At 54.0% G+C, this 70783-nt stretch overlaps 1 protein-coding gene across 1 annotated transcript; it reads right to left on the bottom strand.

Annotated features, from left to right (window-relative positions):
- Positions 1–19425: 19425 nt before the first annotated feature.
- TMEM121 (transmembrane protein 121) lies at positions 19426–21400 on the bottom strand. The gene has a single exon (XM_005528644.2). The coding sequence runs from the start codon at positions 21311–21313 to the stop codon at positions 20375–20377; it is 939 nt and encodes a 312-aa protein (XP_005528701.1). The 5' UTR covers positions 21314–21400; the 3' UTR covers positions 19426–20374.
- Between the last annotated feature and the right edge of the window lie 49383 nt (positions 21401–70783).

Raw genomic sequence — 70783 nt, forward strand, 5'->3', positions numbered from 1 at the left:
AAACCCCTCTGCTCAGCCAGATCTGGTGATGGGCAGGGGGAGAAGAGCCGTGCCTGCAGTGTCCAAGGCCAGGCTGGATGGAGCTCTGAGCAACCTGACCTAGTGGAAAGTGTCCCTGCCCACGGCAGGAGGGTTGGAACAAGGTGATCTTTAAGGTCCCTTCCAACCCAAACCATTCCGTGAGTTTTGCAGAGGCAGCAGGAATTTGTTCCCAGCCCTGGAGGTGCTGGCAGAGAAAAAACCCAACGCAACCATAAACATTTCAAGGTGATATTCGCTGTTTGCACTCTCTGCAGTCTTGTTCCTGTTCCCAGTGGTCAGGGACTGTTATTCCCTTGCCAGAGTGCCAAGAGAGAGGGGATGAACGTGCCCCACGTGGGAAACACAGCTTGTAGGAAAGGACCTGCATGGGCACCTTCTTGCCAGCGTATCAAATGTGCTGGCTGAAACAGCAGCTCATGCTAATACCGATCCAACAGGAAAAATCAATGCTGGAATTCAGTTCAGGGGAGAGGGATTTCGTGGCTGCCTCATGCGAGCACAAACCCACATTATGTCATCAGCAGTGCAGTAAATCAGCATTTCTGAGACCAGCTGCCCAATTACTGAGGCAGCTCGATGATGGGAACTGTAAATTGGATGTATGCAAATACATAATATGAAACTGTAAACACCTCCCAGAATTACTGAGGCATCTCTGGACTGAGTTGCTGCTCTGGGCAGGTAACCAGGAGTGCAGGCTCCCAGGGTATGGAACAGAAAAGGTGTCTGAATGCTTTTGGTGCCCACCGCCACCCTGTGAGACCAGCTCAGGGACCTGAAAGCCCCCCATGATCTGCAAAGCCCCACGGCTGTGGCTGGAGGGAGCGCCGAGCACCTGATTCATTTTGGGCTGTCTCCCAAAATGCGCCGCCTCCAAGAGAGGAGAGATTCAGGTCAGATGTTAGGAAGGAATTCTTCCCTGTGGAGGTGGTGAGGCCCTGGCACAGGTTGCTCAGGGAAGGCTGCCCCATCCCTGGAAGTGTCCAAGGCCAGGTTGGACCCTGGGGCTTGGAGCCACCTGGGAAAGTGGAAGTCGTCCCTGCCATGGCAGGGGAGTTTGAACTGGGTGATTTTTAAGTTCCCTCCCAACCCAAGCCTTTCCATGATTCTATGCACTGCTTTACGTCTCCTTCAGGGTCCCTTGGTGCTGTGGAGCTCTGGGTTTCCACAAAGAAAGGAGCCAGGAGCTCTGAGACTTGGCCACTCCACGCCATCGCCTTTGCTCTCTGGCCGGGTGCTGAGCGAGGAAGGCTTTGGAAGGAGCCTTCCAGCTGCTCTCCCTGTGTGCTGCCCAGCCCAAGGTGGGCACAGGGTGGCCTGGCTCAGAGCTCGGGCCCTGCCAGAGGGACCCTGCCCTGCGCCTGGCACGGCACACGCTGCACCTCAGAGCGCCTCGCTGCTTATCCCAGCCCCCAGAGTCCCTCCAGAGGGATGTACCCCTGCTTCCCAGGCACGGCACACGGCAGAGATCTCCTGCCAGAGCCAAGAGGGGCTTAAAAATAACCCTGCATCCATGGGCCTGAGGCTGGGAACTGCTCCCAGGCAGAGCTCGGCCCCAGAAAGGGACAGGGTGTGTGCCAGAGGACAGGCCAGCCTTTGGAAGGGTTACCTGGATCTGGGCTCTGGGTCAGGATTTCGTCCCAGGAGGCTGGCAGGTGTGTCCTGCCACGGGCTGTGGGTGCCTGCCCAGCCCTTGGAGCGGTCAGTGCTGGCCCAGCTCCCTGGGTGCCACGGGCACACAGAGCCAGCACCAGTGTCAAGGACAGGACACTGCTGCTGCTGCTGCTCCCCAGCCTGCCTCCTCTAATTGCTGTTTGTTTTAATTGTGACTGTCCAAATCTATTGTAATTGCCAGCCAGCCAAGGTCAGCACGCCACAGTGGGTTCCCAGCACGAGCTGCTGTGCCTGGGGGAATGGGATCCCTGGGAGCTGCCAGGGACGTGGGGATGCTGCAGGACGAGGCAATGGACTCCTGTGCCAGGAAAGGGCCACTGTTAGCACTTCCGCCCCATCGCTGGAAATTTAAATATTTTATTATGCATTTATTATAATTAATCTCAGGCCAGTCAAGTGTGTAATGAGTTGTATCAGCACAGGCATAAGGAAAGGCAGTTCTGGCCTGTCCCCTGCTGCTCACCTACCCCGTGTGTCTTCTTCAGGTGAAGGAAATGCCCCTGGCAGGGGCACCTTGCTGGGTGTGAGCTCTCAGAGCACAGGGCCACTCTCAGGCTCGGGCTAGCCCAGGGATGTACAGAAACTTCTGGCAGCCCCCAGGGCGTGGGGTGGGTGGGAGAAGGCAGAGCCAGCAGCTTTGGGCACCAGCAGCCCTCCAGGTGGGAGTCAGAGCTACAGGAGCCAGCAGGACACACGAGGGCCTGGCTGCAGGGCTGGGCTTCGCTGCGTGGCCATCGCTTCACACATCCCTGCACCGCTCCAGGTGCTCTCCAGAGCCATCCAGAACTTCTGCTTCTCCTCTTTCCTTGGGGCAGGACAACAGCCTTGCAAGTGGGGGTGGTCCCTCAGGATAGGCTGCTCCAGGGCACGGCTCCTGCAGCTCCCTGCTTCTGTCCCTCTGCTGCCACATCTCTCCATCACTTCATGCAGCAGCAAAGCTGGAAGCACTGCCTGGGAAATCTTGGTGTGCAGGGACGGGGTGACGCTCCCCACAACACCACACCGCCTCCCAGACTTGGAGCATCCCCAAAAATTCTGGTTTGGGGGCTGTCCTGATGTCTTGGTTGGCCTACAGGCTTGGATTATTTTAATCCAGGCTTGATAATGCAGTTAATTCCAATTGCTCATTCATGATGTCTGCCTTCTGAACCGTAAGTGCTTTAATATTTCATTTTATGTCGCTTTCAGGGTTACATAGTTTATTCCACAAACAAGAGGTTGGGACAGTCATTAGCGTGTGAAACCAGAAACGCATGCATCAGTAACTATGGCAACCCAGAGAGAACACCAGCTTCTCGTAAAATCAAGAATTAAGCTTACATGAAAATGCTGAAGTAGGAGAGATCCTATCTGCCAAGGGCTTAGCATACATTTAGAAAAGAAAAGAAAGGTCTGAAACACTCAGGTGAACCGAGCTCACCCCCAGCCAAGAGCAGCGGCATTCCTGCAACCTGGCAGTGCCGGTGCATCCCTGCAAAAGGACACAGCTGGAAAACAAATCCATGGAGCTGCTGAGTCCACCAGCCTCAGCCAGGGCTCCCTGCAGCTGGTGGGGCTTGCCTTTCCCAGGAGCAGGCTGATGCTGAGGTGTGGCTCACAGAGCAGCGGAGCTCCAAGCAGAGGGCATCTGCTGGGGGTGCTCGGAGCAGCATCCATAATTAATGCCATAAAAACAACACTTCCAGTCTGGGCCCTCTCCTGATGCTCAGTGCCAGACGCCAGAGCAGCTGCTTCCCACACACCTTGTAGATCCAGCAGCTTGCTGCACTCTGTGAAGGCATCACAGAGCTCCCCCTAAATAATTCAGGCCATCCTTTTGATAGCTTCAGCATGTAAGGGCTTTTCCTTGCCACGATGAAGAAAGTCTTTGCCTTGTTCTCCTGAAGGCTTGTTGCCTGCCCAGAATTTCCCTTCCCTGTCACACGCTGGGAGCACATAAACAAGCTGCCAGCTCTGGGGGGAAGCTGTGAGGTGCCATCCTCCCTGTCTGTCAGGGCTGGAGGGGTGGCACCTGTGACAGTTGCCATCAATCAGGGGCCAAGTCCGGGTGCTGCTCCGTGGATGGCATCTGCAGAGATTTTAATACCAAACAAGGTGCTATAAATACCTCCCCAGCCTGGCAAAAGGCAGGAATTAGAGGAAAATGAAGTATTTTGGAAGAGGCTGCTTTTTCAGTGCCTGATTTAATGATGCTCACACCGCTACCTGTGATTATGTTTGCCCTATTCCCAGTTGCTTTTCCAGCCTAATCAGCCTCGAAGCGTTCAAATGGAAATCTTTCCTGCTGCTTTCCGCTTCACACTGATTTGGAAGCAGAAGAGGAAGGAAAAAGCTGCTGGCTGGTGGGGGCCTTGGGGAAATCAGGGCTGGTGCTGGTGGTGGGAGCTGAGCAGTGGAGGATGCAGGAGCAGCAGGCAGGAGGAGCAGCCTGCCCACAGCAGGACCCCTTCCCTGCCCAGCCTCGCCCTGGGCCATCAGGATGCTGCATGTTCTGGTGCCAGCATGCTGTATGAACGCCTGCTAATTCCTTACAAATACACCAGTTTTCCCCCCAAGGTGTGTTTGCAGGTGTAGGCCCGTGGACACACGGTGGACACCCAGAAAGAAGTCACAGGGCTTAGCAAAATGCCCTTGCACTCCAAGAGATCAAGCATTTACAAAGAACCTGTGTGTTTCAGCTGAAAAAAATGTCAGGAAATGTTTTGGTGCTGAAAAGAGTGGATTCCTTTGAACCCTGGAGATACAGACATTCCTTGTGCTCATCAGGAAGGTGGTACCATGTGTGTGGGGGGAGATTTGCAAAGGCACTTTGCATGAGCTTGAAACCCTGACCCAAATCCAAATTAAATATTTTTCCAGCAAAAGAGGTTTATTTTTTGATGAGTTTTTATCCTTACTGAGAGCACCTTGTCCTCTGCAAATTATCTGCAGACTGGAAGTCTGTGCAATTATTATACAGATAATAAAAGGAGCTTTTCCATATGGCAGGAAGACTCTGTCCTTATTTTCTGCTCTTAAACAGACGTGATGCATTTCCTTTCCACCAACTTGAGCATAAGCTGATATTTTTGAGCACTGACAAATAAAAAGGGTCATAAATGCTGAAAAGGCAAAGCAGCTGGGTTCTTCTGCAATAATTTTGTAGATGCCATCATCTTTTTCACCCCTTTTGATGAGGGTGAAGGCTCCTTGGGGCAGGTCGGCTCAAGAGCATCTTGACTTCTGGCTTGGATGCTTTTGGTCTCACACCTGAGTGGGATTTTTGGAGGAATTGCATGGCCAAGGGTGATCGGTCTCAGAAGCAGCCCATAAACGTGAGCAAACTCTGAGCAGGCACAGCCCGCAGCCAGGGTGGCAGGAGGAGGAACAGCAGCACGAGCACCCAAAGGAAGCTAAGCTGCCTGTCAGGAGCAGTGCCCAAGGGAAAACACCTCCTGATGTGGCTGGTGACAACCTCTGCTGCCTGTGCTCTGGGGGCTGTAGGGATCACCCCAGCCCTGGCAGGAGCAGCTCCCCCAAGGCACGGCTGCAGGAGGCAGGAGCACCCCAGCTGCCCAGAGCTCTCCAGGGAAGCTCAGGCACCTCAGGTTTTTATGGGATTAACTCCCCCCCGTGTCCTTGGCCCTGGGCAGCATCTCCTGCTCTCCTGCTTTGCGGGCTCTGCTGGCAGCAGATGATGCCTGGCTCAGCGCACGCCTCGGGCAGTGCACGGGCAGGAGGAAGGGATAAAAAATAGATTCTCTTTGGCCCCGTGCCCAGCGGCCTTTGGAGGCTCCTTTCTCCCCCACTGTTGTCTCCTTTGGTGCTGCTGCTTTGATTGGCACTTGAGAGGCTGTACCGGAGCCCTCCAGGCCAAGGGGAAGAGCAGTGCCCTGCAGCAGGGCCTGAGCTGCACTGCTGCTGTCCTGCAGCATCTGCTGCCTGAGCAATGCATGCTGCAGGCAGCAGCTCCGGGGGGAAGCAAATGTGCAGCTTTGCAGGGCAGCTCCCAGCCCTGCCTGCTTATTATTTCAATAAACCCATTCCTGCTCACTCTGAGTCACCTCAGTGAGAAAATAATGCAACAGGAGACTGCTGTCTGAGGGGTGCCACAGAATTACCACCTCTGGGTGAGGGTTTTCCATCCCCAGGTGCTTTGATATCCCTCTGTGAGCCAATTTTCAGACTATAAACTGCACACGTGCACAGCTTGCGTATTCATCAGGCTGGTGGGTGATACCATGACAGGTGCCTGTGTGTAATGCCAACACATTCCCTTTTATCCATCAGCCTTGTAACTGGGTGGAAAAAACACGTGGGGTTTGACAGGATTCATTTTGTGTTTAAGCGTACGGACTGGAATTCATTTTCCACTAAAGCACACGGAGCACTGGCCAGGCTGCTCTCACCTGCTTTTCCAGCTGCTCTGCCCCTTGCTGCTGTCCATCCTCCATGGCTACTTGCTCCTTGCCAGCCTGTCATCCCCAGCTCCCAGGGACGTGGCTGTGAAAGCCGATTTTCCAGAGAAATGATCTGATTCTTCAGGCCTGTCAGGTGGAGAGGCTGTCGCACAGCCGCTCTGCGTGACGGCAGCAGAAGGCACCTTTATCCCAGACGTCTTCCCTCATCATCCCCAGCTAGGGAAAATAATTGGAAAAGTGACTGACACCTCTGGAAAGAAAACCCATTTGGAGATAATTTGGGTATTGCTTCGTGAGTTTGCTTCATTTTCCTGCGTCCTGGTGGCGTGTGTTAACGCGGGGTAAGAGTCTGCTTTGAGCAGTTCATCAGCTGCAGTTACTGACTGTGCTCCTCGTGTCAGTGCTCGACAGGGCAGAGACCAGCCAGAGCTGCAAAACCCCACCTGTGGCCTCTGCCCCACCGGCAGAGCTGCCAGCAGGCTCCAGGGAAAGCAGCTGGTAGGGACAGAGCTGGGATAATTGACAGCCTTTGTTCCCTGCTATGGGCCAGAGCTCGGCGTGTCCCCTGAAGTGTCAGGATGGAGCCAGCAGCGGGTTTGGGGAACGCAGCCCCCGCTGCCTGCAGCCTGTCCGAGGCGTGCCCGACAGCCAGGGCAGCAGCTGGGCACTGCCAGCTTTCCTGGGAGGCAGCTCCAGCGGCTCTGCTGCCCGGCAGGAGCGTGGCAGGACCGCGCTGGAGGCCAAGGAAGGCAGCGCTGCACAGGGAATAAACAGCTGCGCTCAGGAGTCCAGTGCTGGCCTCAAATGGGACACAAAGGTGGCCCTGGGTCTGGAGGAGAGATCCCCCAGGGATGGGCTGCAGCGCTGAGCCAAGAAGAATTTCAATGCAACATCCAAGTTCTGAGCTCAGGGTGAGAAGCACTGGCGCAGGCAAGCGGGGAAGGGTCCTGTGGCAATGTCCCTGTGCCAGGGGCTGTGCAGCTCTGCTGGAGCTGCTCCCCAGCTCCTCACTGGGGGACAAGCCAGAGGCTGCCCAGTAGCATCTTTGTGACAGCAAAAGGCTCGTTTGGACCTGAATCTCAGGCAGTGCAAAGTCTGCAGGAATAAGATTTGGCACGTAGAAAATTGCATTTTGTGTGAGCACTGGGGGCTGGCAGCTTGGCTTTTGAGGAGCAGATCCCGCATCCATCAGGGGGATGCTGGTGCTCACAGGGAGAGGTGAGAGCCTGCAGGGAGCACAGCTGATGTGCTGTGAGCACAGCTCGGCACTCTCACAGTGCTGGAGGCTGCCTGAGGAATAAAGAGCTTCGGAGTTTGTGATGCCCCCGGTCTTACAAACACCCCCAGGCTCCAGATCCTGCTGCCCCTCCTTCCCCTTGCCAGGAAGGTGTGAAAAACGAGGTTTATATTTGTTTTAGATAAAATTTTAAAAGTTGAATAGAAAGACAATTAGGAGACAGAAATAAAGCAAAGTGAACAAGTACAGCCAGGTATTTGAATATATAAATATAATTAATATAATAATATATAATATATACTATATTAACATAATATAATATATATAATATAATATAATATAATATAATATGATATAACATAACATAACATAACATAATATAATATAATATAATATAATATAATATAATATAATATAATATAATATAATATAATATAATATGACATAATATAATATCATATAATATAATATAACATAACATAACATAACATAACATAATATAATATAATATAATATAATATAATATAATATAATATAATATAATATAATATAATATAATATAATATAATATGCCTCAGCATTCAGCCAAGAGCACACCTTTCCAACAAAGGATTGTCCCTTAAAAACATAAATCTATTACATATTCATAAATGCTTATGTGTTATTCAAACATTCTTCTTAGGTTTTAATTTAAGTTTCTTTGTTTAGCTTTAACTCCCCCCTCACCAGCAGATTTAAGGCTCTGTTGGGTCTCACACTCCCTGATAGCAGAGGTTCAATAAATTCTTCCTTTGGAGCTGCAATCACTGCTGTCTTCATCTGGATAAAATAATCTAAGAATGCAGGGTGGGTTTCTGACTCTTTTCAGTCTCTGGGTTATATGAACAAGAGCAAAAATCACCATCCAGGCTGCTCCAGCAGCTGAGAACTGCCTCAAAAATGCAGCCCACAGGTGGAAAACAGCACCCAGTCAGCCCTTACTTCTTTGTGCACACGACTTCTCCTTTTCCTCTCCTCATACGGGGGCATTCTAGGGAATTCTGACTTTATGGCTGCAAGAGAAAAAGCAGCATTTTGTTTCCACAAGAAGTGGTGGTTTGCCAGGAAGCCATATCTCTGCGAGGCATCCGTGCCCTCTGCAATGCCTGCAGCAGAACATTTGAACTGGAGTGCTGAGCCAGCCCCGTGCCACCCTCGCTCCCCTCCGCCTGCCTGCTTGCAGCGAGGAGGAAGAGGAGGAGGATTTGGGCTGCATTCCGTGGTTTTGCTGCCTGCTTTTGCCTGACTTTGCAGAAACACCAGGCCCTGAAAAGCCCAGGAGACAGAGGAGCGTGATTAAGGAAGAGAGGAGCTCCAGATGACGCCGGCTCTGGAGAGCGGTGCCTCCCCTCGCTGTCGGTGCTCTCTTGCTGCATCTGCCTCTTGCTGGGGGTGTGAGTCGCATTGCTTCTGGTGATGGATGAAATTAGCTCCAGTGTGGAGGGGAAATAAGAAGCCATTCACAGACAAGACATCTGCACAGGCACGGAGCTCGGGGCAAGGATCCTCTGCCCGTTCCTGCTCTTGCGCTTTTCGCAAGCGGCTCCCTTTTAATTAGATGGGATGCAGTTCTAAGTCAACTATAAATGATATTATCAAACTAATAGAGTGTGATCATATCTTGGCTTTTATTGGTCTGGGAGCTGCTGCTGGCTGCCATGGGAACAGTGTTTTTCACCAAGCTCCTCAGCTCTGGCCTGTAGGCATCGAAAGGAGGTCAGGGGAGAGGTGATGAACCTCCTTGGCTTTGCAGAGAACAGAGGAGGGGTTCCCTCAGACACCCATCCTTGGGGATGTTTCATCCCCTCTTTCTGGGTCGAGGCTGCTCCTCAGCACTGGTCTCCATCTCCTGCTGCTCTCCACTCCTGTGTCCTGCTGCTCATCACCGCCCTCAGTGCACCCAGCCTGGGCAAACCAGGAGTGGCAGGGAAGGGAAGCAGAACGGAGAAGGGAGGGCACTGACAGCCTGCGATGGAGCAGCATCTGCCCGTGCTGGGCTGTCCTCAGGACCAAACCCACAGCAGCTCCTCCTGCTGCCCCTGGGCAGGTGAAAAACAGAGGCTTCCCAAAAGTTCTGGAGGGCAGTGAGAGCAGCAGCACAGGGGAGGCTTTTCCTGGGTCTGGCAGCTGCCACACTCCTGAAATGCCAGCTGGGGAGCGAGGGGGCTGCAGCTGCCCCCACACCCACCCTGCAGAGAGGGAGCAGCCAGGATGCTCTGGCCAAGGCACTCCCCTGGGAAGGGAGAAGAGACAGGAGAGAAAGACATGGCTTGGTCCTGGCTCCTCAGCCCAGCCTTGCTCCTGCTGCCCCCTGAGCTGAGGCTCAGTCTGCAGCCTCAGCCTCGCCTGCTGAGCTTCCCTCCCCTTCTTCCAGCGTTTGGGATCCTCCAAAGGAAGCCTGGGCAGGAGGGGTTTGTTCCAGCAGGCTGCTTCCCTGCTCCTCAGTGTCCCTCTGCAAAGCCGAGGCCGTGCTCTGTGAACAGAGGCAGCGTGAAGTCCCAGGGCCCAGCCCAGATCTCAAACCACCCCCTGCTGCATCGATTTCTTTGCATGGGACTAATTTTTTTAATCAGAGTGATGTAGAACACGATCAGAAGCAATTAAAGGCTGGCAGGCTAATTAGTGTCAATCAGCATGGTTTATGGGTATTGGCCTTGTCAATCAAACTTGATGTTGTATGTTAGTGAGATTGCTTTTGGATCTCGGAGCTAGTGCTTCACAGAGAGCTTTTCTTTCTCCAGATGCTTATTAAAATAGTACAAGTCCTTCAGAAACCAGTTAAAGGACATATTTAATAGTCCTTTTGGCACTGACAATTACAGGTAGTTCCTTTGCTAAATCCTACTTGGGGCTACAGCAGATTAAATGCCAAGCTTGTTCCCGTGCTCCTGAAAACTGTGCTGGGTTCATCCCACCCCTCCTGGGGCTGCTGTGCTCCTGGGCACGGGTTTGCAAAAGCTGGGGCTGAAGGAGATGGGCATGGCAAGCTGCTCAGGCCAGGAGAGGAGGGATTAAAGGGTCACTATGGCAAGGCTTAGGCAGGAGAAGGGCAGGATTTCTTCCAGGGACGGACTGGAAATGTGATAAGGGCCACTGTTCAGTGGGATTTCAGGAAAAAAGAAGCAGCAGAAACCTGTCGTAAGCTTGATCCTGACAGAAGCAAATCCCCAGGGTATGTCCTTTGGGAAGGCTGGGTTTGGAAGCAAGGAGCCCTGCTGCAGCCAGGCATTCCCAGCACTGCTGTCCCCACAAGGCTCCCGATTTTCGCTGACTGTGGGCACTGGCAGCATTTCCAGGACCTCACGTGAACCCAGGGAGGAAGAGCAGAGCCAGCCCTCAAAGCACATCCCTCCTCCTGCAAGTCCACGTGCCCTGAGCCTGGTGCTGCCCTTGTCAGTGCAGAAGAATCGAGGAGGGAGTGTTAGGATGGCACAGCCATGAGAACACGCTGCCTTTTAAACCCTGAGCCCCACAGCACTCCTGCTCTTTGCACTGAATAGGACAGATGTCATTTTCTACTTGCAAGAAAAATAAAGGAAGAAAAATAAAGCAGAGCCCCTGGGAGGAGCCTGACAGAGGAGTGAGGTACCAGAGAGATGAGTGTGGCAGCCAGAGCCAGCCAGGGAAGCCACGCTCAGAAGTCCCAGCAGCCCAAAGCAGGGATGGCACGAGCCACCAGGCCGGTGGCATTGTCTTGCCAGCAGCAAACACCTGCTGACAGCTTGGGAGGGCTAAAACTTCACGGTGCCAGCTCCTCCTACACGCCTCTGGAGAGGGCTGAAAGGCTGCTCCACATCCTGCTGGCATTTACAGGCCTCCCTGCGTGTGAGCAGGGCTGCTGTGCTGCCCAGCATCCTGGCCAAGCTCACAGCTCAGCCAGCAGGTGGAACGGCTCTGTGAGGCTGCTGGGGCAGAGATGGAGCTGCAGCTGGATCCCTGTGGATCCTGAAGGGCTCACACCTCCCAGAGAGCTGTCTGGAGCACGGGTCAGCAGCCACAGGGGCTGGCAGCTCGAGGCAGGCCATGCTCCCCAGCTCCAGCGTGCCGGGAGCCGCTGCAACGCGCCGGCAACGGGGAGAAAGCAGCCGCTGCACGGAGGCAGAGGGATTCTTACAACGCAGTTCCGTGGTACAAAGTCTCATCCTGACAGGGCAGTAGGAGATCCTTTGCCTGGTTCTGGCCTGGAGACATACATTTTATCTAAGGGAATGCTCAATTGCTCCTCGTTGGACCCTGGCTGTGGAACATCAGGCATCACTAAAAGACAACCCTTAAAATCCAGGCTGAATACGTTTTCCAGCGGATGGTGGTGCTTACAGTCACAGAGCAGACTGGCTTCACTGCACTTTTATTTGTTCCTAACTTTCCCATCTGAGCAAAGTGGGTGCTATCCCTGCCATAACCACATCCCTGCTTCCCAGCCCCAGCCCTGAAGCTCTCCTGATACAAAATTCCCCACTCCTGGGGGGTGACCGTGGGCAGAGCCACACATTTTAATTCCCAGCTGATGTGGGAAGAGCGTGGCTCCGAGACAGAAGATGAGGCTGCATGATGCTCAGCAGAAACATGGAGCTGCCAGTTGCTCTGAGGACGTGGCTGCTGGAGGAGGCATTAATATTCCGGGCCACCATGCCTCCCTGCCATCTGCTGCACCAAAGCAAAGGATGCCCAAATAAATTTCAAAATCCCCTGCAAGGGAGAACGCTCTGGGTGCTATTCCTACATCAAGCTGTTCAAGACTTGCTAAATCATCTCTCTCCTTCCCAAACATTGTTCAGAGCTGTCCTGCCTCAGGGAGGTGGCTTTGGTGGCTGTGTCCCACTGGCAGGAGAGCGATGGCACGTGCTGGGGGCTCAGGGTGCTCCAGCACAGCCAGTCCAGCTTACTGCTGGGAGAAGGACAAGACAGAAACCACACCGTGCCCAGAGCAGCTGGATGGGATCAGGCAGGGATCTGCAAGCTGGCAGCTCTTGTGGAGCAGTTTGCTCCTGAGCTGGCAGCACCATTTAAAGTTTCTGGATGTTTCCTGAGATGTCTGATGGAAGGGCAGTGCCCCCATAACACCTGCAGACTGCTGCCCCATCTCCTTCTACAATCTCTTCCTCCTAGGATCCATCTCCTCCTAAAATCTCTTCCTCCTAGGATCCATCTCCTCCTAAAATCTCTTCTTCCTTGGATCCATCTCCTCCTAAAATCTCTTCTTCCTAGGATCCATCTCCTCCTAAAATCTCTTCTTCCTAGGATCCATCTCCTCCTAAAATCTCTTCTTCCTAGGATCCATCTCCTCCAAAAGTTCATGTCCTCTTGCCAGGAGGAGATGAAGAGGAAAATTTTACGAGGATTTCTTCTTTATTTGCTGTTTGGGACTCTCCCATTATAACACACCTTCTGGTGATGGCTCATTCCCCTGTTTCCCACTATGTGCAGGTAAAGATTTATGCAATTCCAGGTGCCAGCCTCACTTGAGAGATTAATGAGAGATAATGTCTCACAAAGAGGTTTATTGAGTTCTCCGAGTTCATTCACCAGCTGTGAAGTGAAACATCTGAAAACAGTTTTTGAATACTAAGTTCTCCCTGGCACCAGCACAGGAAAGGGAAACAGAGCCTTTTTCTACTTGAGGCTCTTACTCTGCTGGGCAGAGCCAGCTCCATGTGAGCAGCCCTGGGAGCTGGGGTGCTGGTTTTTCAGCTGCCTGCTGGCCTGGCCCAGCTGGGGTGCAGGAGGATGTGCCTGGATGTGCTCAGCATCCTCAGCCCTGCGAGCGATGAGCTGCTGCTTCACGGAGGATTTGAAGGAGCAGGGGAGCCCTGGAGAGCGAGGAAAGGGTGATCACTCACCTACAGCCATGGAAAGGCACTAGGAAATGTATTTGTGGCTGCAGAGCCCTGCAGAGCTCGTGTCTCCTGGCTTCATGGCAGGAAATTGCTTTGGTGTCACAACAACATCCCTTCAAAGGGGGAGAAGGAAGGTCCTTCCTCGGACCTCAGTCTGCTCCACTCACACCGCTTGTGTTTGGTTCCCTTGCTCCTTGGGACTGCAGGAAGCTTCTCACTCCTCCCCTGAGCCCTAGGCAGAAGCCAGGTGTTCCAGAGGTTGGTCAGGGGCAGAGCCAGCCTGGCACCCCCCAGCAGCACATCTGGCCACAGCTGCAGCTGCTGGGCACAGCTGCTTCTCTTCCTCGCTGCCTGGCTCCTTTCAACAGAAGCTGCCCCTGCCTGGGTTGGAGGAAATGGGTTGCAATTAGCAAACTGCCTTTAAAAAATATCCTGCTGTCAGCAATTGGGCAGGGGGCCGTGCAGGGGCCTCATGGGTGCATCTCTGCTCGCAAATGTTAGCCACCTGGAGATAATTATTCAGCTCTCCCATCTCAAGCACGTTCCTGTCGGGCCAATGGATCATTCTGCTGATTTTTATCTCTCTTGCACTTAGCATGACGTGCCCACAACACGTTTGTTCGTGTTTTCACACAGACATTGGGGTCTGTTATCTGGGAAGGGTCCATGGGGAAACCACAGCTCTAAGGACAGATTGTGGCAGATGATTTATCCTTTCCTTCAAAACGTTACAGCAAGTCCCCAGCGAGCCATGAGGGCTTTTCCCATGGATAAACCAGTGGGGAGGACCTGGGCATCTTCATCACGTATTTATTTACATTTTATTTATTTACATTTGACATCCCTTCCTTGGAGGTGACTTTTCTGCTCTCTGCAGGATTTTTCCTTTAAAATCGCCCTCCTGATGAAGAGCCTGGCACATTTGTTTGTAAATGCCTTTTGTTGTAACCTCGGGGAAGCTCACATAAAAACAGAGTATTCCCTCTTCCCTGGGACTGGTCTTTGTCTTCAAGCAGCTGTAAAAGAGGGCAATCAATAAACCTTGCCAGGGTCTTTTTTAATGTTTTTTGAGCCATTATGGTCATAATGCTTCTTCAGGCTGCCGTGTCAATACGCTCGGGACACTGAATGTGTCAAAACCACATAAAATCTTTATTAAGATGAAATTAAATGATCAAGCCCAAATCAGCAATTTAAATGGATATTGTTCTTCAAGGATGCCAGACCTAAAAACCAGACACAACTGAAGAATTCAGGGCATTCAGTTAGGATTAAATTGGTGTGAAACTCAAACTTTTGCCGCAGTTCCTGGGCAGGAGGAATTTAGGAGGATGGGAATTGCTGTCAAGGTGCTCTGGCCACCTGCCCTGTGTTTTCTGCTGTAGCATTGGCCTGAGCTAAAAAAGTGAAGCAAATCTGGGGCAGGTGGGAGGAAAACAGTTATTGGCATGAAAGTTCAGTCTGTCTCTGCTCATCAAATTAACCCAGACTGATCCAAAGGGAAAAAAATCCCTTATTTATGTTCCAGGTGACAGTGCAGGGAGCTCGCTGGCTGGCACTGCAGAGAGTCCATCCTCGTGCTGCACGGCCCTGGTAGGTGCATTTCTTCTCCCAAATCCTCCCAAGCCCTTGTAGAGTCACCAGAGCCGTGCTCACATGGAGAATCTGGCAGCAGAACCGTGGGGCACTTTCCTGAATGGGGCTGAATCCTCCCCCAGCCTGGCACAGAGGCTGCAGCACGGGAGATTTTCACCTGCCAAAAGGAGGTGAGGACGAGCAGGACGTGTGAGAGCTGCCAGAACCTTGGGAAGGAAGAGCTGCAGCTCCAGCCGTGCTCAGCACCATCCCAGCACACAGCTGGAGACAGCAGCGAGAGGCTGGGGCTGCCTGGGCTGGATGGGAGCTGCCAGGAGGGGAGAGCTCAGCCCAGGGCAGGCAGGAGATGCAGCCACCACGGGGCTGTGGGGGCACAGGAGCTGGGCCAGCCTCTTCTCACGTCAGCAATGCAGCCAGTGAAGCCCTTTGCTGCCGCTTCACCCAAGTGTTGGGCGGGGGACAGGACCCGGCTGGGTTTGTGTGGGGACTGGCAGTGCTCAAATAAGAGATTTTGAGGCTTCAGGCTCTAGCTTGAGCCTGTGGGAAACTGAGTCACACAACTTTCTCACTCTGGCCTGAGAAATCATGAGGAGGAATCCCAACAGTCCTTGGAGAAGGAAAACAACCTTTGCAGGTGTTGTTTGTTCCTTGTTGTTTGCTTGTCAGAAACGGCCCAGGGGTGTTGTTCCAACTGCCCAGTGATGGTGATGGGTTGGTTTCATGAGCAGTGAGAGTTTTACCTCCTCAGACCTGCTCAGAACTATCTAGAAAAGAAAATCTGGAAGAATAAAACCTGCTGTCTTGTGGAACCGAGGCTGGAGAGTCCGTGTGGTCACTTTGCTGTTCCTATTGCAGTGTGACAGGTTTGTCTGGGCTTGGTGCATTTGAACAGCCCAATGGCTGGCTGTGCTCTGCTTGGGAGCTCCTGGTTTGCAGCCCCACAAAGCCTGGGACACCAGTGGGCAGGGCCCAGCCTTTGCCAGTGCCCAGCAGGCGATGTTGGATCCTCTGTGCAGCTCGCTGGCCCTTGGGACCAGCCTGGCACAAAGGCTCGGAGGTTTTACATCTCCAGAGGGTGCCCAAGCTCCAGGGCAGCCTCAGCACTGAGCAGTGGGCTGGTCTCTGGTAGGGCAGCACCAGCTGGGTCCCCAAAGCACCACCAGCCTTCCTTGCCAAGGGCTCCGCTGTGCTCGTGGCCTGGTTCTGATGGCAGCGAGGGCCACCACCCCCGTGGATTTGCCACTGGAACACAGGGAATTTGCATCTCTTCTGCATTTTAATTGTGCAGCTTCTGCTTCATCAGGTGGGAATCTACAGCTTGCCAGGAGGATTTCACTCTTCACAAAGGAGCTCCTTTTCTTCTCAGCGGAAAGCTGAAAAATTGCTCGGTTCCAGCCTATTTAGTTTTAATTGTTTCCTTTAGTTCTCATTGCCCACAGCAAAGTATCACCTTCCCCTAACAACCAGCCAGGCTGGGAGCCAGCCACCCTGCCCAGCCATCCCTCCTGCTGCTCCCGTGGCTCCCGGGGGTCCTGGCTGTGCTGGCAGGGCTGGATTTTGGGGCAGAGGCATCACCCTCGGCCAGCAGCAGGGAAGAGCTGCAGTGCTGCTGTTGCTGAGCTGTCTCCATGGCCCCAGGGCTGCTCTGGCTCTGCCTTTCCCGGCCAGCTCGCCTCTCCCTGCTCCCCAGCCTTCCCCCGCAGCTGCTCGGCACCCCAGCCCCCGAGGTGGCTCTGGAGAAAAAGGGCGGAGCTGCTGAGGCAGAACGGGAGGCACACAGAGCCCTGGGGAGGATGAGGAAGATGAGAAGAAGCAGAAGGTGAGAAAAGCCTCTTCTCCTTCCCTTCACCAACATGGGCCTTGAGCCACTTTTGGGAGTGACGTGGTGGAGTGCACCCCAGGTGAGCATCACTGCACCCCAGGTGAGCATCACTGCAGCCCAGGTGAGCATCATTGCACCCCAGGTGAGCATCATTGCACCCCAGGTGAGCATCATTGCACCCCAGGTGAGCATCACTGCACTGCACCCCAGGTGAGCATCACTGCACCCCAGGTGAGCATCACTGCACTGCACCCCAGGTGAGCATCATTGCACCCCAGGTGAGCATCATTGCACCCCAGGTGAGCATCACTGCACCCCAGGTGAGCATCATTGCACCCCAGGTGAGCATCACTGCACTGCACCCCAGGTGAGCATCACTGCACCCCAGGTGAGCATCATTGCACCCCAGGTGAGCATCACTGCACTGCACCCCAGGTGAGCATCATTGCACCCCAGGTGAGCATCACTGCACCCCAGGTGAGCATCATTGCACCCCAGGTGAGCATCACTGCACCCCAGGTGAGCATCACTGCACCCCAGGTGAGCATCACTGCACTGCAGCCCAGGTGTGCATCACTGCACTGCACCCCAGGTGTGCATCACTGCACTGCACCCCAGGTGAGCATCACCTCACTGCATCCCAGGTGAGCATCACCTCCAGGACCTCGCTCCTGCTCCAGCTCCTAGTGCAGCCCTTCCACCCCACTCCACAAAGACAAAACCCTCACATCAGCAGCAGAAAGCAGGGTCTTGCATACTCAAGAAAAACTTGTGGGCACTCCTAGACCTTCTTGGAAGTCATGGGGCCAGGAGGATAAAGCAATATTCCCTTCCCATGCAGGCTGCCTTCAGGGAGCACAGCCAGACACCCCCAGAAACCTTAGCAACAGTTCAGGCTCAAGGGAATATTAAGATATCCCTGGATAAGGCAAGGGTGCAGAGCTAGCTGTCAGGGTGAGACAGAACAAAAATACACCCAGCCCAGCAGAGTAACGCCCCAGCTCACTGCCTTTATCCCCAGGACCAAAGATCTCTGCACCAGGGCTCAGGCTGGTGCTGGGCACTGCCTCAGCCGGCACGTCCCAGCCCCCAGGTTCACAGCACCATGCCAGAGGTTTTCCTGAAGCTTTTCCTCTGCTCAGTTCTGGGGAAGAACTATAAAACAAAGGCTCATAAATTAATTACCTAAAAGAGCAGCAGAATGTTATTAGATACTTGGGAGTTAATTGCACTGATGCTAATCACACGTATTTTAAAGGCACCAGCAGAGATGTAATATGTAATTCCATAGGTATTCCAGAATAATTTAGCAATTTAATTAATTTCTGTTAATACCTATTAAATCACCTGCCCACTTCCTCTCATGTTTCCCGAGGGAAAGGGGAAAGAAACTTTTCCAATTGGCTAAATCTGTTCTAAACTCACTTTTGTTGGCAAAGATACTGTTTTATTTCTCAGTGGATTTAATTAACATTAGAGTTATCCCTGGTGACAGGGTGGCCAAGCGAGACTGCGATTGCCTGGTCCTAAAATTGGAAGTCTGGATCAGGGATGGCTGAAATGTTTTGGACAGATTGTGATGGGCTGAGAAGATGGAAACTGAAATGATTTGTTGATTTAGGTCAAATTTGGCGAGCAGAGCCAGGGGAAAATATGGAAGAGAAATGTAAACAGCACCAGGCATTTTATTCCATCTCCTCAAAATGCAACATTTCGTTTAGAAAAAGCAAAAATACCCCGTTTCAGCATGTTTGAGACACAGGTTTTCTGCTTGTCTCCTTGTGCCTCCCCCCAGGAAGACGGGAAGCTGAGATGCAGCCAGCCCTGGGGCAGCACTGCAGCTGGAACAATGATTTAATTTCCTTTCTGGTCCCACTGCTCAGTGAGTGCAGGGCACAGAACCTCGGGATGGCACTGGGAAGTCCAGGGGAGGTGGACAGAAGAGAAGACAAGTGATTTGGGCTGTATGAGAGCTGAGCCCCACCCTCCCCACGCTGGCAGAAAAGAGACCACCAGAAGCCATTGCTCTCATGGGGCTTTTATTGTCCAGCTGGCCCTCGCCTCCCACCCTGCTGCCTGTGGCTGAGCCCCTCACCACCAGCCACGCCTGCAGAGGAGACCCCAGCCCAGCTCATCCCCAGGCCCAGCCACCTGCCCAGGGCAGCACATCCTTCCCAGTTCATCCCATCCCATCCCATCCCATCCCATCCCATCCCATCCCATCCCATCCCATCCCATCCCGTCCCGTCCCGTCCCGTCCCGTCCCGTCCCATCCCATCCCATCAATCCCATCCCATCCCATCCCCATCCCATCCCATCCCATCCCATCCCATCCCATCCCATCCCATCCCATCCCCATCCCATCCCCATCCCATCCCATCCCATCCCATCCCATCCCATCCCATCCCATCCCAGCCACCTGCCCAGGGCAGCACATCCTTCCCAGTTCATCCCATCCCGTCCCATCCCATCCCATCCTGTCCCATCCCATCCCATCCCATCCCATCCCATCCCATCCCATCCCCATCCCATCCCCATCCCATCCCCATCCCATCCCATCCCATCCCATCCCATCCCGTCCCATCCCATCCCATCCCATCCCATCCCATCCCATCCCATCCCATCCCATCAATCCCATCCCATCCCGTCCCATCCCATCCCATCCCATCCCATCCCATCCCATCCCCATCCCATCCCATCCCATCCCATCCCAGCCACCTGCCCAGGGCAGCACATCCTTCCCAGCTCTTTTTTTGGGTTTGTTTGTTGGGTTTTTTTGTGTGGTTTTTTTTTTTTAATATTTATTTTAAAAATACAGTAGCTGTGGAAAGCAGCCCTCTTTATAAACTCTTGATGCCGGAGTGAAATGCATCACTGCCATCCTCATTCCCAGCCCCTCCTGGTGCCAGCAGCAGTGCCGGGGGCCGCGGAGGCTGCAGGCAGGGACGCTCCCCATGGCAGGGAGAGACAGACAGAGGGACCCTTCCAGAAGTAGAAACATTGTGCTGAGTGGTTTGGAGTGAATGGGACACGTGAAACACCGGCACCAGGTCAGCTTTAGCTCGGCAGGTATTGCTGCTGGAGGCTCGTTCCCCCCGGGCCCGGGCCAGGGCAGCCACGCCAGCCCCAGCCCCGCTCCCCAGTGCAGGCTCCCTGCTCTCACCCACCACGGGCACACCGGCCCACGGGGCAGCCCGAGAGCCCCGCAGCCGACAGAAATAGGAACTGTAAACACAACCACTGGAGATAAGAGGATAAGAGACATCTACGATCACAGGGTTTACTGCTTCAGACAGCCCACCCTCCCCCGCATCCGCACCCCCGTGCCCTCGTCCCCGCTCCGTAAAAAGGTCTCCAGTAACAAAATCTTCGATCCAGGCTTGGAGTAAAGGTGGGGAGCTGGGGGAGTAAAAAGGGACGTTGCAACCTTAGCGGTCTTTGCTCGGGAGGGGAGATGGTGGCAGGAGGGGGAGAGAGGGTCCGCTGGTTCAGGTCCTTTGCAAGTCCATTTGGTTTGTCTGGAGGACTCCTAGGGTTATACCTGAGATGAAGACGTCTGGAGGACACTCCACAGCTCAATCAGAACGCGGTTGGTGTTCCTGTGCCTAGAAGAGCCCTCGCTGCCGGGATCTGTCTGTCGTGCTTGCAGCGGGCAGCAGGAGAGCAGCATCATCCCTCCTCGGCTCGGCACGCGGCCGTCTGAACCAACGCCGGCCTGGGGGACCCCTCATGTGTCCAGGATCTCGCTGGTGGGCGACGGCTCGTGGGGGATGCCCTGCACGCTGTGGATGGTCTGGTTGTGCGAGAGGGAGTTCTGCTGGAGCTCCAGGGCGATGGCGTTCTGCGGGAACTCCTTCACCTGCCGCTTGTACTCCAGGAAGGTGCACGCCTTGGTGGCGATGGCGATGATGTTCTTGCCGATAAAGATGGTGGAGACCCTGCTGTCCTGGAACAAGATCATGTTGATGGCCCGGATGAAGATGGTGACGATGTTGATGGTGACCAGGCTGAGGACGGGGTAGAGCATCATTTTTTGCGGGGCGATGTGCTCCCCTTGCATGCTGATCTCACTGAGGGACACGCAAGGCAGGATCAGGAGGAGTATGTAGCAGTAGAAGAACATGAGCCCCTCTGCCCAGATGGGCAGGCCGGTCCTGTGCGGCTCCCACAGGTTGGCCTGGATGTCCAGGATATCCAGCAGGTCGAGGGCCACCCAGAAGAGGCGTCCCCGCAAGTCCTCTTTCTTCCGAAAGGTCCGTATGTACTCCATGCTGTCCAAGGCCACCAGCACCAGGTAGAGCCCCGGCACGCAGATGGAGAGCAGCAGGGTCAGAGCCTTCCTGGCCACCGTCTCCAGGTTCTTCTTGTCCGCTTTGTAGTTCTGAAAGATGAAGTACAGCTTGATCTCCAGCACGAAGATGTAGAGGAACCACAGGATCATGGCGTAGCCCCTCTTGGCCGTCTTCACCTCGGCGCCCACCCACACGGCCACGTAGCGCAGCACGATGAGGAAGCAGATGTCCCCCACCAGCACGATGATGCAGACGCCGATCTTGCGGGGCCCCTGGTTCTGCTCCACCAGGTAGGCGTCCATGAAGGCCATGCTGGTCATGATGACGATGGTGGTGAGGCAGACGTGGCGCTTGTCGGGCGGCGGCAGCACCATGGCGAGGCGGGCGGCCCTGGCGGTGTCGGCGCTAGGGGAGCGGTGCCGCGGGCGCTGCGCGGGGGCGCACCCGCGGCCAGCCCGGCCACCGAGCGCTCTGTCCCCCGCCGCCGCCCCGGGAAGAGGCGCCTGCAGCAGCAGCGGCGGCTCGGCCGGCAGCCCCGCCGTCCCGGGGCTCGGGGCTGCCCCGGCAGAGCCGCCCCCGGCCCGTCGCCCCTCGGCGGCCGTGCCCTGCGGGCAGCGCGGCTCTGCCCCCGGCCCAGGGCTGGCTGAGCAGCCCAGCCCCAGGCAGCCTCCGCCAGCAGCAGCCAGGGCTCACGGCTCCGCGGGGCCTCCTGGAGGAACGCCCCTCCTCGCTGCTGGGTCCCCCATCGCTGCCAGGCTCTCCAGCAGTCCTACGGCACTAGCACGCCTCCGGGCTCCGAGCCCCAAATCCCGGCGGAGATCCCTGGAAACGCGGCGGGTGACGGGGCAGAAGGGGAGCTCTCCCTGTTCCCAGCGAGGTCCCACGTTCCTGCAGGGTCCGGGGGGCTCCTGCTGTGTCCTCACAGGGAATCGCCTTCACGCCGACCCCCACGGGGCTGTGCCGGTGTCCTGCTGCTCCCAGCTGCACTCGCATCCCTCCATCCCTGCAAAGGACAGCAGAGAGCAGGCGTTAGGGTCCCTCTGTGTGCTGGCCATGGAACGGTGGCGATGACAGCCCCCTGAGCTCCCAGAACACCCCAGAGTGAGCTGGGCTCCCATCCCAGCCCTGGGCCACCACCACAGCCCCACCAGGGCATGAGGATGCACAACAGCTTCTCACCGAGCACAGGCACAGCGCGGGGTGTCCTGCAGGGAAACGCTGCCCGCTGCCCTTCCACGGGCACTCCCTGCCCACAGCTCCTCAGCAAGCTCACCCCGAGCCCTGCTGCTTCAGCAGCGCAGGCACAAAACCACACCGTGCTGGGGACACACAGGTGTCCCGGCTCCGGGTGTCCCGGCTCCGGGTGTCCCGGCTCCGGGTGTCCCAGCTCCGGGTGTCCCGGCTCCGGGTGTCCCAGCTCCGGGTGTCCCAGCTCCGGGTGTCCCGGCTCCGGGTGTCCCGGCTCCGGGTGTCCCAGCTCCAGCAGGGAGTCCCAGCCACAAGTTCCTGCGGAGGTCCCAGCCTGGACAGCTCTGCTTTACAGCAGCCGTGGGACTCTACAGCTACTGAGCAGCTCACAGGGGGTGGGACACGTCCCTCCTCGAGCAGGGCTCAGGACAGGGCTGGCACCTGGGGGACAGGGCAGAGCTGTCCCCAGGGTGTCGTGAGGTCCCAGCTGCCCGTGGACACAGCTCCTCCTCGCCATGCTGTGCTTGCCTAATTGATTTGTTCATCTTTTCTGTGCAGGGAATGCACTCCCAGAAACGAACAGCCAGGTCCCAGTGCACACAAAAATGTCATTGAACGTGGAGATGGACCGGGATCACAGAGGCTGGAGGGAAGGAGCCAAGCCCAAGGAGGTGTAAGCCATTAAAAACCTGCCCTACTTTGCTGCTGCTTATGTTTATAGGGCCTGATTTAAATAAAAGCTGGATTGTCTCCTGCTTCAGGGAGACAAGAAGAACAAAGAAGAGAAAGTGGGAAGCCAGATGAGTCAGAGCCAGCCCTGCCTTGAGCCTGAGTAGGTGGACAGCAGGGATGCGTGTACCTGCGCCCTGGTTTCCAAAGGATGTGGTGCTCGGCAAATGTTAGCGAGGGAATTAAAGCTGCTGCTCCAGCCAGGGCCCTCGGGACGCTCTTCTGAATCTACTGCCAGCAAGGAAAACTGGCATGTTAAAATAATTCCTCAGGCAGGAATGGCTCAGAAGGAAACCAAAGAGATGTGGTGGGAATTGATGAGAAGTGCTGCGTGTGCTTCCCAGGCAAGGCAGTCCCTGCAGCCCCACTCTCACCAGCAACAACCCAGAGCTGCCGTTCGCGGCTTCAGTTCGCTCTTTCTCGAGGTTTGGGATAAAAATATACAGTCACTGCTGTAACTGCCTTAAACCTCGTGCCAAGTTTTACAGAGGATTTATAGCCGAGGGTAGATAATTCCAGATAAATTAGGTCTTTCAGGAGGGAGCTGTGGCTTTTTTTCCCTTTCCCCCTGTCAGTATTTATGCCTTCGGAAGGCAGCGGTTATTTAAAGGGCAGGGGGATGCATCACAGCACGGCACGGCTGGGGAGCAGCTCGCTTGGAAATCCTGCCCCTCTGGCCCCTGAGATATAATATAATATAATATAATATAATATAATATAATATAATATAATATAATATAATATAATATAAAATAAAATAAAATAATATAATATAATATAATATAATATAATATAATATAATATAATATAATATAATATAATATAATATAATATAATATAATATAATATAATATAATATAATATAATATAATATATCACATCACATCATATAACATCATATCATATCATATCATATCATACAATATCATATCACATCATATCACATCATATCATGACATATAACATCACATCATATCATATAACATCATATCATATTAGATAATTTAATATAATAATCATATCATATCACATCACATCATATATTTATATATAATATCATATATATTTATAATATAATATTTATACTAATTAAATATAATTATTCATTATTAATAATTCACTATGGATAGTTAATTATTGAATTTATGAATATTGCTAATTTGATGTTAAATTAATTAATTAGTAATATTAATTAAATATTTAATTTCATGAATTAATAATTATAAAATAATTAATATAAAAATAAATTAATAACGTTTATATATAATATATGAATATAATATACTGGTGTATTTATATATATTTTCATATATTTATATATATATTTATATATATTTATATATATACCAAATATATATATATATTTATATAATATATATTTATATTTATATATATATATTTATATTTATATATATACCAAATCCTTTGCGGATCCACACAGAGGAGCTTGCCAATTTTGGTGATGCCAATTTTGGTGATGCCAATTTGGGAGATGCCAATTTGGGCGATGCCAATTTGGGAGATGCCAATTTGGGCGATGCCAATTTGGGCGATGCCAATTTGGGAGATGCCAATTTGGGCAATGCTGATTTGGGAGATGCCGATTTGGGTGATGCCAATTTGGGCAATGCTGATTTGGGCAATGCTGATTTGGGAGATGCCAATTTGGGCGATGCCGATTTGGGCGATGCCGATTTGGGCAATGCTGATTTGGGCAATGCTGATTTGGGCAATGCTGATTTGGGAGATGCCAATTTTGGTGATGCCAATTTTGGTGATGCCAATTTGGGCAATGCTGATTTGGGAGATGCCAATTTGGGCGATGCCGATTTGGGCGATGCCGATTTGGGCAATGCTGATTTGGGCAATGCTGATTTGGGCAATGCTGATTTGGGAGATGCCAATTTTGGTGATGCCAATTTTGGTGATGCCAATTTGGGTGATGCCAATTTGGGTGATGCCAATTTTGGTGATGCCAATTTGGGAGATGCCAATTTGGGTGATGCCCAATTTGAGTCACGCTCAGCCTGTCGGGGATGGGGCACATAAAGCTCTCCTTGGAGGACTATTAGAGAAAAGCAGGTTGGTTAAAACAAAACAAAAACAACCCAAAAATGTTACTTGGTAACTTTGAAATGACGGCATCGGGCGGTACATTCTGAGAGCTGGGCTGAGTAAACACGGCAATAACCGCGTCAGACAGCCACGGGAGCACATCTGAGGCAAATATTTGTTTGGACAAGTATCCACAAAACTTTCTTCCTGCATGAATTCCTGTAAATAAAAGGCAGCCCACCTGAGCATAATGAGCTTGGAGCACTATGGATGTCAGGGGGCCCGGCTGGCAGCTCCCTATGGGAAGGGATCTAACAGCCTTTGCATCCCTCTCGGTGCCAGCACCCCCACAGGCAGGTACGGGATCTAACAGCCTTTGCATCCCTCTCGGTGCCAGGACCCCCACGGCAGGTACAGGATCTAACAGCCTTTGCATCCCTCTCAGTGCCAGGACCCCCACAGGCAGGTACTGAAGCGATGCTTCAGTCTTGGCAACCGTGGCCTCCAAAATTCAATCCCTGGCTGCTTCTTCTCCTCTACTTCTACCCTACTCAAACAGCCCCATTGCACTGGAGAGAGGAAATGACACCCAGGGCAGTGTGTGTGTCACCAGCACAGCCCAAGGCCAGCATCCAGCCCCACCAGTGATGGCCAGCAGCAGGGAATAGGAATGGGAGCGGGAACGGGAACGGGAATGGGAATGGGAATGGGAATGGGAACGGGAACGGGAACGGGAATGGGAACGGGAACGGGAATGGGAATGGGAACGGGAATGGGGAGCAGCAGCATTTCTCCTCTCCATCTCTGGGGTGTGCTTGGGACACTCCAATTCCCAGCCCAGCCCGCCGTTTCCCAGCTTCCCTGCAGGATGGGAGAGGCTTCAGTGGGAATGGGGGAATGCTGATTTCCTGGGGAGGCTCAGGGGTCCTGCCGATGAGTCCAAACCCGGCTGAGGGGCAGGGTGTGAATTCTCACCGCTGCTTCCTCTGGCACCGAGGGAAAGGAGCAGCACTGGGGCAGCCAGCCCTTGCCCTATTCCTCTGGTGCCTCTCCTGTGTCTGAGAGGTTATTTCGTGGTCTTGCATCTCTTTTTCGCGGCTCTCCAGGATGACATAAAGTGCCCGTGGTGCACCAAGGACGTGCGGTCACAGCCCTGCTCCACAGCAGCCAGGCAGTTTGGAGGAAAACCAAACTGTGCTTTTCCCTGCCGTGCCAGTGGCTTCTTGCAGGGATTAATTACTGCTAGCTCTGCCCTCCTGCCCCCTGTCCTGCCTCTGCCCAGCCCCTCCTGGCACAGCCCCCGGGAGCCGTGGGATGCAGCAGCCCCAGACAAAAGCGCATCTCCCAGCCCGGGGAGCCTGGAGAGCTCCTGGAGCCACTGCCACAGCAGCGACCTTAACGCCAGCAGGCGCCTCCCAAAGCCCAGCTCTGCCTGGCTAATTAATTTAAATTATTTATGTCATTTGAACCCTGTCTATGTTTTAAAAAGGGAGTGAGACAGAGGTACGCACAACGCGCTTCCCAGGTAATTAGGATGCCGCATTGCTTAAAGCTTCATTTGCACTTTAATTGCTTTGATTTATTCCAGGTTTCCCGAGTGTAAATCCAAAACTCCCCCTCGAGCGCTGCTGCTCCCCCAGGGCCGGTTCCCACCTGGCGGTGTGGGGCAGGAGGAGGCGATGGCACAGCCAGCTGTGCTCGGGAGCGGGGGCAGCTGTGGCAGAGCCACCAAGGCTTTGGCACCAGTGCCCGGCGGCTGTTGGTGCTCCAGGAGCCCTGACCCTGGACAGGAGCTGCTGCTCACTGCTCACACCATCCACCAGCCCCTGAGCTACCCGTGCCTGTGCACCGCCCCAGGATGGGCCTCACAGGCAGGGAAAACTCGGCTTTGCCTGGGAGGGAACTGGAAATCAGTTTGTCCGGAGCCTCTGCCTGTTCCTGCCGCTGCTTCAGCCTCCCTGACCCGGAGGCTGAGGTTCCACCTTCCCCGCCCGGGCAGACCCCGGGGAGCATCGGGGGACGGAGGGAGGGAGGGAGGGAGGGAGGGAGGGAGGATGCTCCCACCCCGAGGAGCAGGGAGGGTCGCTCTGGGCAGCGGCTGTGCCCTGCCTCCTCCAAGGCAGCGCCGGGCTCTCAAGAGCATCCTGAGAAGGAAATGAGATTGAGGAAGGTTTTTCCGGCCCCTGCCCACTAATTGTGTCTGAAGGAGGAAGCAGCCCACTTGCTAATGATTGCAGATAATTTACTGTGTGGGCACATCAAGAGATGGGGAAAGAGCTGCAAACTGTTCCTAGAACCTGCTCAAAATAAACAGTGCCATGTCAAACCAACTCCTGCTTATACCAGTGAGTGCATCAGCTGTGTTCTCCTGCTGCAAACCCCCTCAGTCCCCTCTGGGCTTCATTTCAGCCCCCTTCCCCAAAAACTAACACAAGCAGAAGGTACCAGAACTGTTCCCTGAATAGGGAAAATAAATAAAACAACCCTCTCAATCATGTCACTTTGGTGATGGGGTGGGGAAATGCTGCTTGCCCAAAGCAGAGCCCTGCACTGGCTGGGTGCATGGGTGGATGGATGGATGGATGATGGATGGATGATGGATGGATGATGGATGGATGGATGATGGATGGATGATGGATGGATGGATGGATGATGGATGGATGGATGGATGATGGATGGATGATGGATGGATGATGGATGGATGGATGGATGATGGATGGATGGATGGATGGATGGATGATGGATGGATGGATGGATGATGGATGGATGGATGGATGATGGATGGATGGATGATGGATGGATGATGGATGATGGATGGATGATGGATGGATGATGGATGGATGATGGATGGATGGATGATGGATGGATGGATGGATGGATGGATGGATGGATGGATGATGGATGGATGGATGGATGGATGGATGGATGGATGGATGGATGGATGATGGATGGATGGTGGATGATGGATGGATGGATGATGGATGGATGGATGGATGGATGGATGGATGATGGATGGATGGATGGATGGATGGATGGATGATGGATGGGTGGATGATGGATGGATGATGATGATGGATGGATGGATAGATGGATGATGGATGATGATGGATGGATGATGGATGGATGGATGGATGGATGGATGATGGATGGATGGATGATGGATGGATGGATGGATGGATGGATGATGGATGGATGATGGATGGATGGATGATGGATGGATGATGGATGGATGGATGGATGATGGATGGATGATGGATGATGGATGGATGGATGGATGGATGGATGGATGGATGGATGATGGATGGATGATGGATGGATGGATGATGGATGGATGGATGATGGATGGATGGATGATGGATGGATGATGGATGGATGGATGATGGATGGATGGATGGATGGATGGATGATGGATGGATGGATGGATGATGGATGGATGGATGATGGATGGATGATGGATGATGGATGATGGATGATGGATGGATGGATGGATGATGGATGGATGGATGGATGGATGGATGATGGATGGATGGATGATGGATGGATGGATGATGGATGGATGGATGGATGATGGATGATGGATGATGGATGGATGGATGGATGGATGGATGATGGATGGATGATGGATGGATGATGGATGGATAGATGGATGATGGATGGATGATGGATGGATGGATGGATAGATGGATGATGGATGGATGGATGGATGGATGGATGGATGGATGGATGATGGATGATGGATGGATGATGGATGATGGATGGATGGATGGATGGATGATGGATGGATGATGGATGGATGGATGATGGATGGATGATGGATGGATGATGGATGGATGGATGATGGATGGATGGATGATGGATGATGGATGGATGGATGGATGATGGATGGATGGATGATGGATGGATGGATAATAGATGGATGATGGATGGATGGATGGATGGATGGATGATGGATGGATGATGGATGGATTATGGACAGACAGATGGCCTTTCTGTTCCCAGTTCTGTCCCCCACAGCCATCCTGGTCAGGGCTTTCCTGCTGCCACAGGCAGCTGCAGCTGCTGGGAACATCTCCCCATTCACAAACACACTGCGTCTGATGAGATTTGACAGATGTGTCAAAGAAAAAAAAAAAAAAAAAAAAGCCTTTTCAGATGTTTCAGGTGTTTAAAAACAGTTAAAGGAGGTAAATGATTCATTTTGACATGTACATAGAACGTGGAATTATAATACTACGTTTTGACTCTACCAAACCATTTACCATTTCCCCAGCAAAACGTTTCTGCAGAGGAATTCCTTGGCGTTTCCAAGTTGGGTGCATTTTCAAGATTTTGTTCTAATCTGGACCAAACCCCAGCTGTAAAAGCATCAAAATCCCCCACAGTTTGTGGGTTTGTAGCCAAGAAGGGCACATTTGGCAAACATCTGTCTGGCTGTCTGTTTGCCACAGTGAGAGATGTGTGTGGAGTGCAGGTTCTGCTGGCAGAGCTGTCCCCACCCTCCTGTCCCTCCTGCAGCCTCCCTGCACTCTGTATCACCCTTCAGCAGAGCTTTCCCCACTGCTCCCGGGGCATTTCCCTCTCTGCTGCCTCGGGGCTCCTCCTGGCCTTGCTGCTCCTCTGCCAAACCTTCGGCATTTTCCCTGAATTTACCCCTGCCCTCCCAGCCCCAGTGCTCCTTGCCCCTGCTGGGGGAACTGGACCCAGCTATACTCTCTTTTTTTGTTTCTTGGTTTGGGTTTATTATTCCCCCAGGCTTTTCCCCCACTATTTTGGAGATGCTGTTGGATTTTTCACGTTTCCTCCAGCATGCTCCAAGCTCACCCCACAGGATGTCTGTGTAAATATATATAATATATGTAATATATATATTATAGCTGTCTGTAGCTATAACCAACACCCTCACTGGTCCTGCCCCTGCCTAGGAAACTGTCTGGCTTTCATCTGAAGGAGCTGTGCCATCCCTGGGCTGGGAACAAAAGCATTTCCTGCCCCAGGCGTGGCAGGGCTGGGAGTGCACCTGCAAGTTGCAGTTGAACAAATCATCTCACTAAAATCCATCAGCTCTGATCTCTGCTGCTGCCCTCCTGGAGAGAAAAAGGCCTCGCTCAAGTGGCCAACAAATTTCACCTGCACACAAAGACCACAGCTTGGATTTTTCCTGTGCCATCAATAGGCATGAATGCAAACACCAGGGGCGAGCCAGGCCAGGAGCACGAAACTTGGATCTGATTTCAGTAGCCTGAGGATGTTCTTCTGTGTGTGAATCACAACCGTGTCCTCAAATAACCTCCCACTGTCAGTGCTGGGGGAAAGGGAATCGTGGAGCCAGAGCAGGCTCCTCACACAGATGCTTTCCCCCACTGCCTGCTGGAAATCCCTACAGATGGAGGATGGAAAGCTTCCTGCTCTTGCTCATCCTTGTCCTCGCTCTGCTGGGTGCTGGCAGAGAGGTACAAACTTTCCTGAGTGCTCCCAGCATCCTCATCCAATCCACTGGGTGCCCGAGAGCCAGGTGGGAGAGGGAATCAGCTCATTAAAATAAAATTAAAACTGGAGTGTGGAGCTAAAAATAGGAGAGCACTGGGAGTTTCCTGGTGCTAAAAACGTCCTTGTGGGGAAGGAGGTGCTGGCAGCTGTGGGGCAGAGCTCTGGAGATGTGACAGGAAAGAGGCATCTGAGATCTGCTGGCACCTCCTGCCTGTGTGAGAGGGTGTTCAGACAGGGATGGCTCTGCAGGACTGGCTGGAAGGGTGAGGCTCCTGTGGAGACCTGGGCAGAGTCACCTGCTGGGTCCTCTCACCTGGCCCAGGCTGGCTGTCAGACTTCAGGCAACAGGAGAGGGACCTCTCCCTCTCCCTCTCCTCTCCTCTCCCACCCAGGGCACAGGAAGGCTGTGGGTGACAGTGCCTGATACAAGAAAAGCAGGCCAAGCTGCCAAGGGAAGAGCTGGGAGCACAAAGAAGTGTGACTGCCAAACTGCAACCCTGGAGACCTCTGCCCTACGAGATGGTGAAGCTGCTGAGGACTTTCTGCACTCAGGGAGCCTTTGGGTGCTCCAGTGCCTGTGTTGGGGTGGCAGGACAGCCAGGATGGCTCCGTGTGTCCTGAGGCCAGTCAGCTCCCACACAGAGCATCTCTGTCCCCCTGGGAGTGGCCTGCAGCTTGTCCCTGCTGCCAGGCTGTGGTGGCACAGAAACTCGTGTCCCTGTTATTGCCTCTGCCCCGAGCACGGGGTTAGTGGAGGTGGGATGAGCTCGGCAGGCTGCTCCTGCTGCCATCAGTCTGGCCTTTGATTAACGGTGATTGTTCTGCTCTTAATTAACAGGAGGCAGCTGCTGGCTGTTGTGGTGGAATGGAGGAGCAGAGCCTGGTGGCTGTGATGAAAGGAGATTGTGTCTGCTGGCCCCCAGTGAGGCTGGCACAGCCCCACACCTGGGCTGCGGGACATGGCACAGGGAGGGACTGAGCCTGAGCAGCACTGCCAGGGCTCAGCCTCTGCACAAACAGCACGTGTGGGGCATCCAGAGAATCCCTGGGCTGCTTCTGCCTCTCTCTGCTCTCCACCCTCAGTGGCACTGCTGCTGATGCCTCCTGCTTCCCACAGGGTTTATTTCCCTCTCTGCCCCCCAGAGACCTTCCCGAGGCAGAGCCTCTCCTGTGACAACAGCTCTCATGCTCTGGTGACATCTGGCATTGTGCTGCCCCCAGGTTTGAGGGAGCCATCTGCAGAGCTGCTGCTCAGCTTGCTGTACCGACAGCTGAGCCCCAGGAGATGAGGAGGCATCTCAGCTTCTCCTGCTCTCCAGGGCCGTGGCTCCTGAGCAGCAGCACGGTGAACCCCAGTAAAAGCTTCCCCAAGAACATCACAGCATTTTGCTGAGAGGAAAGCTCGCCCCAAACCTTTGTGATGCAGGGACAGCACACAAGGCAGAAGTGCTGGGTGGCTTGTGAAACCGAGGGACCTTTGCCCCGCCAGACAGCTGCTGGATGTGTTTTGGCAAGGCTGTGCAGTGTTAATTATTGATGAGAGCCATGCTGGTTGTGGTGAGCCCTTGGCAGCAGGGGAAGCCTGGGGGTGCAGCCCCAGCAGACAGTCATTAACCTGCTGGAAACCACAGCTGAGTGCTGCCAGGGGCTGGGGATGGGCCTCTCCATCATTTAATTCCATGTTAGTTCCTGCTGGAACAGGCTGTCCTGCACCGAGCTCACGGTGACCCTCCTCATCCTGCCTCAGCCCTGGGGTGGGGACAGTGCTGGCATCACCTGGGAGATGACACCGCTCCCATCTGACACAGCTCGAGATAAATACTGCCAGCCCTGGGCTCGCTGGGGAGACACTTCTCTTCCTCTGCTTTCCAGCCTTCTCTCTACCAACCATTAATAAATCTAATAAAATCTGTCTTGTTGATGTCTAATTCAATTCCAGCACCCAGAGAGCAGGCTCCTGATATCACTCACAACCTAGCCAGCTCCCTCCCTGGTGTATGAGCCAGGCCACAGGGCTGCTGCAGGCTGCTCCAGAAGAGAGCCTTTACCTGGGATCAGCACTCACTCTCCCAATCAATTAATCATACATTGAACTTAACGTATAATTGAACTTTTAGGTGCCTGAACACCGTGGTCAGAGGCAGCTGGTGGCTTCTGGGGTGAAGTCTGGCAACTGAAGGAGGTGCCTTGAGTGTCAGCTCAAAGAAAAGTCACCAGAGCAGCAGCTCCTGTTTGTGGGGCTGGGAGCTGCCCCTGGCTCACACAGCTCACACAGCAGGAAGGGGCTGGGGGGGCTGAGACGAGCATGGCCTGGGGGATTTGAAGGAATAGTCATGGATTCCAGCATTCCCTCTCCTTTGCATCCATCCCCAGCCAGCTGGGGACAATCCCAGCGGGGCAGCTCAGGGGTCAGGGCTCCTGGCCAGGCAGCACCCCGAGGTGCAGAGGTGTGTGCTGCTGCTTCTTGGGACTGAGCCATTTGTTTGCACAAACTCTTGGATTTCCAGGCTTCCCTTGCTAATGAAATTCTTCCCCTCCTTCAAAAAATAACCAAAACCAAACCAGGAGCGGGGGCCGTGCCCGTGGTAAAGCTCCTGGGCTCCTCATTGCCAGGTGCCAGGAGGGAGCTCAGTGTGGAGGCAGCATGGAAACTGGGACATGGGAACTGGTCTCCCCACCAGCAGCACGGGCAGGTGACTCCCCCAGGACAAGGTGAGGATTTGCTGTGCTGGAGCTCATTGCCCAACAGATAAAATATTTACAGCTGCTCTCTCCGGCTCCCCGCTCCAAGCCACGGTGACTTATTTGTTACACATTTACATGCATGTTTAAAGACATCTTTATGTTCCTTCTCAGTTTAAAAGGTGTATTTCTCCAGGCAGCATTTTGCCAGTAGGAATCAGCCACCCCATCGACTGTGTGACTGCGTTTGTGCCCGGCCTCAGCGCTCATTTTCCTCTCGGTAATGATTATCATTATATGAAGAAAAATGGGTCATTTACAGCGGTTTCTCCCCAAATGAAAGGCTGTGGGATACAGGATATCATTAAAATTCTAAACCTGACTTCCAACCTCAAAAGCAGGCTCTTGCTGTTCGGGTGTCTCTGTGGAGAGGGGGAGGGAGGAGGGGATGGGGAGCACCACGAACGTGCTTTGGCCATCAAATCTCTGGCTGACATCTGCCCTGGCCCAGGTTATCTCTGCTGCTCACGCTCGGGCTCCCTGGCTGGCCCTGGAGGGCACAGCCTGCCTCCCAGGCTCCCCAAGACTTTCTGCTGGCCAGCACATCCCCAGGGCTCCTGCTCCAGCACAGCCAGAGCAGGTGATGGGAGTTCATCCCTGCCTTAAAAGGAGCAATTTAGCTCCTGCCAGAAGGGGCTGGGTGAGGCCCCCTGCAGAAGGGGAGGCTGGCAAGCTTAAAAGCTGGTGCTTGGACCAGGAGAAAGCAGGATGAAGTGCTCAGACAGAGCAGCACTTGCCCTGCCCTCACCCGCTGCGAGGGCTGAAGCAACCCCCTGTGAGGGTGGCACTGCTGTCCCCTGGGCTGGCCAGGACCTGCCAGCAGCCCTGCCAGGACCTGCCAGGACCTGCCAGCAGCCCTGTGCCACAGCTGGGGGAGCAGGAGATCCCTGCCCATCTCCCCAGATCCAGGCTCCCAGGCTTTGGGCTGACTCCTTCCCTCCTCATTCCCCATGGCAGGAAAACGTGTCCTGCCCACGTTCAGTGCTGGATTTGTCTGTGGGAGCAGATCTCTCACCTCCTGGAGCTCTCCATGCCCTGCTCCCCAGCGTGCTGCTGCCCCAGAGGCTCGTTCCCATCCCCTGGAATCCCCAGAAGGGGCTTTGTGGGAAAGGTTTGGCTTGGAAAGGCTTTGCTGCTCCTGTGCAAGCCTGAAATTGCTGTGCACAGAGCTGTGAGGCAGAGCTAATCCATTTTGCAGCTTAGCCAGATGCTGAAAGATGCTATTTAAGAGTCAGGAACTGCTAACTGTTTTACTCCCCTCCATGAAATGGGAGGGACAAGGGATATTCAGAGGATGAGGAGACTGACCCAAAATGGCTAATTTAGAAGCATCTTTTAAAAAGGGAGACTTGCCCTGGATTGCTAACTTGGGAAGTCATCCCTCTCTAAACCTGCTCAGCACAGACTACTTTTCCATTCTGTTTTCCTGCATTTTAAACCAAAATGTGCATGGGGAGCTCTCTTGCTGCTGCTCCCAGGCAAGCAGTCAGGCCATGGCTAACACCCAGCCCATCCTGGCCACCAGGGCAGGAGCCAGCCCCGGGTCACAGCAGGGCCCTGGCACAGCCATGGGGTCACTGAGCATCCCAGGAGGGCTCTGGGGCATCCCCAGGGCAGGACACAGAGCACCTCTCCTCCGTGGGGCTCTGCTTAGGGGTGGCACAATGATGAGTTAGTTTGGTCTGGCAGACAGGCTGGAAATCCAATATAAATTATTTCTGTTTGGCAGTCATTTCATTATTTTCACTTGGGTTTTTGAATGAAATGAAAAAAAAAAAAACCCTACAGAGAGTGGCTAGGAGCAATCCTGGGATGCTTTGTTCAGCCTCAGGAATATCTCCTTTCTCTCTGGGGTCATTTTACCCTCCCCCTTCCCTCCCCTCTGTTGATAACTTAAGATTGTGTTTAAAGTAGACATTCTCCCTCACTGGGAGGGAATCTCTTGCCTGGGAAAGGGGGACAAAGTGTGGAAGGGAGCAGATATTTCCCAGTTTTCCCGAGAAAACATGAAATGTGGTAAAAGGCAGGTGTTTTCTCACTGAGTTTTCAACTGCACGGGGCACAGGAAAACTGGTGTTTGCAGAGCATCCCTCCTGTACAAAACAGGCAGTGCTGAAACCCTGCTCAGGAAGTGGTGAGATCTGGGGAGACTGGAAGGGACTGGGGGGGACTGGGCTGCCAAAAAACCCACCTGGCTGCCAAGGCACAGGGAGTGCCCTTGCCATCAGCTGCTATTTTAATTTGCATTCTGAAACTGCTCCTGGGAGCCCTCCCTAAGCACCACAGCAGCATCTTGCACCGATTTTCTCATCACCATCTTCCCTCTGCCAGCCTTGCTCAGCCTTTTCCACCCTCTGGCTGGGACCAGCAGTGCTCTCCCATGGGCCTCATTAGGCAGCCATTTCTCATCAGGGGTCCTGGAATTCCCTGGAAATCCCTCTGGAAGCACGTGGGACCAGGGATGCTCCACCTCAGCTGCCAGGGTGAGCTGGCCCAGGCAGGACAAGTTTTCCACCTCCTGGAATTGTTTTCCCACAAGAAGTGAGGGAAATGCAGTGTGATCCCCCCTCCAGTGCTCAGCCCTGCCTCTGGCTGGGGTGGGGGCTCCTCTGACCCCCCAAACCTCCCTGCTCCTGGGGGAATGAGGAGCACACTGCCTTGAGTGCCCCTGCAGGAATTCTGAGCCAGCTGTGGCTTTTTGGGCACATCAAGCTGATTTCTTTGTGCTGCTCTCCACAACAGCTCAAGTGCTCTTGTAGGAGAGACTGCAGGGAGCTGGATTTCCTTCCCCCGAGGTGGAGCAGAAGTGAAATCCTGCAGGATGTTTGTGTGAGCTACAGCCTGCAGGACACCCTGTGCACCTTGGGCTGGGCTGTGGCAGGATGGGGAGAGCACAGCCAGACTCAGGCTTGCACTTGTTATAGTTACATATAATATTGTTGGCTTTTCTCAAATATTAAAATGAATGTTATGTGTATAAGAATGGGAAATTTTGTTGTATCAACATAGTTTCCTTTATTTCTGTTAGAAATAGTGGTATAATACATATATGTTAAGCTATGACATAGAATTAAAACAAAAACTACTTTTGTCTGTATAACCCAAAGACTGAAAAAGATAGCTGGAGACTTTTTTTTTCTTTTGTAAACTCTCTTATCCAGATGAAGACAGCAGTGACCAGAGCTCTGGGGGGAGGAATTTATTGCATTCCTGGTATCAGAGAATGTAAATCTCGATGGCACCAAGAAGATTGATCAGCTGGGAAGGGGGCAAGAGAAAACTAAACAGAAGAACACCAAAGATCCAGAGAAGAATGTGTGAATATGTGTGAGAATTTCTGGATATGTAGCAGGGTTCTGTTTTTAAGGGACAATCCTTTGTCAGTGAGGTGAATGCAGAGACACCCGGCCCTATCTGTATACTTTATTTTTTTCGCCTAATTGTTTTTTCTATTAAACTTTTAAAATTCTATAAAAATTATGTGAACCTCATTTTTCACACACTGATTTGATCTCACTTCAGCTTTAAGCTGATGAGGACACACACAGTGCAATGTTTGTGCTTAAACAACAACCACGTGCAGCTTTCCGCCGCGTGAATTCCGCGTGTGCGAACGCTCCCCGCCCGTAAATCCAAACAAGGTCTGGAAGCACAGCTCCATCCATCACCACACAAATTCAGATTGCTGCTGCTGCTGCTGGGATTCCCCTGCCCTGCTGAGCAGCAGCAGAGCAGGAACCCTGCATGAGAAGCACAGGGCACATCCTGGGAAGGTAAATTCCTTTCGCAGGTGTCCTCTCTCCTGGAAAGCTGCAATTTGAGTTTCTGTTTGCTGGTGCTGAGCTCCAGAGACAGGGGGGGCTCCCCAGTGTCCAGCCACACACATTTCTGTGCAGCTGCTGGGTGTTTTGGGATGCTGCAGCCAGGAGCAGCATTTCCCACTTTGGGCAGTCCCTGGAAAAGGCTCCATTTTTGGTACAAACGCTAGGGATCAGGAGCTTGGGAATGATTCATGAAGCCTCAGCTGAGCGAGGCCGCTCCACCTTCCCTTCCCCTACTGCACCGAGAGTGACTGAAAAGAGATTTTTGTTTTGTCATTATCGAGCTGGGGAAAAACAACCCCAAAATGAAGCAATCCATGCTAGGGGTGGTGTTCAGCTGAACCTGAACCTCACCCTGCATCCCCAATTTACCCAGGAACCAGCTCATTGCCTGACAGCACCCAGCAGCCAGCAGGGCTTTGCTGGCAGCTGCTGCCTTTGGCTCTCTTTATCCCTGCATACTAATATGAAGTAAAATGGGATGGTAATTTAATCCTATGCCACTAGAAGCAAAGCATCACACAAGCCTGCTCATCCTCTCCTCTAAGTTTAGCCCAACAGTGTATTAAAAAAGCTGCTGCTGGATTCTCGCCAGCCCCTACTTAGCCAAACTACCTGACTCTGCAGAAAAGCAGAAAATTCTCCGTTCTGTGTTATTTCTGCTCCTTGGGAGAACGACCCACATCTAGCAGGGAACTTGGGCCTGCAGGAAAAGCCTGTGTCACTTGGGAAAATGTGTGGAGTGACAAAGGCTTTCCTGTGCCATTGGGCACGTTTCCTGCTGCCTGGAGCTGCTGGAATCTCAGCCTGGAGCTCCTTCCGCGCCTCCGCCGCAAGCCCCTACGCAGCCATGGATAAATCTGTCCCTGCTCACTTATAAATAGTTTATAAAAGGTTCATAAATAATTTCTAGATGTTTTAATGAATAGTTAATCAATTGTTGCCGGGCCCAAGGGGTCAGCAGATTGTTTAAATCCATCAATTGCCGTGGCTGCTGACGAGCGTCTGTGGGACAGCGCCGACGTCAGCCACGGGCCTGCAGCGGCTATGAAGGGTTAAGGAGTAATTAATAAATGATGGGAGTGCTCCTTTAATTAAAAGCTGGAGAAGGCCACTGAAAAATGCATTCCTGGAAAGCCACAGGCAGCACAAACAGCTGGACCTGGATTTGTAGCCGTGTCTCTGAGGAGCAAAGCTGGCAGAGAGGCGCCGGCCCGGCCCGGCTGCCCCAAGAGCAGCACATTTCCTTCCTCCACACCCATCCCAGAGAAGCAAGGCCTGATCCCAGGCTCCCCTGGACATCCAGCTGCTCCCAGCTGCTGCAGGAGCACCCTCTGGCCACCAGAAAAGCAGGGGATGCTCAGGAAAACAAGACAATTCCCGTTTTGTGGGGTTCTGGCCTTGCTCTTCTCTCCTGGGGGGTTTGGGGTGACACACGAACTGCCACACCGAGGAGATGTGACAATAACACATCTGGTGTTTGGCCTCCTCAGCAGAGGCTCTTTATTATCATTAAGCACTGAATATTTCTGGATGATAAAAGCAATTAAGTGTAAAAAAAAGGTAATGATCCGTCCCATATTGCATCCAAAAGATATGAAAATCCCTCATAAAATTATCACCCCAGCACAGAATGGGACCTAAATATCTTTATAATGTAAGACAGAGAGCTTTGCTTACAGTCAGAACGTTTATAAGGCGTTCAATTAGCCACCGGAGGGTTTCTTGGTATTACCCAACTCTCCACGAGCGCAGAGGCAATTACAGGAGATTCTGACTTCTTAAATTAAAGACAAAAGACAGGAGAATTTGGATAAAACCCTTTCCTGGGTTCACCCAGGAAATGCAGAGGGAATTTCATGCAGATCAGGCCTAATTTCCTGCACAATTTACCTGAGAGCCAAGCGAGACTCCTGCCACTGCTTTGATGGAAGATCCTTCTGCAGGGGAAGGGGAGCAGCACGCCGTGTGCTGAGCTGTGAGCTGCTCCTGGGGACGCCAGGGCAGGGTGACATCCCTCATCCCACCCCCTTGGCAGTGTCCCCAGGCCCTGGGGCAGGGATCCCAACCCCAGCTGCTCTGGGGGATCCATCCTGGGGACCCCCGTGCTGGCAGTGGGTGGCTGTGCTGGCCCAGGGCCACTCAGCCCCTGCAGGCTCCTCGGTGCATCACTGAGCCGCTGCCCAGGGACCCAGCCAGGCTGGAAATAAGGTGTGTGTCTGTAACAGGCAGCTGATGGTGAGGGTGATCAGTCACAGCAGCAGGGACATGACGGATTTCCTGATTCCAGCACCTTTAAATCACCATCAGTTCCTCCTTGCAGAGCCACCTGTGCTGAGCCAGAGGAGATGGGCTCAGTGAGGCATCACCCAGTCAGAGCTCCCCACAAACTGGGGCTGGGATGGGAGCCCCCACTGCCATCCACACCCCCTGCCCTGGGGCACCAGGGCTCTCCCACCCTGGGAGAGGGCAGCAGCAGCAGCAGCAGAGGCTCTCCCTGCACGGGGGGCTGTGATCCTTTCCTCCTGATTTATATATTGAGAACGTTTCAATGGATCAAGGTGTCAGATCTCTAGCGCTGCCAGCAAACTCTATTTTCTTTTAATAAGGAGAGAGCAGCAGGTCATTTCATCTGCTGTACCTGCTCTGCTCCTCTGGTGGGCAGGTAGGGCTGCACCTTCCCAGCACCTCTCTTCTCCTCCCAGGGTGGCTGTGGCAGCCCTTTCCCCTCAGCAGGAAGGCAGCAGCATCCCAGCACAGCTCCTTCCCTGCAGCTTGTGAGGATCCACACCCCCCTACACCTTCCTGAGGGTGTTTGCCTCTCCAGAGCTGCTCCTCACCACCACGGCCCCACAGAAGCACCAGTGGCTGCTCCCCATGACAGAATTGTCATGAGTGGCTTCACTGACACCTCCAGAGGCTGCCTGGAGCAGGGGCTGGACAGAGTTAAAGGAATAAAGCAGGGATTTATTAAAAATCCTTCAAAGGATGCACCTTGGGCACTGCAAGAGCCTGGCCAAGGCTACACCCAAGGTGGAGGTTATGAGTTTTCACACTTTGATCAGTTTTGTCCATTTCCATGTTGGGGTTAATTGTCCCATTCCAGCTGCAGGTGATGCAGTCCCATCCTCCCAGATTGCTCTCCTCAATTCGCTGCTGGTTGTGCTTTTTGGGGCTGGAGCTGCAGCGGTGTCCTTGGTTGTGGGGCTGGAGAAGGATTGTTGTGTGTGCCTGAGCTGTGAGGAGAACTGGCTGACACTTCATATGGAGTTCAGAGTTACCAGTGCACTACAGAACCTGGGAAATATGAAAGCCAGAACTTCAGGCATCATCACCATCGAGGCAATAGTCCACAAAGGGATGCAGAGCCTTGCCTTTCACTTTGCTTTTGGCTCCTGAGCCTGCCAGCCTGGCTTGGCTCACAAGCTTTGGAGCTTTGTCTCCAGCCACCGGCGCCAGCCGCTCCTCGCTGGCTGCCAGCACAAGCCCAAATCCTCCCTCAGCCTCCAGCAGCCCAGGCAGCAGGAATGCAGGCTCCTGGTGCAGCAGCAGGAATGCAGGCTCCTGGAGCAGCAGCAGGAATGCAGGCTCCTGGAGCAGCAGGAATGCAGGCTCCTGGTGCAGCAGGAATGCAGGCTCCTGGAGCAGCAGCAGGAATGCAGGCTCCTGGAGCAGCAGGAATGCAGGCTCCTGGTGCAGCAGGAATGCAGGCTCCTGGTGCAGCAGCAGGAATGCAGGCTCCTGGTGCAGCAGGAATGCAGGCTCCTGGTGCAGCAGCAGGAATGCAGGCTCCTGGAGCAGCAGCAGGAATGCAGGCTCCTGGAGCAGCAGCAGGAATGCAGGCTCCTGGTGCAGCAGCAGGAATGCAGGCTCCTGGAGCAGCAGCAGGAATGCAGGCTCCTGGTGCAGCAGGAATGCAGGCTCCTGGTGCAGCAGGAATGCAGGCTCCTGGTGCAGCAGGAATGCAGGCTCCTGGTGCAGCAGGAATGCAGGCTCCTGGTGCAGCAGCAGGAATGCAGGCTCCTGCTGCAGCCCCAAAGCCCCACAGCACACCCCACAGAGCTGGGCAGCACCGTGGGGAGCGTGGCTGGGGCTGGGGGAGCCCCCAGGCTGGCACAGAGCATGGGAATCACTGCCAGCTGGGATCCCCCGATGACACTGCACATCCAAACTGCTCCTGGAGGAACCTCTGCCTCTTCCCAGGACAGTGTGCACGGGGAGGGTGCAGCAGGTCGGGAAGCACTTGTGGCTTTGGGGAGTCAGGGCACTCCCTCACTCCCTCTGGCACCCTCCACGCTCTCTCTCCGTGGGTATCAGACAGGGGGTGTGCACTCTGGTCAATCCCACGCTGCAGAGCATTTCTGTGCTGCTGCTTGGCCAGCACTGAGATCACTACAGTGGGGCAGCTTTGGGAGGCAGGGCTGCAGGCAGCATCCCCAGGGCCTGACACCATCAGCATTTGGTTCTACCCAGCCCATCCCAGTCGGCATTAAAGCCCTGCTTTGGCATTTCTGAGCTGCTGCTGCTGCTGCTCCAAGAAATCACCCTGTGCACAATGTGGCAGAGCTGGGTGCCCCTGCTGCCTTCCCCATGCCCAGGCGAGGGAGGGAAGGGCTGTGAGTGTGCAGAGAGATTCCTCCCTGAGACAGCAAGTTCTGCCTCTTGGGGCACTCACATTCAGCAATAAATCAGGGGGGAAAGAGCGTGCTTTCACATCTATATATTCACACCTATATGTACATCGTTATGCTAAGTCATGGTGAGACAAAGTGGATTGGCTACAGTCTTGACGTGCTAAAATTAGGTTTTATGTAAAATAAGTATTTGCTTCATGTAGGGCATGTTGGTATTAAGATTTATTTTCATCCTGAGTTGTATTACTGCTTGGTATGATTGGGCAAAGCCCAGGGCACATGCATATCGTTTCCATTCATAACATCCACATGGATTCATGACCTAGCTTGTGAGCTGAATTGCCTTGCAATCTTTTTTCCACTGCAGAAAGCTTAATAACCGTATCAGTCTCGGAGCAAAAAGACACCCCATGTATTTGCTGTGCAAGAAGAGCTCCTGAATGGAGGTGCAGGAGTCAGGGAAAGCATCCCACCAACTCCCTAACACCCATTGCCCATGTGGGCTCATTTCCACTGGACTAACAGTGGATGCCAGGGCAGGGAATGCTGGTGGAGTGCTTGCATAAACTCCAGAACAGCCCCTGACTTTCCCAGGGAATAAAATAATCCAGTGAGTTTATTTACATCAGCTCTTTAACCAAATGGCTTTGGCAAAGGCAGTTTACTGTTGAGAAGAAAGCATAAATCGAATTCTTGCAAACGTGAGGGCCCCTGTGCCCCTGCAGCAATAGAAATACCGTTCCCATCGCCAGGTGGAAGCAGGGAGTTAAATAATGAGTTTATGTCCCCAGGGGCTGTCCTGAAGAGCCTTTCCTCACTGCTGGGGAGCAGGCAGAGCCCAGCACACAGCTGGACACACAAGGTCCGTGGCTAGCACAGCCAGGGAACCGAGGCTGCCCGTGGGGAGCAAGGAGAGGAGAAGGGAACAGGGCGGGAGAAGCAGCTGTGTATCTGCACAGGGTGGGGAAAAACAGGCACAGTTTGGATCCTGCTGCAGGGGAGCAGGGGGACAGTGTGGAGCAGGGGGAAAGGCACGGTGTGCACCAGGGACACTGCTGGGAAACAGCCCCTTCCAGAGAGCTCTGCTCATCCTGCAGAGAAAAAACTCCTGCCTGTGCTGGGAGCATCACTGTTCACTCAGCAGGAGGAAGATGAAGGTTAATAGAAAGCTTTTCTCAGAGGGGCAGAGAGATCCGTGAAGGACTGAATTCCTGAGCTCCTCGGGTCAGGGCTGGGCCGTGACACCCTGGTGCAAGTGAGAAGATGAAGATGCATTCACTGAGAGAGCCTGGCCAGGTATCTGGAGGAACTGGGGTCACAGGCAGCTTTGTAGTGACAGGATCACACTGAGGGTTTGTTATGCTCCTCCCTGAGAGTCGATCTGGAGCGCTGCAGCTGGAGACAGCAATGCTGCTGTGCCTGGGAAGAGTTTGCTAGAGGCTGATTTCCAGGTGAAGGCTGAGGTGCAGGTGCTCAAACCAGCTCTGCCTGGATGTGGCTGAAGCAGCCTTTTTATGTGCCAGTTGCAGAACTGGCAGGAGGACATGCTGCTTTTGCTGGCATTTCAAGAAGAGGGAGTGTTATCAGAAAAAGGCAGCTGTAGAAAGCAATCTGTGGGACTCTGGTGGATCAATCGCCACTGGCTTCAGCAGAATTAAACAGAAAGGTATGAAAACCAGGCTGGTAAGTGAGAGCTTCATCCTGAAGGGGAGAAGAATCTCCAGCCTCTTCCATGTGAGTACTTTCCTCCCCTTTGGCTCATTGCCTGCTTTTCCAAGGAGATGCCAGGATGCCACCGGAGCTGTGGGCTCTAGGAGCCCAGCAGCCCACAGAGCTGCTCTCTCCTGCCGTGGCCCCTTGCCCTCCTGCCCCTCTCCTGGGGCTGGGGGCTCCCTGCAGGACTCTGCAGCCCTGCTCCCAGCTCCACTGGAACACATAAGCACCACTCCATTCCCTACACCAGGCTTCTTAGAAACGTCCGTGGCATTCCCTCACAAGTGTCAGCATCGACCTTCACAGCTGCCATGGTGATGAGCACCACAGAGAAGCCTATAAATAACATCAATGTGCCACAAACTGGCCCTTTCATGAGCCCCACTCTTTTTGATTTACTTATATGCAAGATATTTTACAGGACAACCCAATTAAGCGTGACAGACGGCCGATGATGAATTCCCTGTGATGGCTCGCAAACACTTTGTTTTAAACCAAATAAAAGGGTGCAGAAGACCAGTGGGAGCTCCTGGTGTGATTTGGTGTTACCCTATAAGCTCTACAGCAACAACTGGAGGTTTAGGAAGGTTCTTTAGCTCTGGGTGAGGGTCCCAGGGTTTCTGCAAGAGCCCTGCAGCCTGCTCACACACGTTTTTGTCCGCAGCTCCACCTGAGCAGGTCGCTCTGCTGCCACTGGAATGGAAAAATGTGCTTGGCCATGAATTCTGTGTGAGGCCACCCTGGAGCCCAAAGCCCTGGTGGAAAACTGGGTGTTTCTTGGTGCAGCCAGGCTGCCCATCCGGGCTCCCAGCACCTTCAGCGTGGGCACTCCTCGGCCAGCAGCCACCAAAGGCAAAGCTTCACTCCGCAGTTCCATCTGACCCTGCCATCCCAGTGGTGGTTCCACACTCCAGATCAGCACAGACACAAAACAGAAGACCCAGGGCTTGCATGGCGTGTCTCTCTCAGCCCCTGGCGAGCCACAGCTATCCTGGGAAAGCCTCTCTCGCTCTCCTGAGCCGTTTTCTCTCCCAAGCAAATCCACAGCGTGATAGACAGCCCTCATCCCAGAGCTACTCGAGCCAGACCATTTTCCCAGCCTGATGGAATCTTCCTTATGCTCTCCCCGTACACCTCTGGGTCAGGGCAGAGCGTTCCCAGCAGATACAGGTGAGAAAAAAAGGGTTATTCACTGTAGAAATCACTGAAGCTGCTGCTGTCTGTGCTGCTCTCTGGGCAAGGCAGTGCCTGGATCCTGACTGAGCTCTCTGTCAGGCAGGGGCAAGAAATCCCCCCTGGCACCTGGGGAAAAGTACAGGTTCCTCACTTCAAAACAAACACAGCAGCATTTTTTTCAGCTCTTTTTGGCTGGAGCCCACAACTGGATTCAGGGCCAAATATCCGTTTTTAGATTTTTGATATTGAATGATTTAACAAGATTGAGGAAGGCAGGGGCCTCATAAAACCCCATTCAGTCACTTGGAAACCCAATTTGCCCACGATTTTTCAGAGAGAGGAAGTTTTGATCAGCTGTGGCTTGATGTTGAGTTGACACCTGGAGCCAGGTGGCTGGAAGGTTAATGAAGAGCAATGAGTCCCCACAGCCACCTCAGCTACCCGAGCTCTGTGATTACTTGGCTTCAGGTTTATAAATTCCCCCCACATCCACATTAAGGCTGTCAGTTCTCCCCTCCCATCCAGCATTTTCTCCTTTGGTGTCTGCAGCATTTTTCTCCTCTCGTTATTCCCTTCTCCCTGCACGGTTTTATTTTGCCTTTGCCAAGGAAATAGAGCATAAAGCAACTCTGCAAAGTCCTTTTGCAGCTATAGATTTCCTACACTCCCCCTGCTAGACTTGGGTGTGAAGAATTCAGTCTCATGAAATCCCTGTGAATTTGACACAAGATCCTTGTGGGACTGCAAGGGTTCGTTGCCAAGGGCTGCTCATAAAGAGGACAGAATTAATGACGAGGTTATGAGCCCCACCATGACCTCCACCCTGGGAGGCACCAGCACTGCCCCAGGTCTGAGGGCACACAACGCTGCCTGGTGCTGGTTATTAGCTTGGGTGAGTTGTGCAGCTGCAGAAAGTGTGGGAAGATCAGAAAAGCCAAGAAATGAAAGGAGGAAGCAAAGACAACACGAGATTGATTCCTGCCAGGGAAATGAGAACTGAACAAACCAGTGATTTTATTGCTGCACCTTGCAGAGGGATGGGGAGGAGAAGAAGGAAGAGGGTCCCAGGGGGGCCAGGGTGGTTTGCTGATGTGCTGCACACTGAAAAGCAGCAGTCACGCTCCCCAGAATTTAAGATACATAAGGGGAACTCAAACGAGAGTAAACAAGAAGCTGGGTATTTTGCAAAGTGATTAAAAGAAAGATTTAAAAAAACTTTTTCAACTCCTTTTAAACTCCCTTTAAAACAGGAGCCCAGAGCTCCACAGGTGAATTAACTATGTGGAAGCTACCCAGGAAAAGGATTTGTGGCAGCAGCATCATGTTCAGTAGCATCCCTGGGGAGCAGGAGACCGAGGGCAAGGGGAGGTGCTGCTCAGCAGAGCCACCATGCAGCAGCTTCTCCTGCAGAAAAACAGGGAAGCTGCTGCCAGCCAGGACCTTGCTCAGAGTGGAGAACTTCAGCAGGAGCTAAAAATGCAGCTCCAGAAGGAAATCACAAGGTCACAGTCCGGAGCAGGGAGCGCTTGCTCGGACACAGAACTTGAGCAGCCTTTGCCGGCACACCGACAGGAATTTCCTCTGCTTCTTAAAGGCAGGCACGCAAATCCACAAAGGTCAACCCAGGCTGTCTGACCTTTAATAACTGCAGAGCTCAGGACCTTTCATAATAAAGCTGATTTCAGCCCTCAGTTTAACCTCACAGTGTAAATGATGGCCAAGGGCAAGGCGTGGCCATAATAACGCGAAGCCGTGTGGCCCGGCCCTGCTGAGATGAGAAATGAGCCCACAGGGAACAGCAAAGCCATCCCAGGGTGGCACTGGTGGCAGCTGGAGCTCTCTGCTAATTGCTGAGGCCAGCCAGGGAGCTGCCATTTGTGTGTGTGTGGGAAGGGTGAGGGCCTGGATCACAAACAGCACGGGGGAAAAGTTCAGCTGGAACGCCTGGGAGAAAAGCAGCTGCTTTTACGAGGGTTACGAGTACGAGGGTTAGGAACACAGATTTCTTCTCAACTGCAGCTACCAGCGAGCCTCCAGGGATGCTCAGAGCACCACTGCTCAGAGCTGCTGCTGGAGCTGGCCCAGGAGCAGCTCCCTGGGGAGAGAGCAAGGCCAGGGCGCTGCTCCAGGTCCAGCCCCTGCACTCCATGAGGCATGGAGAAGTGACCACACGGACTCTCCAGCCTCGGTTCCACAAGACAGCAAGTTTTATTCTTCCAGATCTTCTTTTCTAGACAGTTCTGAGCAGGTCTGAGGAGGTAAAACTCTCACTGCTCATGAAACCAACCCATCACCATCACTGGGCAGCTGGAACAACACCCCTGGGCCGTTTCTGACAAGCAAACAACAAGGAACAAACAACACCTGCAAAGGTTGTTTTCCTTCTCCAAGGACTGTTGGGATTCCTCCTCATGATTTCTCAGGCCAGAGTGAGAAAGTTGTGTGACTCAGTTTCCCACAGGCTCAAGCTAGAGCCTGAAGCCTCAAAATCTCTTATTTGAGCATTGCTAGTTCCCATAACCAGGAGTGTGGCATGGCCTGAACACACACACGTCCCCATCTACCTGTGCAACAGCCAGGGCAGCAGGGGGACATGGAGAGGCCTCTTCCCTTGGGGAGGCCAGGCTGATCCTCTGACCCTTCTAGCCCTGAGACCATGAGAAGTCTGGATGCTTCCAAGGTGCTCATCTGGTCACTCCAGCCTCACAACCTGAGGAACCCACTTGAGGAACCCAGAGAAGCTGAGGTTTTGTTGCCTCCATGGGTGCAAGGACCTGGATCCGCCTCCAGATGCTTCCTCTGGGAGAAGGAAAAGGTGTGATGGGCTCATGTGAACCAACAAAGATTCCCTTATGTATGCCAAGAACCCAATCCACATTCAAAGCAGGCTCTCTGTGGATGCTCTGCACAGCTGGACTCTCACATGGGTTAGTCTGCAGAGCTGTCACAGTCTGAGCCTCTGCTTTGGAGCCAGATTTTTGTATTCTGTGCTGATTTCCCAGGGGTCTTCGTTTGGGCTGATCACCCCCACAGGGATCAATGGGACTGCAGCTGCTGTCCCAGCATCTGCAGGCAGCTCTGTGTGGTCTGCTGGATAAAGCAGGGGCTGGGAGCCAGGAGCACTGAAAGCCAGCCCAGCTCTGCCAGGAGTCTCCACTGAGGTCTCCTCCAGGCTGATCAATGTCCCCAGAGCCAAGCAAGGCGTGTCCCAGCTGGACAATGGCACTGGTGGCATCTCCTGATCATCAGGGAGAGCCCTGAGGGTGGAGCAGGCAGGGGAGAGCAGGCAGGGTCTGCTCCTCTCACACCCCAGCCCTTCCCTTGGCTCTTGCCTTGTGAAGCTGAACACTGAAATGACAGCATCCCTGGCCAGGAGCAAGAGGAATGGAACTGAAATATCCAGGGTAGGCCTGCCCTGTGGCAATGGGCAGGAGGCTGACACATCTCCTCTGCCCCAGCTCCACACTTTGGGACAAGCCTGGGAAGGAATCCTTCTGCAGAGAAGCCTGGTGGCTGCAGAGCCAAGCAGTGCTCGCTAGCAGAGCCTTTCCAATCTCCCTGAGTGCTTCTGGCCTTTGCCAGCCTCTTCTTGGAATTACAATTCCATGGAATTACAGGTCCAACACCAGGCTGGAGCAGCCACACCAGACACCAGCAGCCACCTAAGGTGGTGCAGACCCAAAACTCTGGGTTAAAATCTGGCTTAGCAGCAGCTGCATTCCTCTTTGTGCTGATCCTGAGATCCACAACTGATGCACCCTTCCTGTTTCACCCCCACCTTCTAAATATCGCTATCAGTGCCCCCCGTCCCCATTCACTCTGTGCCCCAAGGTCACCGTGCTCGGAGGTGCAGTACAGGCACCCAAGCCTGATCAGCAGCAGCAAAAGCTTTGTTAACACAACCACATCACGATTCCATGCCAGCCCCTTCAGCCAGGAGGAGCTGGGCCCACGGGGAAGCCCCCTTGTGCCCCGGGTCACTGCACAGAGCCACACAGCATCACCTGTGCTGCCTCTGGAGCCAGCCCCACCGGCACACTTCCCTGCCACCACGCTCCCTCAGCTGGGATAACACTCCAGCAGAAAAATCATGGATGCACTTTGCCAGGTGCCTGTGTTTGCAGAGATGGATTCTGCATCTGGTTATTAACCTCTTGCAAAAGCTCGGTGTTATCTTGCATGGGAGTAATATTAAGTTAAACAGCTGTTGATAACTTATCTGCCATTATCCACGACTTCATTCAAGGCCAATATTTGCTCCCATCCCAGAAGCATTGCTGCATTCCCAATGGCACTGTTTGTGGAGTCAAATGAGAGCAATTTTTAATAAGTCTCAGGTACCCAGAGGACCATGTTACCCAAGTGCCTCCTAATCCTGACTGCACAACACGAGGAAGCTCTGCAGGGCTGCAAGGCCTGGCCACCATCTGCAGAGGGAAGCTAATCTGGAGGAGAACACCTAACAGGGGGAGGAAACCCAGCTTGGGGAGCATCTCCTGCAGCCACAAAGGTGCTGACCCAAATTCCCATGCCATGCTGCTGATTCTCATCCTTCCTCCCTCAGAAGGCAGGTCACCTGTGGGCCAGCAGGTCCCAAAAGCCATCAGTGTGACCCTCCCCCTTGCCTTTTTCATCCTCTAACTCAGCCAAAGGATCAGAAGGGACAGCCCCAGCCACCTCACTCAGTCACTCAGACTAGTGTAGGTAGGTTACTCTCAGCTGAAGAAGGTAATCCTGTGGCTTTCGCTGCAGGCACTGCCAGGAGTGTGCCAGTGGATCACTTCAGGGCCTTTTCCCAGGGAGTCCATTCTCTTCTTCATTACTTTTGTTGATGCTATAACAGTGTGGCAAAGCCTTAGGCAGACTTAGACCCCATTGTGCTGGACATGGCAGAAGCAGTGATCAGAGAACAGAATCCAAAACAATAAAATCTCTGCAGTACAACTTCTCCCACCACTATCAAAAGGACTGGGGTGGGGACTGGGCATTCTGGGATGAGTTCCCAGGCGTTTCCCACCCGCACAGGCACTGCCACACGCACAGCAGAGCTCCTGCTGGCCCTGCCCCAACCTTCCAGGTGTGAAGGCAGCTTTCCAGCAAGCCTCACAGCCCAGGCTCCACTCATGACCTCTCCTCCACAGCACCACTGGTGCACACTGCAATGAGAAATCAGACTGTGGGCTGTTTTCTGATGCCCCTGGAGCTGGTGGAGCCAGCAGAGCTGAGCCCCTGATCTGGGAGCAAGTGGCAGCCCTTGGAATGGCCAAGAGACCACAGTTAAAGCCAAGCCTGAGCTGCAAGTGGCAGGAACCTTTTAAGTGTGTCCCTGACTCAGTACCCAGCTGAGGTGAGTTTATGGCCTTTGATATTGCTACATTAATCATAAGGAATCTCCCAGTTCCTTCGAAATACAGCGTCAGGCTCTCCAGGGCTGGTTTCAGTCGTTTTATTCCCAGGTAATAGCCCTCTCCCTCATTTATAGCTATGTCTAGACACAGAGTGGGGAAGGTGCTATAAATGCCTGATGGAAAAACCCTGTCTACCTCCTAATTCCTGCATTTCACATCCTGACTGAACCCTGTCTACCTCCTAATTCCTGCATTTCACATCCTGACCGTGCTCAGAGGACGTGGCTGTAGAGTCTGTGCCCACACAGCTCGCTGTCCCTGGCACAGGGACACAGCTGGCCCAGCCCAGAGGGTCCCAGGGACAGGAGAGTTTGCTCAGACCCTACAGGAGGGTGTTTCTGCTCAGACCCTACAGGAGGCTGGTTCTGCTCAGACCCTACAGGAGGCTGGTTCTGCTCAGACCCTACAGGAGGCTGGTTCTGCTCAGACCCTACAGGAGGCTGGTTCTGCTCAGACCCTACAGGAGGCTGGTTCTGCTCAGACCCTACAGGAGGATGGTTCTGCTCAGACCCTACAGTCTGCCTCCAGGAAAGGGCTGAGTGGGAAGGAAAGGAGGAAGAGAGGCTGCAGATCCCCTTGGGAAGACGCAGCAGGAGCAGCTCTGCTCCTCGTGGCATTTCTCAGCCCTGCCCTTCCCAGCACCAGGCAGGACAGTGTGAAGAGGAAGAAATCAAACTTGTACGTAAGCAAGAGGAAGGAGAGGACTTGTTTATTCCTTTTTTTGGGGATGCTGATTCAATATGAATCAAGACCAAGAAAATTATCATCATGGGATGAAATCCTACAATGCTCAAGGCCTCTGTGAATGTCAAAAAGTCATTCACTAGGTTTAAATACTGTATTTAATGTACCCATAATTCCAGTTACACCTCGTGCAGAGGGTGTCTAACTCCTATTTCACATCTCCCCAGGGCACTGGAAGTCACTGAGGCCTCTGAGCAGGGTGAGAGTGGGCAGGGTGAATACGTGCTGGAGCCTGGGGATGAGCCCATGCCACTGGGACAGGGCCACCACGGGGGAGGAGAATTAAATGGCAGCCCCGTGGAAGATGCTGGGGGCTCTGACCAGCACCAAGCACACGTGGGGAAGGGTTTGGGATGGGGCTGATCAGCAGCATCACACCTCAGGCGTGGAATCACACAGCCATGGAATCATTTGGACTGGAGGAAGCTGCAAAGACTGTGGAGTCCAACCACAAACCCAGCACTGCCAAATTCACCACTAAATGATGGCCCTGAGTGGCACACCTACACATCTTTTAAATCCCTCCAGGGAAGGTGACTCAACCACTCCCCTGGGCAGCATGTTCCAGTGCTTGGCAATCCTGTCCATGAAGGAGTTTTCCCCAATATCCATCCCAGACTTCCCCTGGTGAACCTTGAGGCCCTTTCCTCTTGCCCTGTCTCTTATCACCTGAAGAACTGGGCAGCTCCCACCTTTTTTGTAGTGGTTGTAGAGAGCTGTGAGGTCTCCCCTGAGCCTCCCTCTCTCCAGCCTGAGCCCCCCAGCTCCCTCAGCCACTCCTCAGCAGATCTGTGCTCCAGACCCTTCACCAGCTTTGCTGCCCTTCTCTGGATTTGCTCCAGCACCTCGATGTTCTTCTTCCAGAACATCTGGAAGATGTTCTTTCTTTCATTTCCAAAAATGAACTCGGACAAAGCAGAGAGGCAGGCAGGGACCGATGGTGAGTGATCCTGTGACCCACCTGGGGTGACTCTGCTGCCAGCAAAGGTGCTGGTGCTGTTTGTTGACTGTTTTTCAGCTCCTGTGTGTATCAATGCACTGCACAGCACTTGGAGCGTTCAAGATAAAAGGTACTTTCACCAGCACTTCAGTGGCTTGTTTCCTATTATAGGTCTGCTTCTGACACTCCCCCACCCTCTTATCTAACTTTCTCTACAAAGCTCTTCTCACTTTTTTCATCTCTCTTCTGTGGTCCCTGGCCAGGGAAAAAACAAAACAACAAAAACAATACCAACATATTCATTTCCTTTTCGGAGAGCTTGAGCTTAGTCAGACAGTGATCTAGGGACAGGAGACTTTCATAAAGGTGTTTCAATAACAAAGGAATAAGCATGCTTTGCTGTAAACTCCTCTCTTCAAAACAGCTTGGTACTTAAGGAAAAAAAGGCCTTTGTTTTTTCTCTTTCTGTTTTTAACGAGCCTAGTGAATGTTTTAATTAAGTTGGATAGAAATTTTCACAGTGACTTGATGTGAAAATGTGAGCCTTTAAGAGTCGCCTTTGATGCTTGAGTTATGTTTGAAACATTTGATGAGTCCTGCAGAGCTGTTAATCCTTTTAGCATAGCTAATGGCTGTTGCTGGAGCGCTCCTGAAATCCTGTTTTGTTTCTGTCTTCCGGCTGGAGGCTCCCTCCAGAACGGCAGCAATCCACCCTGGAGCTGTTTGCAGCTGCCAGACCCAGGGTCCCCCACAGCAGTGAGGACACAGAGGACCCCAGGGCTGGTGGCTCTCTGCCGGGATGATGCTGCCATCACCTCGGGATGATGCTGCCATCACCTCGGGATGATGCTGCCATCACCTCGGGACGATGTTGGCCATCACCTCGGGATGATGTTGGCCATCACCTCGGGGTGATGCTGCCATCACCTCGGGATGATGCTGCCATCACCTCGGGATGATGCTGGCCATCACCTCGGGGTGATGCTGCCATCACCTCGGGGTGATGCTGCCATCACCTCGGGATGATGTTGGCCATCACCTCGGGGTGATGCTGCCATCACCTCGGGATGATGCTGGCCATCACCTCGGGATGATGTTGGCCATCACCTCGGGATGATGCTGGCCATCACCTCGGGGTGATGCTGCCATCACCTCGGGATGATGCTGCCATCACCTCGGGATGATGTTGGCCATCACCTCGGGGTGATGCTGCCATCACCTCGGGATGATGCTGCCATCACCTCGGGATGATGCTGCCATCACCTCGGGGTGATGTTGGCCATCACCTCGGGGTGATGCTGGCCATCACCTCGGGATGATGCTGGCCATCACCTCGGGATGATGCTGCCATCACCTCGGGGTGATGCTGCCATCACCTCGGGGTGATGCTGGCCGGCTCCAGGATCCCCCTGCGGGAGCGCACACATCCCGTTCCAGAGCCGTGCTGCGGGGAGCTCAGAGGAATTGAGGAGCCTCTCGTCCTCCCCACCACCCTTCTGGATGGCTCAGCAGCACAGAAAGGGCAGCAGGAGCTCGGGAATGGTCCCCCGACCCTGCTCAGCGGTGGAGCACACACCGCAGTCTGTGCGTGCCATCCTCTGCCGCGTTCGGTGTTGCTACCTTTAAAATAAGACATTTCCTTATCAAATATTTTGAGTTCAGCTCTCTCCAGACTTGGCAAGCCACCCCACACCTTGTAAACAGGCTTTCCTCTGCTCTCTAGCTCTGGATTTGCTTGAAGGATAGGTAGCAAACTGACTTTGGGGAAATGCAAATGCCTTCCACAAAGGACGCTGCAGGGAGAGATGAAAGCCAACTCCATTTGCATTAGTTCTGTAACTGGATGTTTTCCCTCTTCCGTTTAGACTGTAGTTCACACACACACACACACACACACACACACACACACGGTTTTTGCCACTGAGCTATTTGTTGTCAGCTGCTCCTCCCAGGAGTTTTGAAGAAATCCCCATTTACACACAGAGCTGCTTGTCAGGGCACGGACAGCAATCTGCAGCGGCAGAAGGAGCGCCCCCGGAGCTGGGGTTCAGCAGAGCCCTGCCGTGGCCTTTGGGACAAGTGCCACCTTGCTCTGTAGCCCTGTGCACAGCCCCAGCCTGCAGCAGCACCAGCAGGAGCCTCCTGCCACCGCCCTGGGCAGCATCACTGGCAGAATAACCACAGCAAAACCGAGCTGATGAGCTCCAGCCCCGAGCACGGGCTGGGCTTTAGGTGTCCCACAGCAAAACAGCATTGTCTCAGTTTGCTAAGGCGCAGCAGCAGACACAGGAAAGCACTCCCTCTCTGGATCCATCAGCCAAACAGCAGAATGAGCAGGGTGTCTCGCAGGTGGGTGTGTGTACACGGCACTCCTGGGGATGGATATTCACCTCTCCACAGCAAGGGCCCCAGTCCCCTCCGGGCTTCCTCTGAAGAGCTCCTTGGAGAGCCTGCAGGGCACAGCAGGGCACCCAGAGCCCGGTGAGGACACGGGGAAGCAGCAGAGTGCCAGACTGGAGCTCCGGCTGAGCTGCTGTGCCAAGCCATGCTCTGAGACCCTCCTCCACCATCTGCACGCCTTTTCGTATTTCTTTCCCTTATTATTTTTTAAAGGGAGCAGGGGGATGCCTCTGTGGCAGCAACCAGAGGAGTTTAAGAACAGTTCTGCTCAGGCAGCCTTTGAAGCCACTGAGGTAGAGGGGATGGGGCTGGAGATCCTAGTTCTGCTAGCATTCTAACCAGGGGCGTTTCTGGCTTAAGCAGGCAGCCAAACATCTGTTTTCATTCTGACAGCAAGAGCTTTGCATCGGGAAACAGATAAAAACCCAGTGAAACCGATAAAAACCCAGTTCATATTCAGCCCCATCTACTGTTGGTTGCGGCAAAACCCTTGGAGAGCTCTAAAAGTGCAGAATCTGTGCTTATTTCACCTTATGTCAGCGGCGCTCAGGAGGGGGGGATGTCTGGAGGAGGATTTTTGCGTGCCGTGGTCAGAGCCCCGGACTCCCATCCGTTCCTGCAGATAAACCCGGGGCACCCTTCGGTGCACAGCAGGCTCCTGGGGAAGCGCGGTGCCAGCCGTGCCCCACGGTTCAGGGTTCTCAGCCCCGAGGAGCCGCGCAGGAGCCGCGGGGCACAGCGAGCCCGGCAGGAGCGGAGGGGACCCTGCTGCCACTGGGGACACACCGGAGGTGGCTCAGAACTAGAGCCGGCCACATTCCCGGCACAAACCACCACGGGACACCCAAACCCTCGTGCCAGCTGCCCGGCTGCCCAAGGAGAGGCGTGACAGCGGCGTGTCCGGAGGGAGGACTCCAGATGTGACATCTGCCCGGAGCCGAGCACAGGAGCAGGAGGAGCAGGAGGAGCACAGGAGCATCCCCAGGCGATGCGCTGCGCTGAGCACACCTTCCCTTCGGCAGGGCAGAGCCACAGACCGATACCCCACGCCCAGGGGAAGTCACAGCTCAGCCGCACAGCCCTCCGCACGGTCGATGGCGACAGTCTGCCACCGTGCAGGGGAAAGAGGGAAAAGGCTGCAAACGGGGATCTTCCACGCTCAGGGAAGCACCCCGGTAAAACCCGCACCCGGTGCTGCCGGCAAGGCAGGAGCACCCAGGGCCCTTGGGGCACATCGGGGCTGCTGGTGGGCAGCGCCCCCGCTACCGGGCTACGAGAGGGAAAGTCCCACTCAGAACACGCTCAGCACTCTCAGGGAAACCTCCTCGTGTCCCCGGCTGCGCTGCCTCCCCCCACGAGCTGTGTCCCCTCTCCCACACTCGCTTTCTGAGGTCGACCGCGAAGGGAACGCGTTCCCAAGGCGGAAAAGGGAGCATCCCGAGCCTCCCGACACTCAGCCCTGCCACAAGGCTGGAAGGAGTCCGCGTTCCCTGCGGAGAAGCGAAGCCTTCCGCCGAGGCCTAGCGGGGAGCATCCCCAGGAGCGGGGCGAGACAGCCGCACCCCGAGCAGCAGCGGGCTCCGGCCGCGTCCTTCGGGGCTTCCCCGTCCCTCGGGTCCCTCCCGGGGCTCCCACCCCGAGGCCGGGTTCCCCGAAGCCAAGTTTGGTCCAAGAGCGACAGAACCTTCTCCCGCAGCAGCCCGAGCAGCCCAGTCCGCTCTCTGCCCGGCCCCTGCCGCATCCCCCGGCCCCTCTCCGCTGTCCCGCCGGGGGGCTCGGGGCTGCGGCCGCAGCGGGGAGCGGAGGGGAGGGCGAGCGGCCGGCGGGGGCGAGCAGCCCGGACCAGCCCCATTCCCTCGGCATCCATCCCGGAGCGGGGCGAGCAGCCCGGACCAGCCCCATCCCCTCGGCATCCATCCCGGAGCGGCGAGAGCGGGGAGCCGGTGCCCGCCGGGACCGCAGCGGGGGAAACTTGCGGCGCGTCCGGAGCCCGGCGAGCCGATACCGCGGGGGATGAGCGGGGATGCGCGGCGGGGGCGGCGAGGCCGTGCCTTACCTGCCGGGCCGCTCCGGAGCCTGCGGTCCGCGCCGTAAATCCGTGTGCCGGCTGCCGAGCCGGCTGCGGCGCCGGGCGGGCGGGCGGGCGGGCGGCTGCCCCCCACCCCCGCCCCGGGGCCGAGCAGCCCCGGCCGCCCGGCGCTCAGCCCCGCCGCCCCCGCCGCCCCGCCTCGCCGCCCGCCGCCCCGCCTCGCCGCATCGCCGCCGCTGCCGTCGGGGGCTGCGGCCGCCCCGCCGCCGCTCGCCGGCCCCGCGGCCCCGCGCCGCGCTCCGCCGTCCGCGGGAGGCGCTGGGGGCGGGCGGGGGGCGGCGCGGCCGGGGGGCCGAGCCCATCGCCCCTCCCCCCCGCGCCGCCGGGAGGGGCCGGCTCTAACCCCGAGCCCTCCGCCCCGTCCCCCGGGACCCCCGACACCGGGAGCCGGGGCTTCCTCCACCGCCGTCCTGCAGCCGGGATCCCCCATCCCCGCTCTCGGCGTCCGGGAGGATCCCGTCCCTTTGTCGCTGGGTCAGGGACTCGCCCGAGACCTCGACACAGCTGAATCCATCCCTGGGTCCGAAGAGCGGCATCAGAATCCAGACCCTTTGCCTCCTTCCTCCCCTCCATCCCTGCGGGCAGTCCCTGAGCCCCGGAGTCCTCAGCGCCGACCTCTGGAGCCGCTGCCAGAGCCCAGGAGTCCCTGTCCCTGCCCTGGAACCCCTCCGGCCAGCCCCAGAGCCCAGGAGTCCCTGTCCCTGCCCTGGAACCCCTCCGGCCAGCCCCAGAGCCCAGGAGTCCCTGTCCCTGCCCTGGGACCCCTCCGGCCAGCCCCAGAGCCCAGGAGTCCCTGTCCCTGCCCTGGGGACCCCTCCGGTCAGCCCCAGAGCCCAGGAGTCCCTGTCCCTGCCCTGGAACCCCTCCGGCCAGCCCCAGAGCCCAGGAGTCCCTGTCCCTGCCCTGGGACCCCTCCGGCCAGCCCCAGAGCCCAGGAGCTCTCCTGGCTGTGCCCCGGCTGGGGGTCAGCAGCTCTGAGGGGCAGTGGGAAGGTGCTGCCCGGTTTTTAAAGGTGCTGCCCGGTTTTTAAAGGGGTGCCCGGTTTTTAAAGGTGCTGCCCGGTTTTCAAAGGCGCTGCCCGGTTTTTAAAGGGGTGCCCGGTTTATAAAGGGGTGCCCGGTTTTTAAAGGTGCTGCCCGGTTTTTAAAGGGGTGCCCGGTTTATAAAGGGGTGCCCGGTTTTTAAAGGTGCTGCCCGGTTTTCAAAGGCTCTGCCCGGTTTTTAAAGGGGTGCCCGGTTTTTAAAGGCGCTGCCCGGTTTTTCCCGCAGCGCACAGCCTGCCCCGTTCCCGGCGGAGGTCACACAGCATCCCGCGGTGGCCCAAGGCAGGCTCCTGCCCCTGGGACGCACTGGGATGCATCCTGCCCCTGTACCCACCGTGCAGTGCCCCTCCTGCCGCAGCTCTGAAGCCCCTGTCTCCTCTCCCAGCCCTGCCCAGGCACAGGGACGCTGTTTCGCCGGGAGCGTTGCTGCAGCAGCTCCAAGCGCAGCGGCTCTGAAGCCACCCTGTCACAGGTGGGCTCTGGATGTGGGTGACGGGCATGGGAACTGATGCTGCAGGAAATCTCTGAAGTCTACAGGTTTTTTGGCTTTTGACGGCAGCGGCTGAAGAGCGGCGAGCCCTGTCCGAGACATCCAGCCTCAGCCCGAGGGCTTTCCTGGGCTGCAGAACCGGTGATCCGGGAGAAGTGACTCCTCGGTTGGCTGTCCTCATCACCGAGGATGTGCAGCACGGAAAATCGAGGAGCAGGGGGACACCAGCCTGAGCCGTGCTCGCAGCCTCGGCCGCAGGCTCAGAGGGAACCATCCCACCTTCACACCCTGCCAGGGGAGGAACGGCCCCCCACGGCACGAACCGGGATCCTCCTGGGAGCCAGAATTGTCTGGCCATGGGCTCCCCCTCCTGCCAAGCTGCAGCTGCCCCTGTCGTGGCTGACTGCCTCAGCTTCCTGATGTGGCTACACTTCTGGGATGAGCTAGGATACACTGGGATATACTGGGATGCGCTGGGATGTGCTGAGATGCACTGGGATGAGCTGGGATGAGCTGGGATGTGCTGGGATACACTGGGATGCACTGGGATGAGCTGGGATGTGCTGGGATGTGCTGGGATGAGCTGGGATGTGCTGGGATGAGCTGGGATGTGCTGGGATGCACTGAGATGAGGTGGGATGAGCTGGGATATACTGGGATGCACTGGGATGTGCTGGGATGCACTGGGATGCGCTGGGATGCACTGGGATGAGGTGGGATGAGCTGGGATGTGCTGGGATGTGCTGGGATGAGCTGGGATGAGCTGGGATGAGCTGGGATGCGCTGGGATGCCTTAGCATGCTAACTGCGGGAGAATTAGCAAACCCAGAGAAAACAAGCGCCTCTGGAGGTAAAGCCTGGGGGCTGCTCTGCACCAGGTCACCGTGAAGAAGGTGGGTGGGTGTCCTCACAGCCTCTTGCCTGTAGCCAAAGCTGCTCCAGCTGAAGGAGCCCTGTGGAGTTACGGGTGGGACTTTGTGAGCAGGGAGCCCTCCCAGGCAGCGGGGTGGAAGCAGATTGAGGCTGCCAGTGTATTTATGTGAATATGAACTTAATCCACTAACCAGATCAATCAAAGCTGCAAGTGATGCTTTCCCCCTGGAGTGTCTTGCTGTGCCTGTTCACTGCAGGCAAAGATGCTGCCTGGCAGGTACAGCAGCTGCCCTCCTACATCTGGACTCACTTTATCTGTACAAACCAGCCACAACCCTCATTTCCAGCCATATTAAGGAGCAGTACTGTAGATTGCCGCGAGGGACCCGTGTCCATGCCAAGTATGGCAGGCAGGCCTCACTTGTGAGCTGGAGCACCAGCGTGGCTGGAATGGGAAGCCTTGCAAGGCAGGGCAATTTGGAGATATCTCTGAGCAGTTCTGGTCACTTATCACACTTATGCTGAATTATGCTTCACTTATACAAACTCTAATGGTGTTACTCCAGTGAGGCAAAGCCAGCTCTTATGCTAATTTGACTATTTGTTAGTCTAATAACTCTTACTTACATTTACTGTGCAGCTTAATATTGTCAACATGCCTTAATTTTGGTGTGAGTGCTTTTATGGGGAATTATAACAGTAGAGGTTAAATTGCACAAATGCAACTTCCCAACAGGTCCATAACTGTGGAGTTTATAGCTGAAGAGATTTGTACATCGTCACACCTGACCTTGTGCACACCACTGGTTACTTCTGCATCAGATCTGATGTTTGACCTGGCTGTATTACTGATTTATTCATCGAGGGGTGTTTTTCCAGACAACCAGGAGTGGCAGGAGACGGGGCATGAGCTCAGAGAGTTTAACTGTGACTCACAGCACAGGGTCCTTTGAGCCAGTGCAGAACAAGGTTTATGGATCTTAAGGGTCCCTGTTTGGAAATACACATTAGTTGGTTGTCTGTGTCATAAATCTCCCCATTTATCCCGCTCCAGCTGGATGAATAATTGGAGAGAGGTTTGTGGCTAATTGATTTGCTGATCAGTGGAAAGAAATCATGAATAATTTATTTGATGAATATTCCTCAACCATCCGTAAAGCTGGTCAGTTACTGAAAATAATTAGTTGCAAACACTCCATTTTTCAGCCAGTGGCTTTGTTCATTTACGAGAGCACCTCACACTTCTCCCCCTCTGGAGCAGATCCCCGTGGATTTCTCCCCGGCTCATTGCTGGCTGCTCTTCAAAGCAGCCTGAGGACTCCACCACTGTTCTGTCCATCCACTCCTGCACAGTTCACGCTGCAAAGCTCCTTTTTCCTCCCCGTGGCTTGGCAGGCACAGACCCTCCAGGCTGCACAGAACTTTCCAGGTGGGATCCTGCTGAACGCCTCCACTTGGGATCAAGGCACGGAGGGTGTGGGCACAAATGTGTGACACCATGGGCTCCACACGGCTGGGCCAGCTAAGGCACGGAGCAGAGGGCTGGGACAGGAGCATCCTACAGCAGCCAAGCCCTAATTCCTTTCTTTAAGCATAAACCACATGAGCATGCCATTTTTCCTGCATCTGCACAGCTCCTGCTCCTCCCTTTGCAGGCACCCTCGCAGGACCCAGCACAGCAATCAGGCAAGACCTGCACGGCTGCCTCTCCTGGGTTCTTTTAAAAAAGAAAGGAAAAGAGGGACTCTTTGGTTTCTCTAAAATTGTTGTTTACTTGCCAGTTTTTGCATGTTAAGATTTCTGAGAAAACAAACAATCTCCAGAGGCTTCTTGATGTTATTTGCCTCCTAGCAGAAATCCTATCAGCTTCTCCTGTGGTTCTCAGATCTGGCGGGGGCAGCTCCCCTCCCTCCTCTTTTTTCACCCTAAGCAACACCCAGACACCCTCCCGGTTGAATTAACATCATCCTTCCTCTGCAGGATCATCTAGGAGTGACTTTCCTGGCTCACGGTTGTGAATTTGTGAATTGCGCTGGGGATTCCGAGCGGCAGGAGCCAGGATCTGCCTGGAGTGTACGCAACCCTGTGCCAGGCTGCACTGGTTTGGGAATGAGGATCTCCTCTTCCCCTGGAGGCAGAATTCCTGCTGCCTTTAGGTTTAATGGCAATGTGACACCGGGGAGCACACGAGCTGTCCCCGATCGGGCGGCCAGAGCTCCCTCCCCGTGGGAACCCCGGGAGCTTGCGCCAGCATCCGCAAGCCTGGTGTGGTTTGGGGAGGTGATTTTGGTGGGAAGTCAGCAGCTGCCCAGCCTGGAATGCCCTGGTGAATGCCCTGGTGAATGCCCTGGTGAATGCCCTGGTGAATGCCCTGGAAGCTGAGCTGGCTCTGCCCAGGGAGCCTCGGGGGGCTGCGGCTGCTGCTGCGGCTCGGCAGGAAGCTCGCAGCCTGGCACCGAGGGCTAATTTCATTATGCCATGTTTGTAGCCAGATCCGGGACTTTAAAGATGCCTTTCCTCTCCTCGCTGGCTCTCGGCAGAGTCCGGTGGGCTCTGCTGTGTGCGGTGCCCGGCCGCGGCCGTGGCAAAGCGGGATGCGCTGCGGGGAGCGGCTCGGAGGCTGCACACCCCGGGCTTTGCATCCCTGCTTCAGCTGCTTCCCTCGCTCTGTGGGACTGGGAGCTGCCATGAGGTCCCTGTGACCCGGAGAGAGGGGATGTGCCCGTTCCTGTGACCCGGAGAGAGGGGATGTGCCCGTTCCTGTGACCCGGAGAGAGGGGATGTGCCCGTTCCTGTGACCCGGAGAGAGGGGATGTGCCCGTTCCTGTGACCCGGAGAGAGGGGATGTGCCCGTTCCTGTGACCCGGAGAGAGGGGATGTGCCCGTTCCCGTGACCCGGAGAGAGGGGATGTGCCCGTTCCCGTGACCCGGAGAGAGGGGATGTGCCCGTTCCCGTGACCCGGAGAGAGGGGATGTGCCCGTTCCTGTGACCCGGAGAGAGGGGATGTGCCCGTTCCCGTGACCCGGAGAGAGGGGATGTGCCCGTTCCAGCAGGCTCCCCTTCTCCATCCTCCTCTGGGGGATGCTCTCCCCCTCGCTGCTCCCCGGGCTGGGCAGCCCCGGCTGCCGGGCCGCTCCAGCGCTGCATTTGCGGAGCTCTGATGCATTCCTCCCCTCCCCTGGCAGCAGATGCTCCGTGTAAAGCAGAGCCGCGGATGATTTACAGTTCTGCACCAGCTGCCACTCTCGGCCCTGCAAGACTTTGGCCTCCAATAAACACCCCGGGACAGGCGGGCTGAGCAGGGAGGGCAGCACACGGGATCCTGCAGCCCTGCCCCGCTGCGACATCCCAGAGCGATGGAGAGGAGCTGTCTGGAGTGTGTTTGTGCATCCTTCCTGGGGGAAAAGGGCTCTGAGAGACACGTCCTGCATGCCCACCCTGCCTTTATCTTGGCAGTGCTTTGGAGAGAGCTTGCCTGGAAGCAAAGCGCTCATGCGTGGGCATTTTTCACCTTCAGATTTGCCGTTCAGCTGCTTTAGCTGGAGGATGGGCTTAGCGGTCCAGGCCAAGCAGAAAGAAAGGGGAAAGTTTGCTCAAGACAACCTAATTGATCTTAATGAGACAGGAAGGGCTTTGTGCTGCAAACAGCAGTGTTTGTTTTGTGAGTTTAATGCATTTTCTGCCTGGGTTTGATTACTCTGGGGAAGTCCTCTGGCCTAATAAACGGAGCCACAGGGAATTAGAACTGACAATTCCAGTTGCTGCTCTCAGCCCAAAACAGCTCAGCCTTCCAGGGGGGAAACAGAACTGGGGAAAAGGTAATTGCAATGGATTCAATTAGCTCCCAATTATCAGCCAGCTTTGGCTGTGGTGGGTGGGCAGCAGCCAGGGCTGGGTGCCCAGGGACAGGACACCCTGGTGTCGCTCCAGCGGGGTGACACCGAGCCCACATGGACACCCAGTAGGGAGCTGGTGCTCTCAAAGAGCCAGGAAACTGCAGAAAGCTTTGTGGATTCTATGTCCAGCTGATAATGATGAAAATGGTCGTTGTCAGAGGGAAAATCCTTTTCCAAACCCTGGGCATTTGGATCGTGACTTTCCTAGAAAATGGTGTAATTTCTGCTTTCCTCTGTGCTGAAAAATGGGGCCACAAATGTGGTTTTGTGCCTTTTATTGGTATCTCTTTAAATGGAAGGGGGAAAAAATGACTTTGAATCTCACAGCTGCTGCTGTAAAGGTGGTTCTCTGGAGAGCAATGTTTCCACAGAGAGGCTTCTTCGTGCCTGTTAACAGCTGCCTGTCCCCATGGGTTTCCTGGGGGGAAACATATCCAAACCTGTCCCAGGCCAGGGCTGGGCCCTGGAGGTGCTGTGCCCATGCACATCAGCAGCTCCAGCCCCACGGAACCCAGTGATGCACCTTGCTGCTGCAGCCACGGCTGAGAAACGCTCCTGGAGATGCCAAGACCTGCCTTGTCCTGGGGAAACAAGGGCAAGGAGAGGGGGGAGTCAAAGCACAGCAAGGAGGGGTTGGCAAAGCAAGGCAAGGCAAGGGAGGAGTTGAAAGGGCAAGGTAGTGGAGGGGTAGGCAAGGAATGGTGCCAGGGGGAGGCCAAAACAGCTCCCACAGCATCCCTCCAGCCACTGGGGTCAAGCGATGCCTTCTTATGGCAAGGGAAGGAGTTGGTGGAAATGCAGCTGCTTCCCAGTGCTTCCCTTCTACACAAGCAAAACATGGAGAAAAAAAATCACCGCAAGCTCTCCTTGCTTCCATCAGTAGGAGGGAAAAGAAAATGCTCATTTGTCTTGTTTTCTTCCCTTTCTTTCTTGTGTTTTTTACCTTTGCAGACAAAACTCACTTAACAGGGTCTGCCTCACTGGAACCCCTTCCCCCTGCTCCAAAGCCATCCCTGTGGGATGCAGCCCCTGGCCAGCAGGCAGCTCTGCACAGCTGTAGGGACAAGACAAAGCCACCTGCCCGCTGTCCCCAGCCTGTCCTCGCTGCTCAGCCACCTGCCAGAGACGTGGCATCCCCCAGGGACAGGGGCTGAGCAGCACCGAGGGGCTGAGCCACGGGGACGCCGTGCCTCAGCATCCCAGGGAACGTCATGGGAAGAGCAGAGAGGGAGAGGAGGATTATTTATAGCTGCAAGAGCAATTATCCAGAGCTGGTGTGGAGGAGCAGGCAGGCTGCTGGCTGTGCAGGCACACAGCAGTGGGATGGGAGCCCACGGGGGCGTGCAGGGCAAGGCTGCTCCTGACGGGTCACGCTTCACCAACTGGCTGGCTGCAGGAAAAGCAGGAATAGTCACTGCCCATCTCTGCCTTTCTCACCTCAGTACAGCTCTGGCTTCCATCCCCAGCAGCCAGCTTCCTTCAGAGCCTGGAAAATCCCCTTTGCTGCTTTCTCGCCCCCTCGGACCAGAGATTTGTTCTGCTCATCGCTTCTGCTTCCCAGGCCAATTTGCTGCTTTTCACATTGATTGCTGTCTATTTTCCCACTCTGCCTGTTGGTGGATTTGGGGTTTTTATTGCTAATTACTCTTCCTGCTCCTCTGCTGGGGGAAATACTTCCCAGTCCGTTTTTAACTGAGGTTAAAGGCATTGAGCAACATGTGCTAGAGATAAACATTTTTAAATCAGTCAGTCTGGACAGGCTGCTTTGGCTTGCAGCTCTCGTCAGAGGCTAGTGATGCCCTGAAATACTCTCTTGTACCCAAACCTGTCAGGGCTGAGACAAGGCACAGTCTCACTGTGCAATTTATGGTTGGAGACCAAACGGCTGTGTAGGGAATGCACGGCTGGAGACTGTGTGGGTGAGACAAAAGCTCCCTGCAGAAGCCCAGGCAGCTGCAAAGTTGGGCTATATTTAATTTCAAATGCCTGGAGGGTTCCTGTTTGATTTCTGGGAGGATTTCAGGCTGAGAGCTAATAGGGATATAGCTGAGGAACATCTAAGGCTCTTTGCAAACAGCGTGCAGGCACCTGCTGAGCTTTTCAGGAGAAGCTGGGATGGTGCTGATTTCTCTGCTCAGCAAGGAGGGATGCCAGGGGAAGGGAGCTTGCACAGGCCACGGTGACTCCAGCACCACACAACCCCCAGACACTGACACTGGCAGGACAAACCGCCCAGGAACAACCTTGGAGGCAGCTGGTGGCTTTTTGATGTGCTTTAGAATGAGACAAACCAAGCCCAGAGCTGTTTGGGTCACAAGAACTTCTCTTTTGTGAGGGAGATCCATCAGCTGAGGTTTATTATTCCAAAACCCTGGCTGAAGCTGTCAGGCCAGCCAAGCCCTGGAGCTGCTGGCCCTGCTTCTTGCCTGGCTTGGTGAGGCACAGACCAGGAAGGCTCTGCACATCAGTGCTCCTGCCCCTTGGGAGCTTTCCAGCCACCGGAAAACTTAAAGAAAAGAGCCTGGGAAATCTCTCCAAACTCTCTGTGAGCAGGTTGCAAGCTCCAGCATCAGAAATTAGGCAGGGCTAGTTTTATGGTGGTTGGTTTGACCTCTGTTCTGCCCCCATCTACATTACCACGCAGTGTTTAGTTAAATGATCGCTTACTCCTTCCTCCTGGGGCTTTTCACTCATTCCACTGCACAGGGAGCAAAATTGAAGTTGTGCAGGAGCCACAAATCTGGCCTTTGCCAACGTTTGGGTACTTATCTCGCTGCCTGAGCAAGGGTTTTTTTAACAGAGCTTTTTTTGTCTGTAGGATCTGAAATAGTTTGGTATCAGCTCTGAACCCAGAGGATAATTAGCTCCTGGCTGGGAGTGAGCAGGGCACGGCATCGCTACCTTGGCTCCCCCAGTGCGAGGTTCTGTGTGTGGTGGGGTTTTTCTATTAAAGCAGCCAGGCTGGCAAATGCCCCAAGAGGCTCCTGATTCACATGCTGCAGACCAGGCTTCTGCATTAAAAACTCATTTAAAGTTCCCAGGCAAAATGGGTGAGTCAGAAAAGTTAAATTGCGTTAATTCTGCCTTGAACGTCCCAAGGATAAGCAAGGCCAGGACGCTGCTCTCGGGTTCCAAGCCCTGCTCTGTGTTAATGTACACTGATTTTCCTGGGGAGCTGGAGATACCACTGTCGAGCAGGGCTGTTACAAATAGGTTACTGGAGCCTCGTGCAGGGGAAAATGGGTTTATTTTCTGCGGAGAGCATGGTGAATTTGCATCTCAATGAATGCTTTTTCCTTGAAGGAATTTTCCATTATAGGAGAAATTAATTCTTCTTGTGGGTAAACTGTTCCAACCACCTCATGTGTGGGCTGAGGTCTCCCAGACCCTGCAGCCTCATCCCAGAGGTGCTGGCAGGGAAGCCCTGCCCTGGCCAGGGGGTGCTGTGAGGAGGAAGGAGTGAAGCTCTGAGCTCTGCACTGCACAAGGGGCTGGGCTGGAGATGACTTCTCTGATAGGCAGAGCTGGTGCCTGAAGTTCTGGCTTTCATATTTCCCAGGTTCTGTAGTGCACTGGTAACTCTGAACTCCATATGAAGTGTCAGCCAGTTCTCCTCACAGCTCAGGCACACACAACAATCCTTCTCCAGCCCCACAACCAAGGACACCGCTGCAGCTCCAGCCCCAAAAAGCACAACCAGCAGCGAATTGAGGAGAGCAATCTGGGAGGATGGGACTGCATCACCTGCAGCTGGAATGGGACAATTAACCCCAATATGGAAATGGACCAAAATTGATCAAAGTGTGAAAACTCATAACCTCCACCTTGGGTGTAGCCTTGGCCAGGCTCTTGCAGTGCCCAAGGTGCATCCTTTGAAGGATTTTTAATAAATCCCTGCTTTATTCCTTTAACTCTGTCCAGCCCCTGTTCCAGGCAGCCTCTGGAGGCATCAGAGCTTCCCAGTGTCTACCTGAGGCTGAAAATATCCCAGCAGCTGGAACCATGGGGGGCCAGAGGGAGGGGGCTGGGGATTTTTAGCTGTGTGGGAAGACACAGCTCTGGAAAGGAGCAGATAATCGTGGTGGTGATGAACTGCATGAATCATTTAGAAGGAGGTAATCTTGCGCCATATGTTATTGTCAGTATGTGGAGAACGTGTCACATCCATTAGGATAATAATTGCACAGTTCATCTTTTTTTGGAAAAAAACACAATTAAAATCATTCCTAGACTCAGCAGCACTTGCAGGGCACAGGCAGGCTGTGTTCCTGTGGTGGAGAGACTGGGGACTGAGGGCAGGCACCTGAGGAAGCATCAGCCTGTGTCAAAGAAGAGAAAGAAACAGCTGGGTGGGAAGGAGGGAGAGGAGAGGAAATACTGCTTCAGTAGGTCAAGAGGGCTAAATAAAACATGAGCCTGTCCCTGGGCATCTGTGAGGAGGTCAGGATGGATGCCAAGCCCTGCGTGTAGGAAAGCCAAAGTCTTTTGAAGACTCACATCTTCCCCATTTCCAGCCAAAAATGCTCTGAATTTTGTTAAGGTTTTCCCGTGAGATTGAAAGCACCCCTGCTGCTAGAGATGCCCCCCTTGCTAGGTGGGTTTCCTGCCCTCCTGCAGGTGCTGGGGGAGGGTGGCAGCAGCCATGGGGCAGTGTGGGGCTGGCACACGTCCAGCAGGGATGGCCCAGCTCGTGGTCCTCCCACGGGTGCCACGGCTCTGGCCAGGAGCTCGTTTTCATTAGCAGTTTTCCAGGCTTTTAGGCAGCCAAGCAGCCATGCCTGAAAGGCTCTGGGGTGAGCTGTCATTACTGCACAAAGGTAGCTAAGCTCCCAAATCCTATTAGTGCAGAGGAAAGAAGCTCTGGGAATGACCTGAGGCAAGGCAGAACCCGGCTGCGACAGCCAGGGAAGGGCAGCATCACCTTCCTCACACCTCTCCCACCCCACACCAGCAAGGCTGATGGTTCTCTCTCCCTCAGGCAGCTGAGCTGGTGCAGCCTGCATCCTTCCAAAGCTACCTGACCCCTGTGGTCCCACCATCCTCACTGGGACTGCCATACCATCCACCTCCTGACACCTCCTGACACCATTCCCCAGGCTCCTCTGCCTGCTCCTCCCTCCACAAGTGCCTTTATACACGGAGGAGCTAAAATCCATCCCCAGGCTCCCCCATCAGGCACGGCTCTCCTGCTGACATGGGCTTGGCAGGTGAAGGTTACTGTGCAAATTAATTATATTTGGCCCCCCCCTCCCCGAGGTTTTTGCAAGACACTTGATTCAAGCATTGCATGACATTTCTACTTTTAAACAATAATGCTGCCTAACATCAGTGAAGCTTCCTGGCCTCTCTGCAAGTCCTGCTAACAGCACCCACTGAGATACTTCAGATTTCACGGGTCTAATTCATCCCCCCTGATCCTCCTCCTGTCCAGCAGCATAAGCCCATGAGGCTTTTAAAAGTGCAGCAGCATCAAGACAAAGTAACACATTCCCTGCAGCAAGCAGGCTCCTCTTCCCAAAAATCCCAGCACTGGGAGCTGCTGAATCCCTCCCAAAATGAGCCCTGTGGGACAGGGCTGTGCTCAGCTCCCACACTGCCATCTTCCACTCTTCAGCTCTCAGCTCCAAAGGGCTGAAAAGGGTCACAAAAAGGAATGGTGGGCTGACTTTTCTCCCCAAGCAACTTTTATACTGCTCTGATTGCCTGGAGTGTTCCTTGGACCTTTAAGTGATAAACTGCCAGAAAAAGAAGTTTTTCTTTTTCTGAAGAAGAAGAAGAAAAATGGTGTTTGCCATTTTTGTTTCCCTCTTCATGGCAGAGAACTGCAAAGGCTTAGCAAGCCACCCCACCTGGCACAGAGGAACAGTGTCTGTCCTGCATCTCACCTGCTGAACTGGGGACACTGGGGAAGCTCTCACTCACCAGAAAATCCAGCTGAATTTTGAAGAAGAAGATGCCATTTCCCGGGAGGGAGCGTGGCTGTGACCAGAGATGGAGAGCAAGAACCAGCTGGGAATTTGCCAAGGAAAATGCAATGTCAGAGACATGTGGGGCTCCCTTCTGGGCCCAACAGCAGACCAAGATTTTGGAGAGCAGATGCCAATGTCACACCTTCCAGAGCTCTTTCACTTTGCATTTCCCACCCTGATGGTGCAGCTGAGGTTGGAGAGGGGAGGACAAAAGCGCAGTGAGCTTTCTGACACTTGCTGCATGTTATACTCTCTGTCAAGTGATTTTCACCCCCAGCAAGTTGGAGGCAGCGTGGTGTGCAGTGAAGAATACAATAAAATTGAGTTATTCTGGCACGAGGAGTTTCCCTCCTCCCCATTTGTCAAGCTTTCTGCATCTCATTCCAGAGCAAAGAAAAATCACCCTGCGATCCATCAGGAAGAGTCAAAAGCAGCAAACCCCCAGAGCTGGTGTGTGGCACGGCATCTGAGCGGTCCCTGGGGTGCTCAGGCTCCCTGCCAGCTTCCCACATTTCCCCCAGCCCTTCTCCCCGGAGCTGTGCCCCTCTGTCCCTGGTGATTTCTGGAATAGCTGCTGTGTGCTGCGGGTCAGTGCCAGGTGAGGCTGTTTCCAGGGCAGGTTTCCTTTGCCCCCAGGGGGACTGGGGGTGTGATGGGTTTGCAGATGTTGTGCTCTCTGAGCTCCCCCTCCGCACGCAGCGTGCCAGGAAACTCAGCTGCGAAGATGAATTTCATATTGATTTCTCTAGCTCCGCTGAAATTCTTTATTAGGGAGCCCAGCAGCACACGGTGATGGAAAACTGCAAGGATGGCTTGAACTGCTGAAGGGTTTTCTGAAAATCCAGGAGAGACTGGAAAAGCCACTGTGGAGGAGGAAAATGCTCTAAAAGGCACAAATGGGGAGATAAAGAGTTTTGCAGGCTACGTGTTTCTTCTTTCTTCTGAAGGGAAATTATATCCAAATTCACATCTTCCTCCAGAAGCTTTTGATGAAATAGCAATTTTTGAATTGAATGACTGCGTTAAAAAGTGTCCAGCCAACTCTATTCTGCTTTACCACACCTGTTTGATCTGTGAACACAGACCAAAGACTTTCTTTCCATTCCCCTTTTCTCTTTTATCTTTTGGGACTAGAAAAGGTCAAATTCATAGTTTGTTTGAACTTCATGGAAGAAGTTTGTCTTGGTTTGAAAAGACAGGTGTCTGCTAGGGAAGACAGGAGCCTCCCTTGAAATGCAGAATGCAAACCTTCTCCCTCCGAATTATTATAATTTTGGAATTAAAGGTCTCTCAGACAAAGATAGGGAATAGGAATAACAGTTCTTTACTAGCATGTATAAATAATATTTAAAAAAGCAAACAACCCTACAACTTAATAGGAAAATGAAAATAAAATGCAGTAGTACAAAAGTAGTACTGACAGAGTCAGGGTAGAACCCGACACCCTGCTGGGCAGGGTGCTGGCAGCAGTGTGATTAAATGGTGGCCTCAGTCCTCCTGAGTGCCAGAGGTGGTTCTGTTGAAGCAGTGATCCTGCAGAAGGGCATAGTTTCCCTCTGAAGGTCCAGGGGTGGTGAAGATGGGTGTTGTTTTCCTCTGGGAATCCAGTGGGGAAAGGCTGCCTGTGGTGTTCCAGGACCCAGATTATATCCAGGTAGGAATGCCTGGCTCCTCCCCATGGGTGGAGCATCTCCCAGTGGGATGATGGAATTTTATCAGTCCTGCAGTGAGGCTCAATGGCCCATGAACAGAAGAGATCCCCCTGGAGGGAGGATGGGTGGTGGGAGAGATGAAGAACACTGCCACACCTGGTTTTAACAGCTGCTGATGGAATACAAACTTCTGGTTCCATCTTGCACTGCAAGCCAAGACAAAGCTGAGCTCAGCAGGTGTCCTGGGGGTGAGGGAAGCAGACATGGCTCAGGGGCTGGAGGAGTGAAGGGCTGGGGAACAGAATTCATCTCTCAAGGCAGGGCCAGGAGCTGGACTCAATGATCCTTGTGGGGCCCTTCCAATCCAGGATATTCCACCATTCCATGACTGTTTAAGCAGAATATCAGCAGTGCCAGAAAGCTTCATCCTTTCCTTGCAAAGGGTGGACTTTGGCTGGGAAGGTTTTGTTCCCTGCCCACACTCCCAGCTCCCCGTGTCTCCTGCAGTGCAGTTCATCTCTGTTTGAGCTGAGGCTGCCTGCACTCTGCCAGCTGGCAGCAGTTCCCTTTGACAGCTCAAATCTGTCAGCAGCCAAATACCTTGAACTCTGGAAGGTGTTGTTGCAGACATTAAAGGAAAATAAAGGGGCTGTCCTTTCAAAGAATTTATTTCTTAAAAAAAAATAAAAATGTGAAGTCATAAGCGTTTTTTTTCTGTTTAAATAAATTCAAAAGTCAGTGCTTTTTGGTTTGATCTGTGTAATGCTGTTCTTAAAAACTGCCTTTCAGAGAGG

The sequence above is a fragment of the Pseudopodoces humilis genome, chromosome 10 (assembly GCF_049639895.1).
Source record: "Pseudopodoces humilis isolate 2021_Gansu_Grassland_sample_001 chromosome 10, ASM4963989v1, whole genome shotgun sequence".
In the NCBI taxonomy this organism is placed as follows: domain Eukaryota; kingdom Metazoa; phylum Chordata; class Aves; order Passeriformes; family Paridae; genus Pseudopodoces; species Pseudopodoces humilis.

Coding starts and splice junctions, on each gene's coding strand:
- TMEM121 (XM_005528644.2), bottom strand. CDS start 21,313: ATGGTGCTGCCGCCGCCCGACAAGCGCCACGTCTGCCTCACCACCATC.